Genomic DNA, 71,346 nt, shown 5'->3' on the forward strand with positions numbered 1-71,346 from the left:
TCTCTTTTTGTTCATCCTCTTTTCAGTTGGAAAACAACCAAACTGCACCACAGCCAACATCTGGTGAGGAGAGGGACCGCAGAGAGTCCTGCTGTGTGTGATCACCGATACTGTGTCAATGAAGACACTTTCACCGTATAGTTGTTTCATTTATAGATTTCTGTTTCTGTTGTCATTTACAGCTGCTGATCAAATTTTATAATAACTCCCAGCTTACTAAACACTGATCCTCGATCAGTGGCCCTCCTCTTCAGAATGTGGCTGCAGTTAAAATCGATATAAAAGTGAATTGAATAAATACTTCCACTGTTTTAAATCAGCACTGGACCTTGTGAGTCCAGTGCTGACACAGAGAGGACACTGTGGGACATTTCTATAAAACCAGAGTTAACTTCCTCTAATAAGAGGAGGGCAGCCAGCTTTATTTTCACTGTGTAACAAGACGTTGCAGAAATGTTGCGAGAGAGCGACCCACAGCTGGCTGCAGATAAATTTGATTCCTAGGAGACTCTCCATTACTTTCCCTTTCTGTCCGGCTGATTGAGTGAACCACATATTCATCCTTCCGCTTGTACCGTCTTTGAGTTTCCTCCATTGAACACACAAAGCACACTGTTGGCTTCCTTGGAAACAAAAGAGGGATTTCCTCCTCACCGACGGGCCCTCAAATCTCCACACACACACACCCATGAACTTACACAAACTCCAAATCCTCCATGCTGCGGTCGGGGGTCAGATACAGCAGGAGGCAGATTTGGAGGTTACGAGTGAACAGAGGTATGCAGTGACACCCCCTTTGCCTCTTCCCTCTTTCCCCCCCAGCTCCTGCATAGCTTTGGGGGAGAGGATCCTCACAGTCTGGCCCTGAGCCAAAGACTGAACCCTCTCCGTAATCCCCTCCTGCTGATATACACAGCTGCCGGTGTGTGTGTGTGTGTGTGTGTGTGTGTGTGTGTGTGTGTGTGTGCAGTGCCAGCTTACAATGGCTGTCTCAGTGTCTAGCCACAGTTTGTGTGTGTTTTTTTTCATTATTGCCCTCCAGCAGACCGGTCATATCTCAATCTGCCTGACAGGGTTGAAGAGGCCCGTCAGGAATGTGATGGATTTTTTAGCTCCATCACAAAGTGCTGAACATTACGGCTCTGGCTCAGCCCTCCAGTAACAGAAGTCAACTGTGAACAGGTTTCGGGTCCGTAACCCCTTTTCCTGCTCGTAATGGTGGAAATGAAACTGGAGACTTGGGCGTATTCCTGACTCCAGATGTAGTAATTCTCTCTCTCTCACTCACTTCTTCACCTTTTGCTGACTGGAGCACAAAGCATACTTTAAAGAACTACAGCTCAAACTGTCTCTGGATATAAAAGTGAAAGTTATTCCACAGATTTATTGTTGTAACACTGTCAGACTTACAATGGGCAGTTTTTAAAGTGTAACTGCATCCTTTAGTTCTGCTAGCTCCCTCACTGTCAGCAAATGTAAAAAAGTCAAACAACTTTAGGGGGCGTGGCCTCGACAGCGGCTGCAGTGATTGACAGACTAACCACAGCAGTGGAGCAGGAACAGTGAGCTGGTAGTGAGAGCTGGCTCTTGATAGGGGCGTAAACGTGGGTTTTTAAACACGTTTCGCAGCAAACCGACATCAAAGAACTAGCACAGACTGTCGCGCCGCCTCACGTCGCCTGCTTCTGGGCCGAACTGTGAGTGCAGATAACACTGGCAGGAAGTCAGAGACAGCATAGAAAATCTGGTCAATTTTCAGAATAAAATTACCGCGAACAGACTCCAACTGTCTCTGGCTCCAGAGTGTGTGACGAGTGTGTAGCGCCAACCAGGAATACAGCTGCCGATAGTCTCCCGTCTCCCCCTCTGGCCTCCTCCCTCTCCTCTGAGTCTCTCTCTCAGCTCGTCGCTCCGTGAAGTTCAGCATTATGTGTAAAGTCATGCAGTCGTGTTGATGGACGCGACACATGTTTTCCTTCCGCGGTTGTTACAGCTGGTCATGTCTTTGACCTGTGGCCGACCTGTTATTGTGCTCCGCTGAAACTCAAAACCACAGACATTAACACGCTGTGGTTCGATTCTACTGTAAGACATGTACACACATATAAGTACACACACGTATGTACATATGTGAGTAAATGTACTTTACTGTTTGTGATTAAAAGCATCTGAATGTGATTTTATTTTATTGTATTCATTAGGTCAAATATCTACATAAAACAGATAATATCTTTATCTGTTTCCTTCCTCTTCAGATAGTTTCTAATTTTCATTTCTCCTCTGGGAATCAATAAAATCTCAGGTAACCGCTGGTACGGAGACTGATTACCTCTCGCGCAGGCGCAGGACGTACGTGCTGGTTGGCTGTTCGCTGTAGTCGGTGTGTTTAAATGAATGTGTTTAAAAACCCACGTTTACCCCATGTCCCTTCTGGGCTACTGTATGGTGGTTTTCCATCGTCTGTAGCTATAAACGTCTCATTCCTGTTGTGATTAAACAATAATTAAAACCTAAAAATTGTTTAGTTATTAGTCATTCTTGCTCTTTGTAAAAGTAACATTATTACTTTACTTATTACTCTCTGCCGACAGTAATTAGTTACACCACTAAAGTTGTACATTTCTACATATAAATATACATATATTTATATTAATCTTATTGTTTGTTATTTCTGCCTAATTTCTTAATTTATTTTAAGGAGTTTTTTAATATAACGTTTAATAAATACCATCATTATACCTGTAAAATTGTATATTTATTGTTTATCATCATATTCTATCTTAAAATCAACTTATTAGTCTTACTATCATCTTTAAACTGCACTAAAGTATAAAATGTCCCGTATAAATAAAGTCTGATTGATTACTTATATTGCTTTTCAGCCATTCTCCCCAAAAAATTATGACTTACGACAAATAAAATCCAGATTTGTTTGTTGAAATCAAAGTAATGGAGTATTTCCATCGTCCAGACGAGTTTCCTCCACAATTACAAACATGAATCTGAGGATGTGATTGATTGTTTCAGATCATTCACAACCAAAGTAATGTGTGTGGTAACTTAATATTATTAGAGAAATGTATAAGTGATTAGTTAGTTACTGGGGAAAGTAACATAATTACTGTAATATAATTACTTTAATAGAGCCTCCTAAATGTGACACACACTGCTCCTTTAAGTGAGTATTCCTCCACCGCTGTGAACAACAAGTGTCCATTGTCTGAGAGATGTGGGGCAGATTTATTCCCTCCTGCGGTCAGGAGGTCAGAAAAGTGTCTAACTGCTCCTTTAAGGTCTAAAACTGTCTAACTGCTCCTTTAAGGTCTAAAAGTGTCTAACTGCTCCTTTAAGGTCTAAAAGTGTCTAACTGCTCCTTTAAGGTCTAAAACTGTCTAACTGCTCCTTTAAGGTCTAAAACTGTCTAACTGCTCCTTTAAGGTCTAAAAACTGTCTCACTGCTCCTTTAAGGTCTAAAACTGTCTAACTGCTCCTTTAAGGTCTAAAACTGTCTAACTGCTCCTTTAAGGTCAAAAACTGTCTAACTGCTCCTTTAAGGTCTAAACTGCTCCTTTAAGGTCAAAAACTGTCTAACTGCTCCTTTAAGGTCTATAAACTGTCTAACTGCTCCTTTAAGGTCTAAAACTGTCTAACTGCTCCTTTAAGGTCTAAAACTGTCTAACTGCTCCTTTAAGGTCTAAAACTGTCTAACTGCTCCTTTAATCTAAAATGTCTAACTGCTCCTTTAAGGTCTAAAACTGTCTCACTGCTCCTTTAAGGTCTAAAACTGTCTAACTGCTCCTTTAAGGTCAAAAACTGTCTAACTGCTCCTTTAAGGTCTAAAAACTGTCTCACTGCTCCTTTAAGGTCTAAAACTGTCTAACTGCTCCTTTAAGGTCTAAAACTGTCTAACTGCTCCTTTAAGGTCTAAAAACTGTCTAACTGCTCCTTTAAGGTCTAAAAGTGTCTAACTGCTCCTTTAAGGTCTAAAAACTGTCTCACTGCTCCTTTAAGGTCTAAAAGTGTCTAACTGCTCCTTTAAGGTCTAAAACTGTCTAACTGCTCCTTTAAGGTCTAAAAGTGTCTAACTGCTCCTTTAAGGTCTAAAACTGTCTAACTGCTCCTTTAAGGTCTAAAACTGTCTAACTGCTCCTTTAAGGTCTAAAACTGTGTCTAACTGCTCCTTTAAGGTCTATAAACTGTCTAACTGCTCCTTTAAGGTCTAAAACTGTCTAACTGCTCCTTTAAGGTCTAAAACTGTCTAACTGCTCCTTTAAGGTCTAAAACTGTCTAACTGCTCCTTTAAGGTCTATAAACTGTCTAACTGCTCCTTTAAGGTCTAAAAGTGTCTCACTGCTCCTTTAAGGTCTAAAAGTGTCTAACTGCTCCTTTAAGGTCTAAAAGTGTCTAACTGCTCCTTTAAGGTCTAAAAGTGTCTAACTGCTCCTTTAAGGTCTAAAAGTGTCTAACTGCTCCTTTAAGGTCTAAAAACTGTCTAACTGCTCCTTTAAGGTCTAAAAACTGTCTAACTGCTCCTTTAAGGTCTAAAACTGTCTTACTGCTCCTTTAAGGTCTAAAACTGTCTAACTGCTCCTTTAAGGTCTAAAACTGTCTAACTGCTCCTTTAAGGTCTAAAAACTGTCTAACTGCTCCTTTAAGGTCTAAAAAGTGTCTAACTGCTCCTTTAAGGTCTAAAACTGTCTAACTGCTCCTTTAAGGTCAAAAACTGTCTAACTGCTCCTTTAAGGTCTAAAAACTGTCTCACTGCTCCTTTAAGGTCTAAAAGTGTCTAACTGCTCCTTTAAGGTCTAAAACTGTCTAACTGCTCCTTTAAGGTCTAAAAGTGTCTAACTGCTCCTTTAAGGTCTAAAACTGTCTAACTGCTCCTTTAAGGTCTAAAAGTGTCTAACTGCTCCTTTAAGGTCTAAAACTGTCTAACTGCTCCTTTAAGGTCTAAAACTGTCTAACTGCTCCTTTAAGGTCTAAAACTGTCTAACTGCTCCTTTAAGGTCTAAAAGTGTCTAACTGCTCCTTTAAGGTCTAAAACTGTCTAACTGCTCCTTTAAGGTCTAAAACTGTCTAACTGCTCCTTTAAGGTCTAAAACTGTCTAACTGCTCCTTTAAGGTCAAAAACTGTCTAACTGCTCCTTTAAGGTCTAAACTGCTCCTTTAAGGTAAAAAACTGTCTAACTGCTCCTTTAAGGTCTAAAAACTGTCTCACTGCTCCTTTAAGGTCTAAAACTGTCTAACTGCTCCTTTAAGGTCTAAAAGTGTCTAACTGCTCCTTTAAGGTCTAAAACTGTCTAACTGCTCCTTTAAGGTCTAAAACTGTCTAACTGCTCCTTTAAGGTCTAAAACTGTCTAACTGCTCCTTTAAGGTCTAAAACTGTCTAACTGCTCCTTTAAGGTCTAAAATCTAACGCTCCTTTAAGGTCTAAAACTGTCTAACTGCTCCTTTAAGGTCTAAAAGTGTCTAACTGCTCCTTTAAGGTCTAAAAGTGTCTAACTGCTCCTTTAAGGTCTAAAAGTGTCTAACTGCTCCTTTAAGGTCTAAAAGTGTCTAACTGCTCCTTTAAGGTCTAAAACTGTCTAACTGCTCCTTTAAGGTCTAAAAGTGTCCCTTTTTGTCCACCCTAACTCCTCCCTCCTGCTCTTTGTGCCTCCTCTGCACACACACACACACACACACACACACACACACACACAGGGATCAACCTGTTGTGTCTGACCGGGGATCAGTTCACCGCGCTGTGCAGCCTCAGGAGCAGCCTCCTTCAACCGACCCTGGGTCAGTTCAGATCCTCCTCCCTCCCTCCCCCGCCCTCCCTCCCGGTGTACTCCGACAGCCCCGCAGTCTTTTCCCTTCACTCCACTTCAGAGACACCAACCGAGCCCCGGCCGTTTCCCACGCCTCCGCACCGCAAAGCCTCCACAAAAAAACGTCTTGAATCAGCAAAGAGTGGTAAAATGCGGAAACGAGCCGCTTTGAGGCGCAGTTAGTGGGAATGATGCAGCTTTCTGAGCGGACTCATGATGCAGGATTTAAACCAAAAAGGGCCTCGACTTTTTCCACTGGAGTAACTGCACAGGAGGGACGCAAAGTTTTCAGTTGGTGCGGACCGACTGTTTTATAATGTCCGCGGTGCTCAGCTGCTTATGACTGGTTTTTTATGATCGTTTTTTAACCCATCTGGAGCGTTTACGGTCAATGCACTGCTTTTTATGGACTGTTGTCTCGGTGGAAACAAGCTGAAGGAGGATTTCCACTCCTCAGGAGTTCGACGCCAGAAACTGACGCGTCCCTGAACGCAGCAGGTAGCTAACGGTAGCTAGCTTGTTAGCTAGTTTTTTTAAGCTTGTTTTTCTTTTCACGCACCAAACACACGAGTCGCTGAACTCGGCGTTAATGTCGGTTGTAATGAGTTTAAAACACAGCTAATGTTGGCTTAATCTTTCCTTTCAGATTTTCCCAGTGTTATAAGGTTGTTTTCAGTAACTATAAAGGTCCGGGGGTGTCCGGGGAGCTGTGCATCGAGCTACGGCCGGTGAGAGCCGCCTCTCCCCCGGCACCAGACAGGAAGCAGCGAACTGGGTAGTTACTTTTGTAACGGTCGAAAAAACTCCTAAAATTAGCGGCACACATATAATAGACAGTGAATCAACAGCGTTATGAGTCGGGGTTTAATTCGGCGTGTTTCTGATCCACCAACCAGCACTTATTTTAGAGAGAAATCCTAATTATTGAAACGGTCCGCCTTTTATTCCCACGGTCTTCTCCCACTGAAAGAGCGCAGCTACAGCGGAGACTGAGCCAGTGGAGGGTTGTGAACATGTGAAGTTTTAACAGAATACACTTTATCTTTATGGGTTATATTGACGCCGAATTAACAAGAAGACTGTCGACAAATAACACAATTTATCTCGTGTTTCTAGAGTTACGGGTTGTTAGGGACACCGTAGGGTTTGTTAAAATGTGACATTTCTGAAAGGGAGTTTGGTGCAGGGAGCTTTTAGTTTTGTAATGTTTTTATATGTTGTCTCCACTGCAGAAACACTAGGAAACTGCTAAAGTCTGATAACGTTGTCTGACTTTGACTGCTGTTAGTTATTGGTTTGATTAATGCTTTAATATAGTGTGTATTGATTACTGATGCTGCCTGATCAGGATCATTATCAGCTGTTTGTACTCTGTTTCTCTGCTGTTTGCTTTCCTAACCAAACACAAAGTCCTTGTTATTAATGGTGTTTATAGACAGACTCTGGGATTACTCCTTGTGAAAGATCTTGTAGTGTGTCCCCCCCCCCCATTGCTCATCAGCCACAGAGCAAACCACAACAAAGACTCCAGACTCTGAGACATCCTGTAGTGTGAACGGTACGGAGATCTGTGACCATCAGCTCGCTCTAACTCAGCCTTCTCCATGTTAGCCGTTGCAGCTAACGTCCAAACATGCCTCAGCTAAACGGGGGAGACGGAGACGACCTGGGAGCCAACGATGAGCTGATCGCTTTCAAAGACGAGGGGGAGCAGGAGGAGAAGAGGAACGTGTCTGCCGGACGGGACCTGGACGACGTTAAGTCCTCTCTGGTCAACGAGTCGGAGACCAACAGCAGCTCGGACTCGGAGGTGAGTTACCTGGGACCCGTCGGCCGGTGGATCCCCCTCTAGATCCGGTTTGTGTGTCACCGCGGTGCTCGGCCGGCTTTGTTTACGTGTCTGTGTGTGGTTTCTGTGCAGGCAGACAGACGATCCAAACCCGGTCCCGATCTGGAGAGCAGGGCCAGACACAGTCAGCTGTTTGAAGAAGGTAACGGACACACTTTGAATACTTTATCTTCAGTCGGGGTCTTCATCACGCTCGTGTCCCGTCTCACAGACTTTACTGTGCATGAAAACCCAACCCACTGAGAGTTAAAGAGCACTCTGCAATTCAGCATTCATCTGGATTTATACTCGACTCGAGGGTTTAATGGTCGGTCTGCAGGTTGTGATTCACCCGTTGATATCAGACCATATCGTAATTATTATTATCTATGTTTTTATCAAGGCCGATATGGATTAAATGAAGGAAAAACCGATAACTTTATGAATCAGAAATCCACTTTTAATAACATTGAGGGATTGTTACGGTACATCTGTCTCAAATTCCCATAATGCAACTCCTCTTTCAGACTCCATGTCCCCAGTTTATGATGCATGTTTTCTGTCTTACATTTTAAGTCTGAAGCCCCCCAGTAGTCCCTCCCCAGGGTGTGTGAAGTGGTCTTTGTGTTTGATGCTGAACTTGTTTCTCAGCGCTGAGGAGACGGCAGGACGGAGGACTCTTCCAGCCCTCTCCGTACGTCGGATATCCCTTCTTCATGATCCCAGACCTCGGGAACATCTGCAATCCTTACCTCGCCAACGGAGCCCTCACACAAAGTGCCAGGACGGTAAGACTACACACACACACACACACACACACACACACACACTGTTGTGCTGCATCCTTGTAAGCATTAAAGTGAAACAGAGCGATGGAGCTGAACGATTTTTCTCGATTCATCATCTGTTTTATTGTCAGCGAGAGAGAGAGGAAGTTGTAATGTCCCTGAGGGGTAATTTAACTCACACATAATACAGACAGTTACACACATTAATTCACTTTCACTTTTCACCAGAAACACAGGCTGCAAGAAAAAAGCCAGAAAGCTTAATCCTTATAACACACGTCTTCTTATTCCTTAAAGTTCTGTATTTCATGTCTCACACACATGTTGGTCCAGAGTTCAGTCTGATGAACTTCCTGCTCAGCACTGAACACATTCTGATGAGCATTATATCCAGATAATATTCCAGAAATCAGTCAAAATAAAAGAACGTCGAGGTTCATGAGACGCTGACGTCACGCAGATGAACTCGTTCACAGGCGTAACTGAAACCCTGACTTGCCCCGCGCTCGGCAACAGGTTCAAGCTGCTTCACATTGTGGGCACATTGTTTTGCAAATTGAGACCTGGATACCACTGACTCACCATTGTCCTGACAGCTTCTTTTGTGCACTTGCATTTGATTTGGTGTGTGTGTGTGTGTGTGTGTGTGTGTGTGTGTGTGTGAGAGAGAGCTGCCTGCAGCCTGTTATGATAAGGTGGTTTGTGATGGTACAGGGTTAGACAGGCCTGGACACAGTCTGCTGGGGAAGTTGCCTGCCTGCAGCAGGAATGAGCTCTCATCATGGCGGCCGCTGTGCAGCAGATTAGCTGCTCTGGCTGGCTGCTGCACGGCGGGATTGACAGCGTGTTGCCCAATTTCCCAGTCCCCTTAAAGCTTTATGGAGCTCAGCTTGGATTATAGGGATACTGGGTAATGGTTTAATACAGTAACACTCATGGCCACTAATCTAAAAATTGCCTCGTTGGCAGTGTGAGGAATTTAAAGCAAAATATTATTGCAGAGTTAAAGTTTAAGGCATGACCTCAAACACAAGGTTGTGCTGAGGTTGTGTGGAGTGCTTTGGTCTTAATGTGCAGTTGAAACAGCAGATTGTTGTACGGGTGCTGGTTGCAGGGGCTGGGGGCAGTTCACACTCTGCAGTCGGGGGCAGTTTGCAGACCGTGGGGTAGTTTAGAGGTTTCTGATTCCCGGTGACACGAGTTTGCGAACTCTCTTCCTTCTCTGGTTTGTTTTGGAAGTCTTTTCCTCCGAGGATTTGGCCCAGACGCACATGTAGGCTAAACACACAGCCTAACACACACACACACACACACACACACACACACACACACACACACACACACACACACACACCTACCTGCATTCCTCAGCTTTGTAATGCCCTCCCCCCCGTGTTAGTGGGTCATTGTTGTCATTAGCAGAGTCTGAATGGTCCTAATGCATGGCTCCACAGGGGGATCGTTACACCTCATTATACCTAACACACTGCCCGTGGCTTCTCCGGACACACACACACACACACACACACACACACTCTTTCCACTGTGGCTGACTGACTGATTGTTTGTGCTCCGGCTGCATGTTGCCTTGAGACCTCCGCACTGGTCCTCCCTCACATTTCTCCTCACACAATGGAGACTTTGTGTACTTTTCAGGCCTCTCTCGGTAAGAGCGCGAGGTGTGTTTATGAGAGACAGAGGAGGAGGAGATGCGCCTGCCAGTCTGAAGGCGAGTCAAGGTAAACAAGCTATCGTTAGCCGCACGCTACCTGAACCATAATACAGGCTGTTTACTGTACTCATGTACGCAGACAGGAAGCAGGAGCCAGCATGTAGACAACCTGTCTGCTTACTCTGCCCTCCTCCCCTAACCTCCCCCACCTGCTTCCAGTCTGCTCCTCACCTCCTCCAGCAGCGCTACAGTGAACACATTAGTCCCACAGACATTCATGGTCCTGAGTGAACCCAGTTGGTCGGATGGTGGCGCTGTAATTAAAGGCTCAGTGTGCTCTACAAAAACGTTTTTAAAATGTAAAATTTCCCTTTGAACCATAGGTCTGATGGTACCGAATGGTCTATGGGTCATCGTTGTATGAAGCTGATCTAAAGTTGCAGAAAGCGTGTTATCGTATTTAGTTTTCAAGATATTGACCAACTAGCTTCAGAGGGGGCGTGGCTCGGCACATACATAGACATTAAGTTAACAACCATTGGGCCGATTATCACAAAACTCACAGGATGTGTCCACATGAGTTCCTGAAACATACTCTGAAACTTTCATGTAAATTGACCTCTAGGGGGGCCGCCACAAATGCCGAAAGAAATGTGTGCGGCATAACACAAATCAGAAATTATTTATAAAGTCACCACAAAACAGTCTGTGGCTGCTTGAGGTTGTATTTTTTGTTGTTTCCAAATACAGTCAACACAACCAATTACAGAAACTGCTGCAAGTTGCACCTTAAAATGGAGCTTTGGAAGTTTCCAGGGACAATAAACACTGATGAACACACTGTTTGGTTTGTGGCTCGTGGAGTTACTTTCTCCTTGACCTCCATGATGCAGGCGTTACCAGTCTGTCCACAGATATCAGTTATGATATCACAATCGTTAGAACAGATTGTTCAGCTGCAGCGACTTCAAACTGAACATCAAACAACGGCTCTAATAGTAGTAACTTCTAAAAAGAGTAAGTTCAGCGTTAAAATGGGACTGAAGCCACACAGCGTCTGCCTGCCTTTACTCGACCGATTAGGTGTAACCACATCCTCTCCATGTGCGCCACAAAGTGTGAAGAGGAGAAAGACCCAGTTGGCTCAGAGGTTTGCTGACTTTTGAAATCGGTCACACACACACACACACGCACGCACGCACACACATGGCGGTGTCACACCTGAGCGGCAGTGAATGGGAGGAGGAGCACAGAGGACAGATAAGCTTCCTGGTATGTGTGAGTGTTGATCGTGCTGGAGATGGCAGGCGTCTCGCTTTATTTTCGCTCTCTGTTTAAAAAGGTTTATATTGACAAAGCTGACCATCTGTGTTAGTGTGTGTGTGTGTGGGTGTGGGTGTGTAAATGTGGCTGTGCTTGTTTAGTTTAAGTTGGTCTCTTTCAGCAGGCTGAACAATCCCAGAATTCCTCTGTTTACTCGACATTGTCTCCAGAGTCTTAAAATACCAGGAGAATGACCTGTCTGAAACAACAGCCCGTGTACATACATGCAAACATAAACACACACACATTAAAACTTTTCACCTCGTGCAACATTTTTCTGTTAGCAAGATATCTATAAAAACTGTCAGTGGTTATACATAAAGCTGTGTTGAGATGTTGGTCATAGGGCAACAGGAACTGATCTAACCTCGTCTAACCAATTCATGCATTAAGTGTTTCTTCTTCGCAGTAAATTCACATGAACGCCATCAAAGCTGCGAGACGAGGCAGACGAGGCGCTCAAGGTTATTATAGTCAACAAAAACTGAACTAAAACTAGGTGGGAAATAAGATTGTAGTTCACTGGAATAAAAGTAAAAACTAAACAACACAACAAGTATGAGGAAGCATTATTGGTTGCATTGTTGAGACTGCTGTGAGTCAATTATTGTAATAAATATTCTGAATGTTTTAAATCTTGCCCCCGACAAACAACCCCTATCTAGTTGTATTGAAAAATAAAAACTAACACAGAAACTACTTAAAACTAAACAGAAACGAGCCAACTAACTGGAAACGCAATAAAAAATAAAAAGCTATAATAACGATCAAGATATTATCTAAATTATCATAATAAATAATCTTCTATATAAATTGACATTTCGAAGTTCAGTGTTCAGAGAGTACTAAATCCAAATCAGTGCTATAGATACAGGGCAGAGGTCAATACTGTCTATTTGATTAATTTGATACAATTATGATATTATTTAAAACTAATATTCCACTGATTCAATAAGAGCCGTATTTGATGAGCAGAACTGGACTCAGAAGGGATTAAAGACAAATCGCCTTCGTAGTTTTATGAATATCAAACTTTATTTATTCTCACAGAAATGTAGAATTTGTGATCTGAAAGCTTCACTTCTTATTAATTCATTTTCTGTTCACTCTTTGTGTTCTGTGCTAACTTTATCCTCAACTCTTTGTCTTCAACATGAGTGTGTGTGTGTGTGTGTGTGTGTGTGTGTGTGTGTGTGTGTGTGTGTGTGTGTGTGTGTGTGTGTGTGTGTGTGTGTGTGTGTGTGTGTGTGTGTGTGTGTGTGTGTGTGTGTGTGTGTGTGTGTGTGTGTGTGTAGCAGAGTTTCGTAAACAGCAGTAAGCCTAATAACTTTCCCTCTAGTCACACAGTGATTTTATGCTTCCCTCAGTAATAGACTCTGATTGTGTGTGTGTGTGTGTGCATTGATTTCTTGGTATTTCCAACAGCTGGATCCAGTTAGCGCTCTCAGCCAGAGCTTCCTCGGGCCTCTGAATGGGGGACGGGATGAAGCTGCGCTGTGTGTGTGTGTGTGTGTGTGTGTGTGTGTGTGTTTCTGGAGAACAGGGTTTGTGTGTGTCCAGGCTGGGTTTATTAGAAGTCATTGTGGGTTGGCTGTCTGAAGCACAATAAGATGAGCTGGAGATAAGAGTAGTTATGAGGGTGAATGCAGTCAGTAGTAGTTTCCCATTCAACATGACGGCTGCTGGCTTCCTCGTTGTGCTCACTTCCTCGTTGAACTTAAGGGAACCGGAGCTGCAACTAATGATTATTTTATTATCGATTGGTTGTTTGTTCCATAAAATGTCAGAAAATGGTTCCCCAAAGCCCAAAGTAACATGGAACCACCCAAACATACTGACTTCACTGTCATAGAGGACTAAAGAAACCAGAAAATATTCACATATTGAGAAACTGGAATCAGAAAATTTTGACATTTCTTATTTTCTTAATCTTACATTTAATATGGCAACTAATTGATTAATGGACCAATTGCAGCTCTAACAGGTATCCTGCAGAGGTCTTTATCAGCAGGTTCTGGAGAAATGTGTTAGACTTTAAGTGAAACAGGAAGCAGAGAGCTGTTTGCTTCCATATCATTTTGTATTTCCTGTTAAAATAAATAAATAAAAAAAGCCAGGGCGAGGAACTTATTGGGGTAGTCGATGGCGTTGAAGGTGTGTTACGCCTCCAGTGAACAGCACAGCCACACGGTGCAGAGTGTATTATTAACCTGCTTCTTACACGTTACTTCAGACGGGGAAATCCTCCCGAAACACCACGTTTCTGTTACAAAGTCTCAGAGCCTAAACTGAGATAACCCCGATGACTTCACTGTGACATCATCATCTCAGGGTTTAGAAAACCCGTCCAGAGAAGACATGATGTAATCACACAGAGTCCGGGTCCACTGTCTGTTTGTAATAACGTCATATAATCGTCATATAATTATTATAAAGTCAATAATTAATGAAAATGCTCATAAACAGTCGGTCGGTAGTCGGGAGGAGAGATTAGAGCCGCTGTTCCTCCTGGCTCTACTTCAGGGTCAAAGGTCACAGTTGTGAGTCTGTTGACGTCACTCACAGTTGAATGAGCACCAAAGGCCTCTTGGTGTGTGTGTGTGTGTGTGTGTGTGTGTGTGTGTGTGTGTGTGTGTGTGTGTGTGTGTGTGTGTGTGTGTGTGTGTGTGTGTGTGTGTGTGTGTGTGTGTGGGGGGGGGGGGGGGGGGGGGGGGGGGGGGGGGGGGGGGGGGGTGGGTGGGGGGGGGGGGTCTCCCAGTTTCAGACAGCTCGGTCAACAGTGGGACCCCAGTGGGTTTGGGGGGCTGGTGGGGTGTTTATGTGTGAGGAATGGGGGGCAGGGCGAAGGCAAACTTTTTGGACTCTGTTCTTTGTCTGACTCAAGACCCAGAGTTTACACACACACACACACACACACACTCCCTCCAAACTGAACGTGTTCATTAGGATTTGACCGTCAGCTCTCGTCTATAACTTGTTTCCCGTGTCTTTGTGTCGAGTATAATATACCAAACGTACGTGAAGGTCTGTGTGACATTACATACATTTAGTCATCGGAGGGTGCACGCGTATCCTCCTGCCTCCAGTTTGTGGTGACGTCTGCGCTCACGAGGCCGATAAACAATAAATGTCCTTCACACTGACTGGCCACTGTTTTATATATGTGTATGTATATGTGTATGTTAAGGCACAATACCAGATCCTGTAATGTGCAACAGAGCATTGTTCACTGCGAGGGTAAATAGGACCAATCATAGATAGGACGGGGCAACGGGAGATATTTCTAGTTCCCTCCACTCACAGAGCGCTTTGGCTCAGCTACGAGCCAGAGAGTCAATACAGCGAGTTCTTAAATAATAACTTTAACTTTAGAAATAACTATTTTATTCAGTTTTATTCTCAGAACAAATGAAATGTTGAGCTAGAGGTTAAACAGTTTTCTTACAGCCCTTAAAATCCAGATATGTGTGTGTGTTATAACTCTCTCTCTCTCTCTCTCTCTCTCTCTCTCTCTCTCTCTCTCTCTCTCTCTCTCTCTCTCTCTCTCTCTCTCTCTCTCTCTCTCTCTCTCTCTCTCTCTCCACAGTATCTGCCGTTTCAGTGGCCTCTGCTCGACGTTCCAGGAAGAGCTGCTATCAGAGACTCAGCTACTCCGACACACCTGGTAAGACCTGGTTACACACACACACACACACACACACACACACACACACACACACACACACACAGGACAAAGTTCAGCATAATGATAGTAAACTTTACTTATACAACAGAGTTACAAAGTGCTTTACGTGGTTGAACCAGGATTAAAGTCGGACAATAAAATCCGACGATTAAAGATAATATAATAATATAATGCAGTAAAATAACAATGAGATGATGATGATGATGATGATGATGATGATGATAATAATAATAATAATAAAACAGATAAGATGTGTTGGCTCTGCAGCCTCAGAAGACTGCAGGGTTTCCGGCCGTGCGTAGCTGCTCTGTATCTGTATCTGCTCTGTATCTGTATCTGTAGCTGCTCTGTATCTGTATCTGTAGCTGCTCTGTATCTGTATCTGTAGCTGCTCTGTATCTGTATCTGTAGCTGTAGCTGCTCTGTATCTGTAGCTGCTCTGTATCTGTATCTGTAGCTGCTCTGTATCTGTATCTACGGTCAGAGAAGCTGTTCTACGCTGCCCTCTTCACGTGAAAAACTCAGTCCGGTATTTCTGTGTGTTTGAGTGTCAGCAGTTAATGGAGCACATCGCCTTCTGTTTCCTGTCAGAGTTTAAGTGGTCGTGTTCATATTCAAAATAATAGTTCCAGACTTCACGTTGCTCTGACTACTACTAAACAACTGCCTGCGATTAGCATAAAGTGTCTCCCCGATAACCACTGAACCTTTCACTTTTCTGAAATCATTTTACTGAAGTAATGATCACAGTATTTGCCAGCTGTCATTGTATCAATGGACTGATCAATGACTAGTTTTGTCTGTAGAGGAGATCTTTGGTGATCAGTGTTAGTGTGGTTCCTATCAGTGGACACGCAGTCTGTCTCCACTCTGCTATTAATAGTCAGACTGCTTATCAGCTGCTTCTGTGTGTACGACCTCGACACACAGAGAGAGCTCCGATCATATCGCCAACTCACGGGGACGTCACCGCTGACCTTAAGCAAGCGTGTCCAACCCGAGGGCAGTAACCTGGTTACTGCTGCAGGTCACTAACCAGATCTCTTCCTCTTTATCTGGAAGCATTTCCTGCTTATTCAAACCGTTTGAGAGATGCAACATACTGCTTCCCCATGTTCAAGGATCAAATTCATCATTGTTCAACACAAGGTTGTGCAACAGGATTAAAGATTGCAAGACAATTGAATTTATAACATTTAACAGAAACACATGCACCCAGCAGATATTCCCATTCCAGCTGTTGAAGCTGATGTATTCAGACTTCAGGAGCAGAAGTTCATTTTGGGATTATTTTTCTCCACTTCTGGCTTTTATTGTGAAATCCTGACTAGTTTGATCTCTTCTGAGCAAAAATAATCATTTTAAATGAAACAATCAGAGTGAGAAGAATCTGACGACGACTCACGGGTCAAAAATGTTTCTGTTCTAAATTCCACTTCCTTTGAGTCTCAGTTTCAGTTTCAGTCTAACTTTATGTCAAATCTTCTTTAAAAAGATGATGCATATCTATATGTGTGTGTGTGTGTGTGTGTGTGTGTGTATATATAGATATATATATCTATATATAGATATATATGTATGTGTGTATATATCTATATATATTTGTATATGTATATATACATAGATATATATATCTATATATAGATATGTATATGTATATATATATATAGATATATGTGTGTATGTATGTGTATATGTATTTATGTTTCCTTTCATCAGGCCACCCTGCTGTCACAGTGATACTAAAGAAGCTGTTTCACAGGACCGCCACACTACCAACATATGATGATCTTATAGAATATGACTAATTAAACTACAGTCTGTACGTAGCTTTCAGACATACATACATAGATACAAGTCACATAGGGACACCACAACATAACAACAAGAATAAACACTTAATGCAGCACGTTCACCCTGCCTGTCCTGTGTGTAGCACCCACCCACGACAGTTAGTGGGATGCCTTGTTTAGAGATGCTGTGGCAGAAGGTAGAAACTCGTGCCACAGCGAACCTATGAGTCCTGTATCTGCGTCGAGATGGTAGCAGTGTCAGTAGTTCAAATGAGCTCAACCATCAACATCTACAGCAGTACAATGCAACATACACATGAATAAATACAGTAATCAGGAGAACGTTCACAAGCTCAGTTAAACTGGCTTAGCGGACTCCATTTATAAGCTACCGTTTAAGGTAAAGGTCACAACCTTTGACCCTCATCCCTACATAGAGACACATAGAAATCAGTCCACAGGCAGCAGAGGAACAATCTGATAGTGTGGATTTAGTGTAACTTTACGTTTAAAAGTAACTCTGAACTCAGTTTGAACCCATCAGACCAGTTCCAGCTCCTTAAAGTTTACATGATTTGATTGAGATAATTATTGGGCGTTGGTGAACGTCGTCACTGTCATGGTTGAGAAAACGTCACTGCTCTGAGAGATGAAGTCCGTCCACTCCTGAAGTGAACGGCACTGAATGTTATCAGCCGATGTTTTCCTTTCCAATAAAACGGGACTTCCTGCACAGTTTTTACTTCCTTTAAGAAGAGTTCAACTGCCTGTTGCATAAGTCGTGGAAATAGAAACTCTGACTGTCCCACCCTGCTCGAAATTGCTTCCCTCACTGTTCTTTTTTTTTCAACAAGAAATGAATCATATTTAAAGACAGAAAGAAGCATGTTGTTATGCTGCTTGTTGTTTGAGATTGTGTAGGATTAGTTCATGTTTTATTTTCTGTCCCTGAGTCAGAAGGTGGGACGATGACGGGTGGAGTCTGTTTTTATTATTGGCACTTAGATCTTTCCAGTTTTATCTTTCGTTTGTTTTTCTTATCTTTTTTCTTTTTTTTTTTATTTCTTAAATTTCCCTCAGGATAAATATCTATCTATCTATCTATCTATCTATCTATCTATCTATCTATCTATCTATCTATCTATCTATCTAATCACCAGCTCCACTGGCTGCGATAGAAAGCGATTCCATTCAGTCTTATAGAGAAATGAGTCGACTTCTCAGTTGATTTATTCCCTCAGTAAACAGTTTCCTGATGAGTTTGTGGTCTCAGTCTCTAGTTTCAGTCTTCTTCCATACAGCATGATGTTCATTTAGTAACTGATGGTCCCATTTAGAGTAAAACAGACCATAAAGCAGGGTATGCTTTAGGGCGGGGCTACCTTGTGATTGACAGCTCATTCTCAGTGAGTCCGTCCAGCTCAACCAAACTCAGATCAAACTGTCAAACAGTGCTGATCAGATATGGATCCAGATTCTGTTGGTGACTGTTTCTCTCCTCAAATCTGTTCACAAACACATTTTACTGTTTATCTGGAATACCAGATCCTGTGTGAGCAGGAGAGCAGCTCAAATCGCTTTACGTGACCTCCGCTGGCTGTAAAAAACCCAACAACATGGTGGCCATAATGTCATGGTTTGAGAATGGTACTCCACTAACTGATTGGTGAGGTCAGGACAGAGTTAGTTCTCAGGAACAGGCATTACTAATGTGTGTGACTGCAAGCAGTAACTGGGACTAAGGGAGGGGACATGCTGACACCTGGTGGACAGATAAAGACACTGCATCTTAACTAATCACCCCTCTCTCTTTCTGTGTGTGTGTGTGTGTGTCTCCAGTCTAACAATGTGCCAGTGGTGCAGCACCCTCACATGACCCACCTCCACCCGCTGCTGTCCTACAGTCCAGAGGCGTTCTCCCCTCAGAGGGCCTCTCCCGGCTTCTCTCCCGACGCAGGTAAGCAGTGTGGACTCACCTGTCCTCCAATGAGAGCCCCCCCAACACAAACAACCTCATTTTTCCTGTGGTTACACAACGTACACTGATTACTCTCACCTCCACCTGGGATTCAGGTATGTCGAGGACGCCTCATGCAGCCTGCTACCCCGTCTCACCTGGAGGGATGGCTCAGCTCACACACCCCCTCGGATGGTTGTGAGTAAAACAGACACTAACACACACACTGTAAATGCTACAAACACACAACAGTGTAAACCTTTATGTGACTGCATTTAACTGTCTGTCTCTCTGTCTGTCTGTCTGTCTGCAGGCAGGGACAGCCCATGTATCCCATCGCGGGGGGGTTCTCGCCTGCTGCTCTCGCTATGAACGCCTCCATGTCGAGGTAGGTGTTGTGTTTGAATAACAAAGTGAAACATCTGCAATTAAAATCATAAATGGACAAAAGAACATTTAAAGACGTCATCAAAAAATATTACGACTGTTAATATTAATAGTGTGTGTGTGTGTGTGTGTGTGTGTGTGTGTGTGTGTGTGGCGCAGCCTGGTGTCGGGCAGCTTCTCTCCACGTTTGGTGCCGACCTCGCAGTCGTCCATCCCTCACCCCGCCATCGTCTCCACAGGGAGTGAAGCAGGAGCCCGGAGGCAGCGGCCAGCCGGGGTACCACAGCTTTACTCTCTGTGTCATTGATATCTGATCTATTGATTACTGTTAGTGTCAGAACTGTCACTTACTGGGCTCTGGCGGCGCTCCCACGATGGTAATGCTCTCTCTCTCCTTCTATTCGTCCCTGCAGGAAGTCGCTGCCTGACGGCCAGCAGGAGAGGGAGGAGGAGAAGAAGCCTCACATCAAGAAGCCTCTGAACGCGTTCATGTTGTACATGAGGGAGGAGAGACCCAAAGTGGTCGCTCAGTGCAAAGTGAAAGAGAGCGCCACCATCAACCAGATCCTGGGCCAGAGGGTACGTCTGTCTGTACGTCTGTCTGTCTGTCTGTCTGTCTGTACGTTTGTCTTATATTCTGAGAATTAAGGTGAAATTGTTTGAGGAAAAGTTTTTCAAGAATAAAATCAAACTCGTAGAATTAAGTGAAAACTTTAAGGCACAAAACGTCGTAATATTTAAAAAACAAAAAGTCTTGAGAAAAATGATATTGATATTATTTTCAGAATAAAGTTGAACCGTTACAATAAAAAAGAATAAATTCATAATATTTGAGAAGTTGTAATATTATAAATTCCATAATTCCCAGAAAAAAATAAATAAATAACAAAGTTCAAAATTTAGGAGAAAAAATAGGAACTTTATAGACTCTATAAATAATAACACATTTCTGCTGTCCTCTGTTGTTGTTTGTCTGTGCTGACTCAGTGTTTTCTGTCCACAGTGGCATTCTCTGACCAAAGAGGAACAGGCCAAATATTACGAACTGGCTCGTAAAGAGAGACTCCTCCACTCCAAACTGTACCCGGGCTGGTCGGCCAGAGACAACTACGTGAGTCCATCTGCCGCCTGTTCACCATTATTCTGTCTATTATTATTATTATTATTATTATTATTATTATTATTCATAATTATCATAAGGTTGATATCAGCTCACCTTGTTTCTGTGTTCAGGGGAAAAAGAAAAAGAGAAAGAGGACGAAGAGTGAGAATCAGCTCGAAGGTAAGACGATGCTGCTGAGAGTCAGAGGGTGGTGTTCTTGTTGAAGCTGTGTAAAGGACCTCGGTACTGTAACGCCGGTCTCAGCGTTCGATCCCGGTCCGGCTGCTGAGCCCGGTTCTGTACTGCAGCAGTGAATTATCTCTCTGTGACGATGTGTTAAAGCCTTTAACTGATCCGTCTGTCTGTCCCTCAGGTCCTGACGAGGACTTCCCTCCGCAGCTGAAGAGACCTCGCGTCCCCCCCGAGGAGACGCCTCACACACACACTCTGCTCACACAGACTGCGCACACACACCCCCGCTCCCACCTGACGCAGCCGCACACCGTCTCCCACCTGACGCACACACACCTGTCCCAGGCCAGCCCCGCCTCCTCGCTGGACTCCCCGGCGACGCCGACCACCGCGCTGGCGTCGCCCGGCGCCCCGGCCCCGACGCACACCGAGCACACGCACTCCTCCTACGGCGGGCACACGTCTCCCTACGGCGAGCAGCTGCAGCCGCTGTCCCTCACAACCAAACCCCACCGGACCGCCCACCCTCTGAGCCGCAACGCCGTCACCCCCGGACCCTCCACGCCGTCGTCCTCCTGCGACACCCCCACCTCCTCACCTCTCATGACTTCCTCCAGGTGTTCCCCTCCTCCTCCTCCTCCTCCTCTAATCTCACAGCCCTTCCTCGTCCCGCCTCCTACCTCCGCTCACCAATCAGCAGCGAGCTCTCACGGTGCCTTAACTCAGCCGTTCTCACTCAGGAGAGCCAATCAGCTGTGAGGAGCCTGTCACATGGATAAATAAAAACAATGAAATCACAAACAGTGGAACATGATTTGTACCTCTTCCTATGCTGTAAATACGCCTCCTTTTTTAAACTTTTTTATAGATGTATCACGTTTTATATTAGTATGAAAATAATTGGTCAATATTTGACTGCGTCTCTAACTTCATGAAATGTGTATTTTTTGGTCACTTTTTCTAATTACTTTTTACGGATGATCAACTTGTTGTAATTGAACGAGCTGTGGCACCTGGGTTTGTTTCATAATGCTTTTTTTTCACCTGGTAGTATCGAGTGTAAATCTATTTTCTGGTTCCTCCTCTGTTAATAAATATTCACTGAGTTCAGACACGCTGCCTGTGTGCTGTCCCATGATTGAAACCCTGCTTATACAATCAGCCTCGTTCTCAGAGACAGAGTTAAACCTGAACCCACAGACAGTTCCACACTTTCACACTCCGTATAGCTGCAGACGTCCCTGAGAATCATCCTGTGCCAGTTGTCTGCAAACAGGAGCTGCTAACCAGTAATTCAACATATATTTAATATATTTAAGGTCCCCACAGCTAATAACTGACTGCATGGCAACAGGTTACTTCTTGTTTACATCCCCAAAGATCCCAAATGAGTAGTTCCCAAACTTAAAGTGTGTGTGTGTGTGTGTCTGTCTGTCTGTCTGTCTGTCTGTCTGTCTGTGTAACCAGGTGATGAATCCTCACCCAGACTGTCTCCCTCTGCTGGAGCATCATAAACTAACATCAGCAGTACTCCAGTGTAAGTTAGAGGCTCTGCTACGTTACAGAAGTTATCCAGGTTATGTTACTTTATACTAAAGAAAGAATCGTCTGATTGAACTTACTGCACTGTTATATGTATATAGATATATCTATCTTTGATACTTTAAATACATATTGATGCAATATTTATGTACTTCCTCTCAGGGTTTTTACTTAAAGCTCCTACAAGGAACTTTCATTGTGTGTTGATTCTGACGCCCCCTGTGGGCAGAAGCGGACTCCTTGTTTCATTGATTTCAATGGGAATCAGACTGAATCCGAGCTGCTGGCAGACATTGACAATAACTATAATGTTCATACAGTGCTTTTATTCTGAAGATCCACAGGGACTCACAGTGAGAAACTGTTTCTGCATCACGTCACGTTTTGTTAAATCTCAACTGATTAACGCATTAAAGCTCAGTTACGAATTGTTTTTATTCCCTCATCAGTAAAACATTTTAAATACTTACTAAAACAAATAGTAAGAATAGTGACTGACTATAATGAGAAACTATTAAAATAATTTGTAATACAAACATACATACAAAATATGTGCTTTTACCTCGTCAGTAAAACAATGATTTGAAAGACTTTAGAAATGAATGAATGAGTGAATGATAAAGAGGCATCAGAATGAAACTGACTGTTTCAGTTCTAAAGTTATTGTTGAACTGTTGAACATGAACTCACCTTCTACCTTCCTCAGCTCGAGGAAGCTTGGAAAGGTTTAGGTTTGAGGAACAGGTTTCTCTGATCCACATTCAGTGAACTGTAATAAGTTTAACTAGAAAATTCCTAAAGCAATGTTGACTGTGCCTCGCTCTGGCCCGTATGTTAATACCATGTCCTGCTCTCTAGCACGCTAGAGCTAGCATATTAATAACCTGTCATTCTCTTTAGCTAGCTAGAGCTAGCACACATAAACACATTAACCATAGCTAGCACTTAGCTACGCGCTAATCGCTAGCTAAGTGCTAGCTTTGGTTAATGTGTTTAATTGTATTATGCTCCTGAAGGAGTGCTAATGTAAATTAAGGAACAGCTCATAGTAGGGTAAAATATTTAAGGTGTATTGAACTTATTTTGTGTTAATATTAAAATCATTCAGCTTTAAATTGTTTGTTTGTTAGCCGCCTGCTAATTATCTTTAGCTAGCCAGCTAGCGCTAGCTTATTAATGCCTTGTCATTCTCTGTAGCTAGCTGTGTGTGTGTGTGTGTGTGTGTGTGTGTGTGTGTGTGTGGGGGGGGAGCAGGCTTTGGTTGTCATGGCAATCAGGGGAGCCCACAGCAGCTGCGCCTCTCTCTCTGTCTCTAACTCCTCAGAGAGACAGAAACATTTAAAATGAATCCCCTCTAACCCATGGCCAGGAACGACCGAAATGAAAACCGAAAAGACCGTGAGCGTCGTCATCTTGTTGACTATAGCGCTGCCGAGTTTCAGTGGCTAAAGTTAAAAAATGTGACCTGGGGAGATTGAGAGAGAAGAGGTTCAACAAGCTCCTTTCAAGATTTCTTCTCTAAAATTAACATGGGAGTAGATGGGGCCGTGAGAGGGCGTTGCTGGCGCATCAGTGCGTCTCCCGCCAAGACTATTTGTCTGACAGCTTCAGCAGTAGTATCACTGCGACCCCAACGAATTTACCTACGTTTCTATCTATAAATTATTTCTGTAGAGTGACATTTGTGGTCTTGAGAGCAGTTTACAAATGTATTTTTCGACAAATTTTTCTCTCTCCCCACACTCTAGTGATGATGTCACGCACTCTGGCGGTTGAACATTCTCGCAATACACACCCATTCATTTTTTGGACCGGTTTTTGGCGATTTACCGGCAAACCGTTTGGCGAAACGCTTAGAAAAGTCATTGCACTAATGTCCTCACCGAGCCGCACGTTTTGATACCTTTTTTGTGTACGTGCGACCAAAACTGCGGGAGGAGTAGCGCGCCGAAAAACGTACGGAAGAATAATAAGCCCGAGGGAGAGTAGTATTGTGCTTGCTTATGCGAGGCACAATAATAATATCCAGTAAGGCTTTCCTTACAGAACCTGATGGTTTTATGACTTATGTTTCATTATTTTGTTATTATAAAATAAAACAGAAATGCTTCACAATCTTACACATGGAACCTTTCAGTAAAAGTTGTTGAGTATTAAAGGTGTAAAAAACATCCCCTGGGACTGTTGTGTTATTAACTGTGATTTCATTAGATTATTACTGTCCCCTCGCAGACTACAGCACAGGTACATTTATATTATTAAAGCGTTACAGGTAAACTCCCATCATCCCTCTGGTTCTGGTCATTAGTGGTTGCTTTTAATGGACTCTGGGTTCGATGGCTGTGGAGACGTATGTATTGTCTTCCTGTGCACCTTGGACCCGGAATAATGTGAGAGAGATCATTACATTACAATTCTATCCACTGATGAGTTTAATCATAAAGACTGGTTGTTTCTGCTGATCATGTGGTTTTATACGGCTGCCACCTCGAGGTCTCCTGTTAAACAGATCTTTGATCTCAATGTGACCTGAAAATAAAGATCAAATAAAATAATAAAATAAATGTAAAAGCAGGATTATTGTTGGAGCTGGTTGAGCTCATTTTCCATCAGACTGCAACTCAGTAATTATTTCCATTAATCAGATGGTGGAATAAAGGCAGGGTGCAGTCAGGGTGGAGGATAAATAAAGCAGCAACACGTCTCCTCAAGTCAGAGATCCTGTTGGTAAAGGATTTCTTTTTGTTTCACTATGTCTGGAATTTACTGTGTCTGAAGTATTTCAAGGAAACTGGTCACGAGTGTTTTTACGGTCTGTAGACGAGCATCGACTCGCCTGTAAAACAACATACACCTGAGGCCTGCTGGGATTGCACAGCGTTCTTTCCCAGCAGGAAAGTTATGTAAAACTGAGTGACTGACAGCATGTGATCGTTCCTCCTCTAACAGCCTGAGGAGGAAATACCCATATATGGTAAGACAGGTGTGACTTTAAAGGTGTGAACCGGACTGCAGGGACACACAGAGCACACACACACACCAGAGAGCTTCCACAGACACAGGTTCTTCCACAGAGCAAACCCAGCACACTGAAGCACAATGCTGCACTGGAGAGGCCAGAAGGAGCCCAGGGGGGAGTGTAACCGGGCAGTGCTGGTGTCCGTGGCGGAGTTCCACCCCGGGGTGGAGCTCAGGAACAGGCCTGGAGCCGAGAAGGACGCCAAGAAACTCCACCGCACCCTCAGCAAACTGGGCTTCAAGGTGGACATCCACAGCGACCTCAACGGGGACGAGATCGAGCAGCTGTTCCTGAAAGGTCAGAGTCTGTTTATTAATATTTATAATGCATACACTGTTTATTCATCTTTTCCAATGATACATTATATTGCATACACTGTCTATTAATCTGTACAGTGATATACTATAATCTGTACAGTGATATATTATAATCTGTACAGTGATATATTATAATCTGTACAGTGATATAATCTGTACAGTGATATATTATAATCTGTACAGTGATATATTATAATCTGTACAGTGATATAATCTGTACAGTGATATATTATAATCTGTACAGTGATATATTATAATCTGTACAGTGATATTATAATCTGTACAGTGATATATTATAATCTGTACAGTGATATATTATAATCTGTACAGTGATATTATAATCTGTACAGTGATATATTATAATCTGTACAGTGATATTATAATCTGTACAGTGATATATTATAATCTGTACAGTGATATTATAATCTGTACAGTGATATATTATAATCTGTACAGTGATATATTATAATCTGTACAGTGATATATTTTAATCTGTACAGTGATATTATAATCTGTACAGTGATATATTATAATCTGTACAGTGATATATTTTAATCTGTACAGTGATATTATAATCTGTACAGTGATATTATAATCTGTACAGTGATATATTATAATCTGTACAGTGATATATTTTAATCTGTACAGTGATATATTTTAATCTGTACAGTGATATATTATAATCTGTACAGTGATATTATAATCTGTACAGTGATATTATAATCTGTACAGTGATATATTATAATGCATACTCTGTCTGCACTACAATACATATAGAAATATAATACACAGATCTTTAACTGTGCAGAGAACACGTGCTTTTACTTTATTCATCCACTCATTGGATCCCCTCCTGACCCCCCCCCCCCCGGTTATTGTTGAAAGAGGAGAGAGGTTAGATTATAAACTCAGATCATATTTAAATGAATTTTTGACGAGCCCTGGTCTCTCTGGAGAACTCTGTTAAATCTCAAAGACCTGTTCAGGGTTTTGTTCAGTTGATCTTCCGGTTGTTCAGCTCTACTGGAGGATGAACGTTTTATCATTTGATGGCGGTGGAGAACGTAGGACACCTAGAACCCTCTGAAAGATTACAGGGACCTCTTTAAGAACCGGTAGAACCTTCTAATGGCCACTAAAACCTCAAAGAGAACCTTCTTCAGATTCTCAGAACAATGAACTCACATTCACAGTGAAACAAAAGTAAAACCAAGCTGTTGGCCTTTGATATGAACATTCACATTATTAGTCCACATTGTACCTGCCGACATTCTGTCGTTATATAACGAGACAGGACAGACGCCCAGATACCAGACAGACTGAAAGTCCATGTAGAGTTTTACAGCTGCTTATCACTAATAGATAACAGCGTGCAGCAGTTCCATATGTGATCATCGGGTAATCAATCATCTGATGGAGAAAAACAAACTAATAAAAGAGAGAGAGAGAGAGAGAGCCTGAGGGTTCATGAGTTCACACTGAAGCTTGTGTAAAGAGTACGTGCAAGTGAGAGCATGAATACCTGTTCTACCGTCCCGTCCCATACGTCTGTGTGTTTGTACTGATGCAGTGTGTCATTAACTGTGTGTGTGTGTGTGTGTGTGTGTGTGTGTGTGTGTGTGTGTGTGTGTGTGTGTGTGTGTGTGTGTGTGTGTGTGTGTGTTTGTACATTGTGAGTAATGCAGAGTCTGTCATTAACTGTGTGTGTGTGTGTGTGTGTGTGTGTGTGTGTGTGTGTGTGGTGTGTGTGTGTGTTTGTACATTGTGAGTAATGCAGAGTCTGTCATTAACTGTGTGTGTGTGTGTGTGTGTGTGTGTGTTTGTACATTGTGAGTAATGCAGAGTCTGTCATTAACTGTGTGTGTGTGTGTGTGTGTGTGTGTGTGTGTGTGTGTGTGTGTGTGTGTGCTGCAGAGAGCCGGCGGCCTGTGAAGGATTGTTTCCTCGCCGTCCTGTCGTCTCACGGCGAGGAGGGCTGCGTGTTCGGGGCCGACGGGAACGCGGTCCTACTGTCCCGTATCTTCAGATACTTTGACAACGAAGTAATGGAGAATAAGGCCAAACTGTTCCTGGTACAGGTGAGCAGCAGCAGCAGAGTCTGACTGAAGCTCTGGTGTGTGACTGTCTGAACGTCTTCCACCCATTAGTGATATTAATACAGACAAACAGCTCACGGTCTGACGGTGTGTGTGTGTGACTGAGGACTCTTGTTGTCTCTGCAGGCCTGTCGGGGGGGCAATCTGGATGAGGGTGTGGAGGTGGATTCGGTTGCCGACAGCAGAGAGTGCAGCTTTACCCAGCATCCCTTTGTTCCCATAGACACAGCTGTAATGTACGCCACAGCTCCAGGTAGACACCTTTTATAAACCAGATACTAAAATAAATAAATACTTTATTACGTATATTTAACAGTAGATTAACAGTCTGAATCCCCTCCGTCCTCTCCCCAGGATACGGAGCCTTCATGCACCCCCTCGGATCCGTCTTCCTGCAGACCTTCTGTAAGTTACTGGAGGAGGAGGGCAACAGAAACCTGGAGCTGACCCGTCTGATGACCCGGCTCTCCCACAGCGTGGCCTACACCTTCCAGGCCAAAGGTCGCGAGCTCGGCGGGATGAAGGAGATGCCGTGCCTCCTGACGAGGCTGACCAGAGAGGTGTTCCCGTTCGCTCAGCCGGGGAAGGATGGCGGGGCCGCGGCGCTCTCGGCTACGTCACTGGTCCACGCCGATAACGTGAGAAAGCGGACGCCGTCCATCAGTTAGACTGAAAGACAATAATTATCAGCAGGAATGCAGACGGATGAGAGCTGATAACAGACAGACAGACAGACAGACAGACAGATGATGACTTCCTGAAGATGACATAAAGAGAATATCTGCTGGAAGATTCTGTTTATATTATTTATACTGTACATAATAAAGCTATATTTAATGTATTGTAATGATGTTTATGTTTGTAAATCAACAATAAAGAATTAAAAACATTTTCCAGTTGTCTCCAGTTGCTCACTCACTAAAATAACCCAGCACAATAATTTAAAGTGACACACAGAGAGCAGAACCTCTTCTCAAGACTCCAAAACTCTAAACACATTTTCTGCTTTACTTTACTTTTTAAATGCTCTGATGGTTCTCTGTATAACAACAATCTGACAGAAAGTCACATGTTCACATTTCAAAACTCTGCCATTCAAAATGACACTACATGAGCTGAGTGTCCAATATATGAGTCACCTAGTCAAACACCTCTATGGTTCATTGTTACCACTTCACTCAGGAAGGAAGCACTATAAATATAAAAAGACCAATGTAAATATATCTGCTGTGCAGATGTTGCACTCACTTGTTTGGTGAAAAATAAAAAAGATGAGAGTGCTTTTCATTATGGCCAACAGTGTGTAGTTGGTTAGACAAACATCTGCTAATATAAATGAAGTGTGTGTCATTTGGTGCAAAAGTTTGATTTTGATAATGTTATATTATATATTATATATTATATATCATATAGTATATATATATATATATATATATACTATATGATATGTAGTTTTGGTTGCAGTGCTTCATGTTACAGGATATATGAGGTATTTTGTGGTTTTGTGAATTGTGTTCAGTATTTTGATAAAACCAGACAGTCTGCAAAATTACATTTTAGCAATTAGAAAAAACTGTAACAACGTTAACGTGAGTCTGCGTATATCTGATCCACCAACCAGCGAGAGATGTTCATGTTGTATTTTATTGATTATTGATCAGAATACACTGTATCTTTATGGATGATATTGATCAGTATACACTGTATCTTTATGGATGATATTGATCAGTATACACTGTATCTTTATGGATGATATTGATCCTGTATTGACAGTCAGACTGTGGACATATGACGGCCTTTAGCTCGTGTTTCTAGAGTTACGTGTTGTTATGAACACGTTAGGAATTGTTAAATGTGATATTTCTTAAAGAGAGTTTGGTGTCACTCCTTGTGTCAACTTGCTCATCAGTGAAAAATGACTTCAGGACTTTTACAATTACAACAGACTGAAAACCCTGTGACGACATCCACCTGTCACTCAAAGCAGCCCTGTCATTAGTTATCATTAATATAATCTAAAGTGGTGAGTTGTACAGTTGCTCTAGTATGACGAGTGTTAGGGACAGACTAAGAGAAAATATATATTTATTTTTTGGGGGAAAGTACGAGAATAGAGTTGTAACATTACGAGAATAAAGTCGTAATATTGCGAGAATAAAGTCGTAACATTACGAGAATAAAGTCGTAATATTGCGAGAATAAAGTCATAACATTACGAGAATAAAGTCGTAACATTACGAGAATAAAGTCGTAACATTGCGAGAATAAAGTCGTAACATTACGAGAATAAAGTCGTAACATTACGAGAATAAAGTCGTAACATTGCGAGAATAAAGTCGTAACATTACGAGAATAAAGTCGTAATATTATGAGAATAAAGTAGTAATTTTATGAGAACTGTCAGCCTGTTGGCTCAGCCAGCAAAACTGTTTAACGATGAAATGATCAATACGTTAGTTTACCTGTCGACTGTACGGTACGACTGAGACAAACAGCGGCTGCTGGGCTCAGACTGAGGGTGCTGATTGGTTGAGCTGCTCATGTCAGATCTTGATAACTATCGAAGCTTTTTTCTCATTAAAACGATTTTTTTTCTTGTATTATTACGACTTTATTCTCGTAATTTCCAAAATTCTATTTATTTATTTTTCCTCTTAGTATGGCCCTAATACTCCGTCGTACTCTAGAGACCAACAGGTTGTATGTTTATTAAGTTTTAATATGGGGCTTTATGGAGACTGACTGCCTCTAGTGGCCGTTAGAGGAACTCTCTGATTCTGGTTTTTATGAGTCTGTTTTTAATTCTGTGCTTTTATATGGTTTTATAAAAGTCAGCAGACTGGTCTTATTGAACATGTGATCACACTCATCCTGTGACTCAGCAGGTGTTACAGGTGTGTGTGTGTGTGTGTGTGTGTGTGTGTGTGTGTGTGTGTGTGTGTGTGTGTGTGTGTGTGTTCATCCTTCCTGTAATAAAGGATCCTCAGAACAGACGGACAGCTTTAGAATATTTCTCTTTGCATTGTCATACAGGTTTGAGACGATTGTGTCAGAGAGCTGCTGATTGATTGATTGATTGATCGACGGCTTTCAATTATAGGTTCCAAACACAGATCCTCCTCCAACCAGACGCAGGAAGGACAAATACTTGTTTACTGTACTTGAGTGGCGTTTATTTCTGGGACCATAAAATATCTTTATTTCTCTGAGGACCATTGTTACATTCAAGTGTGATAAGTGTGTGTGTGTGTGTGTGTGTGTGTGTGTGTGTGTGTGTGTGTGTGTGTGTGTGTGTGTGTGTGTGTGTGAGTGTGTGTGTGTGTGTGTGTGTGTGTGTGTGTGTGTGTGTGTGTGTGTGTGTGTGTGTGTGTGTGTGTGTCTGTGTGTCTGTGTGTGTGTGTGTGTGTGTGTAAGATAAATATGTAACATGTAATCTGCAGAACTCTGCAGGAAGTTTCAGCAGATTTTCTGTAATGACATCTTTGGATTTTCTCCAGGAAGTCAGATGGCGTGAGGAAACTACAAACTGTCTGTCTGCCAGCTGTCTGTCTGTCAGCAGTCTGTCTGTCAGCTGTTATCAGCTCCCATCCGTCTGCATTCATTCACACAGAGTCACGTACACGAGTGGCGTGCTGCAGTTGTTGTCTCGTTATCAGCGTGGCGTGCTGTGGCGTTGATGGCGTTGATGGCGTGCTGCGTCTCTCTGGTCCTTGAAGGAAAATGTCTCCACAATCAGATTGAAACTCTTTCATGCGTGAATTATGACGTCAGTCAGGAAGTGTTTGAGTGTTCAGCTGTATGTTAAAGACCAACTAATATAATTATATAAATGTAAATATTAAACTCACAGTTGGTGGGAATAATGATAGAATCTGTAGTTCTGTTTGTAGAACTACAGAACTTCATTACGACGCTGTTTGTCACATATTTTAATTTATCGAACTGTTGCAGCGTCTGACATTTGGATTAATACGACTGAATAATATTTTAATTAATTGTGCGGCGCTAATATATATAAATATATCTTTTATACTTTAAACTGTGTTCACATATTTTATTCTTCAGTTCAATAAAAAACTGTTGAATTTATATGATTTGTATTTGTTTATTTATTTAGCTGTTACTGGATGTTCCTACAGGTTGGTGATGGTTGGGTATCTGCTGCACACTAGCATTGGCTAACTCCAGAGGCTAACAGGCTGCCATCAGTTTTTAATATAAGTTATTTATGTTCTACATTATTATAAATTATATTTCACAATAAGATCAGATTAGATAGACTTTTATATATTTATACTATATATACTTTTTATATTATTTTTATTATATAAAGTCTACAATATAGTTATAATTGTACCGTATATAGTCTCATGTTTGATAAACTGATTGAGTTCATGTATTGAATGATGATAATAATAATAATAATAATAATAATAATAATAATAATAGGAACATTAGTCTTTTGATTTATTTATTGATTTATTTCAGTTTTATTATGTATATTATATATATTGTATATTATTATGTATATTATATATATTGTATATTATTGTGTATATTATATATATTGTATAGTATTGTATGTTATCTGCAGTACACACTCTGTATATATTTACTGATAATATGTTTATAATATGTAATATGAGAGTAAACAGCTGTTTGTTGTTGTTTGTTTTTTAAGCTTTATTGAAAAAGTACAAAAATAAACAATAAACAATTCTGGCACTTTTCATAGTACATACACTTCACTTTGTAATAATAACAATAACAACAAGCACATTAGTGCTTCAATACAATAAATTCTGAGCAATTGAAATAAAATGAAAATAAACATCTCAAAATAAATAGTCTAAAATAAAATATATATAAAATAGAATAAACATTGCTTTCATAAGGGGGATTCAAATCAATTTTAACTATCCATTTCAGTGGGAAAGTTCTTTAAGTTATCATATAATGTTTGTGCTTTAATTTCTGTTAGAGGTTTTAAAGATTTAATGTACAATTTAAATTCATTCATGAAGACAATAAATTTGGGTGATGAGTTCATAACTCTATTCTTGTGGATGAAAACTTTGGCTAGACAAAGGATTACATTGCAACAGCTGGAAATAAAACTATTTTAGTTTGATCCAATTGTGAATGTTAACCCAGAATGTTTGTATTATATCACATGAGAAGAAGATATGGTCGCGGTTTCAATGTCATTTTCACAGAATGTGCATAAACTGTCAGCGATATTAAAGCGTAGTCTAAGTAATTCTTTAGAAGGATAAATGTTGTTCATCATTTTAAAGTGTGTTTCTTTGGTTTTGGGGGCTATAGGAAATTTTAGGTACATTGTTCTTAGTTTATCAATTGATTTATTATCAGATTTATGTAGGATATTATTTTTGTTTTGTCTACCGGGGAACAATGTTTCAGTGAGGCAGTTTCTTATTAAATGATTGTTACATTTTTTTGTCCAGGATTAAAATCCCCTGTATTGACAATGGGCCCAGTTGTGGTATTATAAGTTGGTGGGCCAATATATTGTTTGTTAGAAATATAAATCCATGAGGAAGTGCTTTTTGTAATTTAATAAAGTCGGATTTGGAAGGGTTGAATTTATGTTTAGTGCAAAATTGTTGATAATCTAAGAGATTGCCATTGGCATCCATTAAGTCAACTACAGACCATATATTCCTCTCATACCAATGCTGATAATATAATGATTTATTTCAGTATAAAACATATCTATTATTCCAAAACATAGTAGTGTGAGAAGTTATATCACATATAGCATTTTCCAATATAATAGAATTTGTTTATGAAACTCAGCCTGTAGGTAATTTATCGATGTTGAAGTCTGCCATAAGAAGACATTTTAAACCTCCAATCTTATTGAATAGGGAATTTGGGACACAGTACCAAAATGAGTTGCTATGTTTGAATCAAGATTTCAGCCAATTCATTTTAAAGGTTCCATTGAGGCAATCAAAATCAATAACTTTTAAACCACCATCTTTAATTTCTTTAACCATATTGCTTTTTCATATAGTGTGGCTTGTTTCAAATAAAATTCAGATTAATTTGGTTAATAGATTTGATTAGTTTATTTGAAATGGCATTAGAGCAGGCTGGGTAAATGCACCTTGATAAACGTTCCATCTTGGTTAGGTAAATTCAGCCGAGTATTGAGAGCTCTCTTTGGAGCCATACATTTAATTTGGCTTTACTCTCTTTTATTTTTTTTTCTACATTCAAGTATTGACTTTGTTTTTGGTCTTTTGTAAAGTGTACTCCAAGGTATTTCATTTCCGACTTGATAGGGATGTTACAGATGTCTTTGAGAGTTGTATCATGAATTGTAAATAGTTCACATTTGTTTAGGTTCAGAGTTATCCCTGAAGCTTTGGAGAATTCTTTTATTGTTTCGATTGTTATTGGAATTTGGTGTCTGTCTTGTACAAAAAGTGTTGTGTCATCCAGAAGTTGGCTGATGACAATATCGGTACCTAAGACATCTAAATTGTTTATTTCATTACAATGTTTAATGTAAATTGCTAACATTTCTGTGACTAATATGAATAAATATGGTGAGATGGGACAACCTTGTGGAATTCCCACATTAACATTAAAACTGGGGGTGGTGCCACAAGGTAGCATGACACAGCTGTTATTATATATTATATATATTATATATATTCTGATATAATCCACCAACTAAATTCCTAAATTTGACTCCAAAACCTAAATGTTCAAGAACTTGGAAGATAAATGGATGCTCTACGGAATCGAAGAAAAGAAAACCATCATGTTCAATTGGATTTCTATAATCAATAATGTCCATTATATATATATAATGCCTTATATTGTTGTGGATTGATGTTCCCTTTAAGAAACCAGACTGTGACGAGTGGTGAAAATGTAGGAGAGTAATTTATAATCAGAGTTTCTAAGAGTAATACCTTCTGTTTTCTATGAATCTGGGGTCTTTGCCGGGTTTAGGAATGAGATGATGTCTCACTGTGATTGGAAGAATACAAGTTTCAAATATTTCCAGGAATACTTGATGTAGATTTTTTAATATCTTCCCAGAAATGTGGATAAAAGTGTCCTGTGAGTCGGTCCGAGCCCGGTGTTCAGAGACAGGGTCCAGTACCTCGGTCCACTTCAGTAACTGTTATTTGACTATCACACGTTTGTTTAAAGTTCTCTTCTTCTATATATATATATATATAAATAATATTTATATATATATAAATAAAAATATAAATATATATACATAAATATATATATATATATATATTTATATATATATATATATATATATATATATATATTTATATCAATATATATAAATATATATAAAAATATATATATATATATAAATATATATATATATTTATATATATATATTTATATATATATATATATATATAAAAATATATATATATAAATATATATATATATATTGTTCTGTCTCCTTTAAGAATGTTTTCAGACTTTTGTTGTTGTTATTGTCTGAGAGACAAGCTGACCTTTGAACTCTGACCCAGGACGCGGTAACGTGACGTGCGCAGCTTTAAGGCCGCGTGTCTTTACGTCATCAGCATGCGCCTGCAGTCGGCAGCAGCAGTGGAGCCGCGGTGCATCATGGGAACGGAGTCGCTCAGCTGGTCGGTTGTTTTTATCCATAGAAACAATATTTAATGTTTAATATCTAATGTTTACTCTGTTTACTCCGTTTATAAGGTCACACACACACACAGTACAGTTCTGTTATTATTGATTATTATTGATTATTAAACTCCTGTTCTCTTATTACGTCATCAATATACAACCTTATTATGTTCAGGAGCTAACGGCTAACGGCTAACGGCTAACAGAAGAAGAAGAAATGAACCGACACGGAAAGAAAAACGGGATCCCCGACAGGTATCGATCACTGATCACCTTATCGATCACCTTATCGATCACTGATCACCTTATCGATCACCTTACCGATCACTGATCACCTTATCGATCACTGATCACCTTACCGATCACTGATCACCTTATCGATCACCTTATCGATCAGTGATCTTGATTTTTATCTCCATTAAATCCTGAAAGCAAACGTTTTATTATTGTTGTTGTTGTTGTTGTTTATTTGTTGTTTATAGAGAGAGAGAGAGAGAGACAGAGAGACAGGTTATTTAATATTATTAATAAAAAGTCAAACTAATAATAATAATAATAATAATAATAATAATAATAATAATGATTAAAAGACTGTAATGTGAATGAATGCAGATCCATTATGAGAGGATGATATTAATACTGTGAATAATATATAAACTATAATATATATAATATAGTTTATATAGTTTATATAAACTATAATATATAATATAATATATATATATTATATAAAAAATAAAAAATATATAATATAATATAAACTATATTATAGTTTATAATATAAATATAATAAAAAAAATATAATATAATATAATATAAACTATAATATATAAATATAAACTATAATATAAACTATAATATGATGTGTGTTCAGCGTGGGAACCAGAGGAACCGCTCTTCGCCGCTCTGACGCTGTTGTCGGTAATCTGATGTGTCTCTTTCTGTCAGGTGGCGAGATTATAAATCTGTTGGTAAAAGACTTCACGGGACTCGATTCATCGCCTTCAAAGTGCCGCTGAATCAGGTCAGATCTCGCCGTGGTCCGTGTGTGTCTCCGTGTGGCGCCCACTGACCTCCGACCTCCGACCTCTGACCTCTGACCTCTGTCTGTGCTCTCTCCTCAGTCTCTGAACCGCCAGCTTCCCTCTCTGGAGGCGTTCGGTCCCTGGGAGCTGCTGGACGTCCTCAACAAAGACAGACAAGAACTGGGTCTGATCATCGATCTGACCTTCACCAGCCGCTACTACGGACCGCACGACGTCCCGCAGTCGCTGCTGCTGGTGAAGATCTTCACTCGAGGTCACGAGGTCCCCAGCGACGACACCATCCTCAGCTTCAAGCGCGCCGTGCGACGGTTCCTACGAGACAACGCCGACAACGGTGAGACAACAACGGTCGCTCAGGAACTGTTGTTTAAAGGCGGCGTTTCCCCTGAGGACGGGGGACGTTTGTAGAGACGCAACCATCAATAAAACATCACACTGATAATCTGCCTCACACAGAAAGAGTTACAGCTCATTGATCGGTATCGGATCCTCGTCTGCAGCCCGACGGAGGCTCGTCATTAACGTCGAAGTGTGAATTATATTTGTCTTTAAGAGACGACGACGCGCGTTCGATTCTTTGTGACGTTCTCTGCGACGTACAGCAGCTAGCAGTCGGTACAGTGAGAATAAAACGGGGCGGAGGGGCGGTGGCGTCTGGCTCCAGGGACGGCTGCTGTGATTGGTTGTGAGGTTCTGCAGAACTCGCTGTGATTGGTTGAATCCGGAGCGGTCCAGCTCTCTGTGTGACGCACATTAACCCGACTGTCCTTCACAGACAAGCTGATCGGCGTCCACTGCACCCACGGCCTGAACCGCACCGGATACCTGATCTGCAGGTGAGGACGTAGACGCACCAGAGGGCAGGGTCGGGGAGTAATGGATTAAAGCCAACTGTAATCCATTACAGTTACATTTAGGGATTATTAGCTCTCCTCTATTTTTGATGCTAAATCTTCATTTTTATTTTCTGTTGTCTCAGAAATCCTCTCAAATCCTCTTGTTGATATTTCTCCTGTCTTTGTTTGGTGTTGATGTAATCCAAAATGAGCAGAAAGTAATCGAGTTACATTACTTTAATATTGTAATTAGTAACTGTATGGGACTCCTGGTGTAATCCTGTGTTTAAGAGCTGCGTCTGACCTGCAGGTATCTGATAGACGTTGATGGGATGGATCCTAAAGAGGCTGTAGCGTGTGAGTACTCGTGTTCTCTCTCTTTGTGTTAAAGTATTTAAAGTGAATGAGAGTGAAGCATCCTGAATGTGCTTCTGTCCTCAGTGTTTAACTCGTCGCGGGGCCACGCTATCGAAAGACCCAACTACCTGGAAGATCTCCAGCGTGGACCGAAGAGGAGGTGAGACCATACGTCCACAGTTCCACGTACAGCAGAGACAGAGGCATACAGATGTTAACAGGAAGTTAGTCGCTGTAGTTGGAGCGCTCGCAGTCAGCCGTTACAGGACAGATGTTACAGTCGAACAGCGCTCAGTTACTGATGTTTGCACCGAGTGATGCTTCATCTTTATAACTCTTCATCATCATTGTTTAACATCCAACTGTCTGCTCTGGTTGGATCTCCTGTACGCAGTAACGAGGGGATGGAGGAGTCGGAGCAGGAGCCAATGAGAGGTCGAGCTGCACACCGGCCGTCAGACAGTGACCGCAGAGAGGAGCGACGACCTCACTCCGCCGACTGGTACCACAGGTAGGGAGGACAGACGTCCCTCCTCTGGTCTTCTGTGTTAGAAATGAGTCCTACAGCGTCCGACTGTCTGTCTGTCTCTGTTCCAGGTCTTACCCTCCAACAGGAAACCACCGCTCCCATCACCAGCACCCCCACGACGGCCTGCTCCCCAGTCCTCCGTTACTACCTCCGCCTCCTTTCTGTCCACCCACGGGCGCCCCGCTGCACCACCACCACCCGTACCGATGGACCCCGCCTCACCCCGACAGTCAGTGGAGGAGACCCCCCCGCCCAGTGGACAGAAGGAGAGGTCCTCCTCCTCCTCCTCTTCCTCCTCCCCTCCCCCGCTACTCCGCACGCTGGACCAACGAGTCCAACGGCCTGCGTGAGCGACCCGAGGAGGAGTGGGCCGGCCGCCAGATGAGACCTCACCACAGACACAGAGTGAACACGTACGACAACTACTGACAGACAGCTGGACTCTTCCTTTCATCTGCTGTTACACTGAATGTGATTAATGAGTCCGATGTTCACTGGAAACCTTTTTATCAGCTCAACTCTAAGTCTATTCTAATCGATCGGTATCGGCTAACATAAAGCCGATCAGAATCCACAGCGTAGAGTTTGACTGGACGGATGAGGATCCGGACTGTAGACGTGGAGCAGAGTTCAGACTGGGTTTTACTTCCAGCTGTCGGAGCCGATGAATGTTTGTCAGCTCTGAGATCTTAATGTGCCTTTTTCATACTGACCTCAAATCAGTCCAGTGTTGATCCCCGCTGCCAAGGAGAACTGTGGACATGTTTACGGTTTTATTCTCTTTTTATTGGACTCTTTTATATTTGGTCTTTATTTTATCGGCTGCTTCTCACTGAGAGGATCTGGAACGTGCACAGGTTTACTCTTTCACCTCAGATTGGATCCCTTTTTATTAAATTCAGACAATTAGAACTGCAACTAATGATTATTTCCATCATCCCTCTATGTGTTGGTTGTTTTCTTGATGGATTAATTAGTTTGTTGCTCTATAAAATGATGTAAAATATAAAAATATAACCATCACAGTTTCCAGAGCCCGGGGTGATGTGTTCAATGTGAAGCTGTTTCCATGTGGAACCAGTTACATTTTTATCTTTTTAGTTTAAAAATGGACTCTCTGTATTATCATTAAAACATTTGTGAGTTTACAATAAAGTGTCGCTGTGACGTGAATCGCTGTCATACAGGAAGTGAAATGAGACAGATAATAAAGCAGGAAGGCGGGTCGAAGGTCGATTTTAATAAAGAAACATTTTAAGATTTGAATACAACGAGAAAATGTTTTATTGCATCTTGATTATTTTAATCACAATGTTTAACAGACAGGTAAGATGGACACACACACACACAGTCAACATGCTTTTCTTTTTTCTAAAATTTTTTTTTTACAGCTGGTAAATGAGCTCATTTTTATTTATTCATGTAAATTAATTTATATATATTGGGTAATGTTAAATTCCCTCTGGGGACCAATACAGCTTTATTGATCTTATAATAATAATATTTATTCATATTTTGTGTTATTAACAGATCAATAATGTTCAGGTTTGACTGACACTGTCAGAGAGCATTAATGTAAATATATGATTATTATTAAGGTTGTAGTCTGCAGTGTTGTACTGGACGACATCATACTGAGAGCTCACAGTGACGCTGGAACTTACTTCATCAGCGCTTTACCAGCTGCTGTTAGTTTACTGAGCCTGTAACGCAGCGCTGCCAGGAGTCCTTTATCCTGCACAGTTGTTATCATCTTCTGAGGTTCAGTTTCTTTCAGGAAGTCAGTGAATTGGCAGATTTGGTTCACTGTGAAGCTCCAAACATATTTTAAAGCAAACTGAGTTTTCTTTGTTTTCTGTGTGCTCTGGCGGTTGTTGAACAGGAAATAAACCGGCTCATTGTCCTCATCTTTAGCACATTTAATGTTTGCATCTTCTAGAGCTTTCAGAGCATTTTCAGGTGTCAGACCATCTGAGTGAGTGATGAGGGGAACAATGTTCTTCTCTATGTTTTTTCCAAACAGAGACACCACTGAATCAAAGATGTACCTCACTCTGTCACTCACTCGATTCTCAGTCGCTTTCAGCACCAGACCCACTACATTGATCTCATGGACTCCGTCCTCTGAGCGGAACAAGTCTGATAATCTCTGACTGATGATTTCATCTTGTTCAATCCCTCTGGTATCTCCATATCCAGGAGTATTGATGATGGTCAGAGAGTAGGGCAGAGTTTCATCTTCAAAACCAAAGATCTCATAAACGATCACATCTGATGTCTGACTCTCTGACTGACTTCTCTTCTCCTCCTCTACGATGTGAAACCAGACATCGTCCTTCCACTTCACTCCCATGCTGTAGTTGACCAGAGTGTTGACCAGAGTAGATTTTCCTGCTCCTGTTTCACCAACAAGTAAAATGGTTCTGTTTGTCTTGTTCACATCTTTTTCACCAAGAGTCATTCTTGTTAGAGTTCCAATCTTCTCTTTCTTTGGTTTCAGCTGGTAGACAGCGGGAGATCCTGATTGGATCAGAACACTTTTAGAGATGATGTCATTATATTTCAGTGAGGTGTTATTCTTCCTGTTGAAAAAGTAGATCATTTACACATTTAATTTCATGTATATGTTTTAGCCTTTAGTTATTTTCTATTCATTGTTAAAAGCTACATCAAAATAAATATAATAAAACTAAAGGAAGTGTCTATATAGGTGCTGACGGTCAACAGTAAGTGTACAATGTCATCCTGTCACTGACAGATGCAGAAAAACTAATCCATGCATTTGTTACTTCAAGGCTGGATTACTGCAACTCTTTATTATAAGGTTGCCCCAATAAGTCCATTAAAACGCTCCAATTAATTCAGAACGCTGCAGCACGAGTACTGACAGGAACTAGAAAAAGAGATCACATCTCTCCTGTACTAGCTTCTCTGCATTGGCTCCCTGTAAAATGTAGAATAGAATTTAAAATCCTCCTCCTCACGTATAAAGCTCTTCATGGTCAGGCCCCTTCATATCTTAAAGAGCTCATAGTACCCTATTACCCCTCTAGAACACTACGTTCTCTGAATGCTGGGCTACTTGTGGTTCCTATAGTCTCTAAAAGTAGAACAGGAGCCAGAGCCTTCAGCTACTATTCATTATTCCCCATTGTTGTGACTGTTGTCTTCATCATCATCATCATCATTTGAATTGGTGTTATACAAATAAAACTGAATTTAATTTAATTTAATGTACTGATTTGAACAAAAGTACTATAGCCCAGTGTAAAAGTACAGGGGTTAAAAAAACAATATTAAATAATTCAGTAATGAAATTAAACTGAAAGTAATTTAGGTTAAAAGGTTAGGTTGAAAGATGAAATGTTAACAAAGAGATTAATATAAATTCATAATAAATAAAGTAGAGTGTAAATAGTTGTTACATTAAACTGTTCTATATAGTAGTTAAAGAAAAGTGTGTGGTAAACCAAAAAGGAATATAGAGATTTGTGTCGTTGGTTCATGCTGTTTCATTTGATTGGTTGCTGTACAATGTCACCTGTTGGTAATTGATTGATTGAATTTTACAACACACACACACACACACACACACACACACACACACACACACACACACACACACACACATATAACTTCAAAGCTACAGGTTTGTAAACTTGCTCTTATCTTGGATGTATACATAGGTATAAAAGCTCAAAACCTCTAAGGTCAGCTTTTAACGGCAGCCTCTGCCAGCTTGGTTGTGGATGTTCAGCAACATGCACCCTCTACCTTTGCAGCAACCTCCCGTCATCCAGGTGCTCCTCCTGACCCATCACCACAAAGGTGCCCATTCTGCCCTTGCATGACTGAGGCCAAATGCCACAAATGTCATGCATATATTTGCAACACACACCATAACGACAACATACTGCCACTCGTGCAAGTGAAGGCATATTCACACACACACACACACACACACACACACACACACACAGAAGGGTGAAACTTGTCGTAATGAGTTGGAATAACGTTGACTAAAAAGGGTAAACACAGAATTGGGAAATAATTTATATTTTATGCTTCATAAACAGTCAAACCAGAAGGGGTCAATTTTGACCCCGAAGGACAACAGGTGTCATTATGTGTCACCATTAACCAGTAACCTTCAGTTACCAAGCTCCTCTCCTGTGGAACCAGCTTCCAGTTGTGGTTCTGGAGGCAGACACCCTCACCACATTCAAGAGTAGGCTTAAGACATTCCTCTTTGATAAAGCTTATAGTTAGGGCTGGATCAGGTGAGTCCTGAACCATCCCTTAGTTATGCTGCTATAGGCCTAGACTATCGGGGGATTTCCCATGGTGCACTGAGCTCCTCTCTTCCTCTCTCTTTCTGCACTCATTCATGTCCCATTAATGCATGTTACTAACTCCACTTCTTCCCCGGAGTTCTTGTGCTTTCTCGTCTCGCAGGTTCTCATGGATCCTGGTGGAGCCTCCTGCCATGGTCCAGCTAGATTGCCGTTGCCAATAATGTTGTTACTGTGCACCTGTCTGTCTGTCTGTCTGACTGTCTGTCTGTCTGTCTGTCTGTCTCTCTCTCTCTCTCTCTCTCTCTCTCTCTCTCTCTCACCCCAGTTGGTCAAGACAGACGACCACCCACCTAGAGCCGGAGGATCTGTCCTAGGTTTCTGCCTTTTAACAGGCAGTTTTTCCTTGCCCTTGTCTCCAAGGTCTTGCTCATGGTGGTACTGTTGGGTCTCTGTAAATAATGTTATAAAGAGTTCGGTCTAGACCTGCTCTATTTGAAAAGTGTCCTGAGATAACTTCTGTTATGAATTGGTGCTATACAAATAAAATTGAATTGAATTAAAAAAATAAAAATGTTTTCAAACAGTGTCCTGACTAAACAGTCAGGTAACGTACCACGACAGTAACGTGCATGCTTCTGGATTTTCTGTGTGACTGTTATAGAATAAAGATTTGTCAGCCGCACTGCACCCGAGTTACACACAGGCCTACAACTTTTTTATTTTTGTGTGTATGTGAGAGTGTGTGTGTGTGTGTGTGTGTGTGTGTGTGTGTGTGTGTGTGGGTCCGCTGTTTTATTTTGTTTAGTTAAGTAGCATATCTGATCTGAGTCTGGTAAGTATAAAGAAATCGTATTAAAGGGGTAAGAACAAGGAATTTTAGCAGAGACCTGAGATAATTTAAGTTTTGAATAGTATTTTAATATTGCCAATACTATTTTATAAGTGTCTCATTTTCTACGGTGTTTTTGCCAATTTTGGTAAAGGTACATTTGTTTAAAATGTAGTATTTCAAATATAATATTGTATTTTAAACGATTTGAGTAATTGTGTTATTTCATTTGGGTTTTTTTTTAACTAACAAAGTAAATATTATTTGTGTTACACTGCTAACAACAGGTCAGTAAAATATTATTTCATTTATTTGAAAGAGTTGTCGGGGGTCAGTTATTTAAAATAGTGTAGAGTATGTGTGAATAGAGCCAGTGATAAGTCTAACAGTGTTGTTGATTATTCATCCTTCGTGGTAGCTACCTTAATAAATCGAACCCAAACACCCCATCATTCAAGTCCAAGGTGAGTTCCTTTAACTTAGTCGTTTACTGAGTGTTGGGGTGCTACAGTACTTTGGTCCAAAATGTTCCAGTTGTATGTTTAAAGTGTACATGTGGATTAAACCACTCTGAAGGCATAGACAAGCATTAAAAAGGATTTACGTAATACATTAACAATAAACAGGAAATACTGCTTCACTACAATCTAAATGAAAATATTAGAAGCATTTGAAAAGGATTTAAAATGCAACACTTTACTTTAAGCATTCACTAACAATATATAAAGATGTAATTGATGATTAATAACACACTGTGATGTAGTTATTAGCAGTTATACATTCAGTGGTTCTTTATTAGGTAAACCTGTAAAATCTATTACAGTCCAGATCAACAGCTCTATGTTATCAGAGTAGCGTAGCTCCTTTAAGCAATAGAGCAGTGTGTGATGTGTGAGCGTAACGTATGTGTGTGTGTGTGTGTGTGTGTGTGTGTGTGTGTGTGTGTGTGTGTGTGTGTGTGCGTGTGTGTGTGTGTGTGTGTGTGTGGTAGAGCGAGAGAGAGAGAGCGGGTGTGTGTGAACAAGAGTGACTGTGTGTGACGGTGAACGGCAGCAGAGAGACACAGGTTAGCCATAGGTTTTTGGGTTTAGCAGTCAGTGTACAGTGTGAGTTACAGTTGTAAAGTGAAGTTTCTGTGTATTGTTTACCAACTGCTGAAGATAAAGTGAAGACGTTAGCCCCGACAGTTAGAGTCAACTTTGGCCCTGGAGGAAACTCTCCCCCTAAATTCTACATTTACAAAGACAATGGTGTTCAGATTTGACTGACACTGTCAGAGAGGTATTAATGTAAAGATATCTTTATTGTTTAAGGTTTTAGTTTTCCGTGTTATCGTACTGGTCTACATTTTATTGAGAGGTCACAATTGTTGTGTTGTTTACTTACTGAATAACTTCTTTACCAGCTGTTAGTTTACTGAACCTGTAACGCAGCGCTGCCGGGACTCCTTTATCCTGCACAGTTGTCATCATCTTCTGAGGTTCAGTTTCTTTCAGGAAGTCAGTGAATTGGCAGATGTGGTCAGCTGTTATGCTCCATGCATTTTTTAGAGCAAACTCATTTTTCTTTGTTTTCTGTGTGCTCTGGCGGTTGTTGAACAGGAAATAAACCGGCTCATTGTCCTCATCTTTAGCATATTTAATATTTGCATCTTCTAGAGCTTGAAGAACATTTTCAGGTGGCAGACCATCTGAGTGAGTGATGAGGGCAACAATGTTCTTCTCCATATCTTTTCCAAACAGAGACATCACTGAATCAAAGATGTACCTCAGTCGGTCACTCACTCGGTTCTCAGTAGCTTTCAGCACCAGACCCACTGCATTGATCTCATGGACTCCGTCCTCTGAGCGGAACAAGTCCAATAATCTGTGTTTGACTGCTTCATCTTCTTCAATCCCTCTGGTATCTCCGTATCCAGGAGTATTGATGATGGTCAGAGAGTAGGGCAGAGTTTTACCTTCAAAACCAAAGATCTCATAAATAATCACATCTGATGTCTGACTCTCTGACTGACTTCTCTTCTCCTCCTCTACGATCTGAAACCAGACATCGTCCTCCCACTTCACTCCCATGGTGTAGTTGACCAGAGTGTCGATCAGAGTAGATTTTCCTGTTCCTGTTTCACCAACAAGTAAAATGGTTCTGTTTGTCTTGTTCAGATCTTTTTCACCAAGAGTCATTCTTGTTAGAGTTCCAATCTTCTCTTTCTTTGGTTTCAGCTGGTAGACAGTGGGAGATCCTGATTGGATCAGAGCACTTTTAGAGATGATGTCATATTTCAGTGAGGTGTTATTCTTCCTGTTGAAAAAGTAGATCATTTACACATTAAATTTCATGTATATGTTTTAGTCTTTAGTTATTTTCTATTCATTGTTAAAATCTACATCAAAATAAATATAATAAAACTAAAGGAAGTGTCTATATAGGTGCTGACGGTCAACAGTAAGTGTACAATGTCATCCTGTCACAGACAGATGCAGAAAAACTAATCCATGCATTTGTTACTTCAAGGCTGGATTACTGCAACTCTTTATTATCAGGTTGCCCCAATAAGTCCATTAAAACGCTCCAATTAATTCAGAACGCTGCAGCACGAGTACTGACAGGAACTAGAAAAAGAGATCACATCTCTCCTGTACTAGCTTCTCTGCACTGGCTCCCTGTAAAATGTAGAATAGAATTTAAAATCCTCCTCCTCACCTATAAAGCTCTTCATGGTCAGGCCCCTTCATATCTTAAAGAGCTCATAGTACCCTATTACCCCACTAGAACACTACGTTCTCTGAATGCTGGGCTACTTGTGGTTCCTATAGTCTCTAAAAGTAGAACAGGAGCCAGAGCCTTCAGTTACTATTCATTATTCCCCATTGTTGTGACTGTTGTCTTCATTATCATCATCATCATTTGAATTGGTGTTATACAAATAAAACAGAATTTAATTTAATTTAATTTAATGTACTGATTTGAACAGAAGTACTATAGCCCAGTGTAAAAGTACAGTGGTTAAAAAAAACAATATTAAATAATTCAGTAATAAAATTAAACTGCAAGTAATTTAGGTTAAAAGGTTAGGTTGAAAGATGAAATGTTAACAAAGAGATTAATATAAATTCATAATAAATAAAGTAGAGTGTAAATAGTTAATAAAGTAGTTACATTAAACTGTTCTATATAGTAGTTGAAGAAAAATGTGTGGTAAACTAAATAGGAATATAGAGATTTGTGTCGTTGGTTCATGCTGTTTCATTTGATTGGTTGCTGTAGGTATCACTCAATGTCACCTGTTGGTAATTGGCCATAGGTAAGGGAGTGAACGAAAAAGGAGCGGGAGAGAAAAAGCCACAACAAAAAAAAAGGTTAAGCACAGAATTGGGAAATAATTTATATTTTATGCTTCATAAACAGTCAAACCAGAAGGGGTCAACTTGCCCCCAGAGGACAACAGGTGTCATTATGTGTCACCATTAAAAAAATCGAAATGCTTTCAAACAGTGTCCTGACTAAACAGTCAGGTAACGTACCACGACAGTAACGCACATGCTTCTGGATTTTCTGTGTGACTGTTATAGAATAAAGATTTGTCAGCCGCACCGCACGCGAGCAACACACAGGCCTACAACTTTTTTATTTGTGTGTGTGTGTGTGTGTGTGTGTGTGTGTGTGTGTGTGTGTGTGTGTGTGGGTCCGTTGTTTTATTTTGTTTAGTTAAGTAGCCTATCTGATCTGAGTCTGGTAAGTATAAAGAAATCGTATTAAAGGGGTAAGAACAAGGAATTTTAGCAGAGACCTGAGATAATTTAAGTTTTGAATAGTATTTTAATATTGCCAATACTATTTTATAAGTGTCTAATTTTCTACGGTGTTTTTGCCCATTTTGGTAAAGGTACATTTGTTTAAAATGTAGTATTTCAAATATAATATTGTATTTTCAAGGATTTGAGTAATTGTGTTATTTTATTTTATTTTTTTAACTAACAAAGTAAATATTATTTGTGTTACACTGCTAGAAACTGGTCAGTAAAATATTATTTCATTTATTTGAAAGAGTTGTCGGGGGTCAGTTATTTAAAATAGTGTAGAGTATGTGTGAATAGAGCCAGTGATAAGTCTAACAGTGTTGTTGATTATTCATCCTTCGTGGTTGCTACCTTAATAAATCGAACCCAAACACCCCATCATTCAAGTCCAAGGTGAGTTCCTTTAACTTAGTCGTTTACTGAGTGTTGGGGTGCTACAGTACTTTGGTCCAAAAGGTTCCAGTTGTATGTTTAAAGTGTACATGTGGATTAAACCACTCTGAAGGCATAGACAAGCATTAAAAAGGATTAACGTAATACATTAACATTAAACAGGAAATACTGCTTCACTACAATCTAAATGAAAATATTAGAAGCATTTGAAAAGGATTTAAAATGCAACACTTTACTTTAAGCATTTACTAACAATATATAAAGATGTAATTAATGATTAATAACACACTGTGATGTAGTTATTAGCAGTTATACATTCAGTGGTTCTTTATTATGTAAACCTTTAAAATCTATTACAGTCCAGATCAACAGCTCTATGTTATCAGAGTAGCGTAGCTCCTTTAAGCAATAGAGCAGTGTGTGATGTGTGAGCGTAACGTATGTGTGTGTGCGTGTGTGTGTGTGTGTGTGTGTGTGTGTGTGTGTGTGTGTGTGTGTGTGTGTGTGTGTGTGGTAGAGCGAGAGAGAGAGAGCGGGAGTGTGTGAACAAGAGTGACTGTGTGTGACGGTGAACGGCAGCAGAGAGACACAGGTTAGCCATAGGTTTTCGGGTTTAGCAGTAAGTGTACAGTGTGAGTTACAGTTGTAAAGTGAAGTTTCCGTGTATTGTTTACCAACTGCTGAAGATAAAGTGAAGACGTTAGCCCTGAAAGTTAGAGTCAACTTTGGCACTGGAGGAAACTCTCCCCTTAAATTCTACATTTACAAAGACAATGGTGTTCAGATTTGACTGACACTGTCAGAGAGGTATTAATGTTAATATATCTTAATTGTTTAAGGTTTTAGTTTTCCGTGTTATCGTACTGGTCTACATTTTATTGAGAGGTCACAATTGCTGTGTTGTTCACTTACTGAATAACTTCTTTACCAGCTGCTGTTAGTTTACTGCACTCGTACCCCAGAGCTGGCAGGACTCCTTCATTCTCTTGACTTTTCATCTCTTCCAGTTTCTGGACCTTCTGGTAGGACATTTTTGTTTCTAGATTTCCCAAAAGGCTCAACCTGCTCTCACTTTCTGTCTTGTCCTTTTCATACTTCTCTTTCACTTCTTCTAGGGTCTTCTGAACTTTTCTTGTCTTGTTTTCATAGATCCACTTTTCTTTTACATGATCTGATACAGGACACTCTGCAGTACATGAAGTGCAGTGGCCACCTCTCATAACTTGACATTGTCCTGGACTCCAGGCCATTTTGCATCCAGGGTAGTGACAGTGCTCTTCACAGACTGTACAGAAGACCTTTACTTCATTAAACAATATCGACATCCCACCATCAATAGGTTCTTTATCTTTGTAGCTCTCATCAACATCTACAGTGAACTTCTCATTGTTCTTTATCTTTTGTTCATATTTCTTCATCTCTTCCAGAGTCTGTTGGATTTCTTTCTGTTTTACTTCAAGAAACTCAACTCTCTCTTCCAGGTTTTGGATGCAGGCTGTCAGTCTGATTCGTTCATTCGGATCATCCACGGTCATCTTCAGCTTTTGAGGTTCAAGTTTTTCTATAAAGTCTGTAAACTGACTGATTCCTTTTGTGGTTGTTTTATTTGCATGTTTAAGGACATGTATTTTCTCTGTCCTGTCTTCATCCTGACAGTTATCAAACAGGAAGTGAACAGGCGGATTCTTTACATCTTTGTCAAAATTAATCTTTGCAGCCTCGAGGGCTTGAAGAACATTTTCAGGTGGCAGACCATCTGAGTGAGTGATGAGGGCAACAATGTTCTTCTCCATGTCTTTTCCAAAGAGAGACACCACTGAATCAAAGATGTACCTCAGTCGGTCACTCACTTGGTCCTCAGTAGCTTTCAGCACCAGACCCACTGCATTGATCTCATGGACTCCGTCCACTGAGCGGAACAAGTCTAATAATCTGTGTTTGACTGCTTCATCATGTTCAATCCCTCTGGTATCTCCGTATCCAGGAGTATCAATGATGGTCAGAGAGTAGGGCAGAGTTTCATCTTCAAAACCAAAGATCTCATAAATGATCACATCTGATGTCTGACTCTCTAACTGACTTCTCTTCTCGTCCTTCTCGTCCTTTTCGTCCTCTACGATCTGAAACCAGACATTGTCCTCCCACTTCACTCCCATGGTGTAGTTGACCAGAGTGTTGACCAGAGTAGATTTTCCTGCTCCTGTTTCACCAACAAGTAAAATGGTTCTGTTTGTCTTGTTCAGATCTTTTTCACCAAGAGTCATTCTTCTTATAGTTCCAATCTTCTCTTTCTTTGGTTTCAGCTGGTAGACAGCGGGAGATCCTGATTGGATCAGATTACTCTTCAAGATGAAGTCCTCATATGTCAATGATGTTTTATTATTCCTGTTGATGAAGTAGATAATTTACACATTTGATTTAATTTATAGTTTTTCTATTCATTGTTAAAATCTACATCAAATGAAATATAATACAACTAAATACAATGTACTGATTACTGATTTAAACAAAAGTTATTTTGTCTAACATGTTTCAGTTGTATGTTGAAAGTATCCTAGTGTTGTAAAGGCATTCTTCTGATTTTGAGAAGGGATTACAACCACTCTGAGGGCAATTCAAAGGGAAATTTTAAAAGATATGCACTCAGAGGTACTTTATTAGAAACAGCTGTCAAACCTAATGCAGTCCAATACAACAGCTCCGACATAAATTCTACAATAACAGATCAATAATGTTCAGGTTTGACTGACACTGTCAGAGAGCATTAATGTAAATATATGATTATTATTAAGGTTGTAGTCTGCAGTGTTGTACTGGACGACATCATACTGAGAGCTCACAGTGACGCTGGAACTTACTTCATCAGACCTTTACCAGCTGTTAGTCTACTGGACCCGTAACGCAGCGCTGCCTGGACTCCTTTATCTTCGTCTACTCGTCTTTTCATCTCTTCCAGTTTCTGGACCTTCTCTGTGTCTCCTTTCTCCTTCATCTTCTCAATCAGGAAGTCCAAGTGGACAAGAGTGGACAGTGAATCAGTATTCAGGGCGATCTGCTCCAGTTTGACAACCTGCTGGAAGGACTCTTCCAACCATCGATCTTTCTCTTTCTGAAGTTCTTCCATTTGCTTTTCTAGATTTTCCAAAAGGCTTGTTGTCTCCTCACAGTCTGATTTACTCTTTTCATACTTCTTCATGTCTTGCTGGGTCTTCAGAGTCTGTTGGATTTCTTTTTGTTTTAGTTCAATCAACTCAACTCTCTCTTTCAGGTTTTGGATGCAGGCTGTCAGTCTGATTCGTGAATTTAACACTTCAATAGTTGTCTTCAGCTTCTGGGGTGAAGTTTCTTTAAGGAAGTGTGTGAATTGACTCATTCCGTCTATTGTTAAGTCCCATGCACTCTTTAAAGCACAACTGTTTCTGTCTGTTTTCTGTTTGCTCTGGCAGTTATTGAACATAAAATGAACCGGCTGATTCTCCTCATCTTTGGCACATTTAATTTTTTCGACAGCTTGAAGAAAACTTTCAGGTGGCAGACCATCTGAGTGAGTGATGAGGGCAACAATGTTCTTCTCCATATCTTTTCCAAACAGAGACATCACTGAATCAAAGATGTATGACAGTGGGTCACTCAGTCGACATTCGGTCGCTTTCAGCACCAGACCCACTGCATTGATCTCTTGGACTCCGTCCTCTAAGCGGAGCCAGTCTAATAATCTGTGACTGACAATGGCATCTTGTTCAATCCCTCTGGTATCTCCGTATCCAGGAGTATCGATGATGGTCAGAGAGTAGGGCAGAGTTTTATCTTCAAAACCAAAGATCTCATAAATAATCACATCTGATGTCTCTGACTGACTTCTCTTCTCCTCCTCTACGATCTGAAACCAGATATCTTCCTCCCACTTCACTCCCATGGTGTAGTTGACCAGAGCGTTGACCAGAGTAGATTTTCCTGTTCCTGTTTCACCAACAAGTAAAATGGTTCTGTTTGTCTTTGCAGGGTCTTTTTCTCCAACAGTTATTCCTGTCCAAGTTCCAAACTTCTTTTTGTTTGGTCTCAGCTGGAAGAGAAAAGGAGGTCCTGGACGGATCAGAACACCGTTTGAGATGATGTCTTTATAAATTGATGGGATGTTAATAATCCTGTCGAAAAAGCATAAGTTCAATCAAAACTCACTGTTCAAATCGATAAGTAATTACAAATCAGTCCAGCCCTCACTCTTAAGGTGTGTTCAGACTGTGTGTCTTCTTACGTAACTGATGAAATAACATTTTTGCTGGTAAAACAGACTGAAAACACACACCATCTGTTATTAATCACTCAATGAGAAGCTGGAAACACGTGATTCAATCCACTTACTGAGCATCTTTAGTGGCTTTGACCACTGGAGGTCGCAGCGGAGCCTCTTCTGAAACAGAAGATTTTGTCTTGTCAAACAAATCCTTTTTAAATTACATGTCAATTTATGTGCTTTATATTACAACGAGTACAGCCACAAGGAACATTTTGAATACATATGTACAGAAGAAAAACCTAACATAAACCACATGCAGTCAGACATGGTAACTAAGCTAAATAAGCTGGTTCATAAATCAAAAAATAGAAAATGTTTTAACTTGCTTCTGAATGTGGACAAAGACAGATCTCAGGTCCATATTTATCAAATTGATCAAAGAGACATTTTAGATTTAAAGGTTCAGTGTGTAGGATTCAGTAACATCTAGCATTCAACATGGTGGACTCAGAGGACCCACAGTAAAACCAAATGTTGAAATTATTTAAAATAGATACATTTTTAATTTTGAAAATGTCAGAAATGGATTCAGCAACAACCCCCAAACCCCCTATATTGTCCAAATCAGCCAAACAGTTGCTCAAATATTGTCCATATAGGTGATTATGTTTATTAATGCTAATTGTACAAATTGCTCAATTTATGTTAGCCTCTGGCAGTTTCTAAATGCTGGGGACTCATATTGAGATATTTATATGAATATATTGAATATCTCAAGGTTTTATAGTGGAAATGTACAGTATGATTGATAGATAGATAGATAGATAGATAGATAGATAGATAGATAGATAGATAGATAGATAGATAGATAGATAGATAGATAGATACTTTATTTATGCCTGAATTTCCCTCGGGATAAATAAAGGATCTATCAATCAATCATACTCCACCAGTTTTATGTTTTGGTCTTCTTGCTGCAAACCTCGTGCTGCTGTTCTAAAGCTTGATGACAATGTCTCCACCAGATCAGCTCTGTCAGTCTTCTCTAGAATCATCTTCACTACCTCTACAGACTGCTGGTTATACTTCTGGATTATTTTATCCACTGTGTCCTTCCTGTCTGCTTTCTCCAGTTCGCTCCTAGGGATGACTCCGAGGTCTCCCAGGATGTCAGAGTCCTGCAGGAACCATTTGAATGTCCTGAATTCTTCATCTCCCAGATATTTCAGTGTCTTCCACAGCACCTCTCTAACAGACAATGCCCCCCCCTTTGACATGATTCATCACTGTAAAAAAGAATAAATAAAACATGATGCTGAACAAGGAGGAAGAGTTGAGCAAAGCAAAGCAAATGTGAGCAAATCAGAAAACAGCAAAGCTTCTTATTAAAATATGATCACTTAAACTAGGAAATATTGACTCTATGTTCAGATATACAAGAATCTGTGGAAGTACGTCTCCATTACTGAGGTGCCGACTCTAATGTTAGTTGTTCTAAGAAATTTACAATTTTCTCCTCTTCTCTTAAATTTCTGTGTAACATTACTTTTTACAACAATGTCTATGAAATGGTGAAGAAGCTGTGCAGTTATCAGCTGCTCCAACAATAGTGGCAACCTCCAACTTTGTGAGAAAACTGAATGTGAAACACACAAGCTTTTACTTCATGAGGAGTGTCTGAGACTATACACTGGGCAGGATTCCCTGCAGACCAAGGGAAGGACCGATATATTCAAGCCAGACAATAAGTGAAATAATATTGAATATCTATGAAAAACATAGTGTATATATAATAAATGTATAATTACTTCACTAATATAACTAGTTGATGCAAAGAAAGCTAGCTAGTACAGTAGTATAACTCAGTTTTCTTTCTATTTCTGGATATTGTCATAGCAAATGCCTAATAGGTAGAATTTGAATGATGCAAAGATCTCCTCCATATAAGGCACCTTCATCAGTAACAGCCTAACATCATCAGTCCAACTGCACATGCTGCTGTCAGTCACTTCAACTGTCCACAGCTAGATGGCAGAACACACAAACTTAACTGAAACTTTGATTTGTGTAAAGAATGGCCCTGGGTCTATTATTAGAAAGTTAATACTGTAATAATGCTTTTTAATATTTGGGTTGCTGTGTATTTGTATATATTATGTGCTTTATGGCAGATCCTCTCTCTGTATTATCATTTAACAGTGAGCAGTTGTGAAACACTGAAGTGTCAGCTGTGTGAGATCACTGTCATACAGGGAGAGCAAGGAGATAAAAGATTTATCATCTGCAGAGTTATGACACATTTGCTCCTTTACATGATCCAACTACACATCTGATACTTCTATTGAACAAACTATAGTAACGTTATGACTCTAATCTCCATTATCACATACATAATGCTGCCTGTATTACAGTATGTTTGATTGTTTACCAGCATAATGAGGAAGTGCATCTGAAGACTGTTTACTGCCAACACAAAATGTTAATACTGAACATATCTGAGACAATACCTTCAATCAGCCTTACCTTGTTACTGACAACACAATATCCTGATGTAATAGAAATAGTTGTAAGCTTGTAAGCTGCAGGAATATTCAGTATATCCACACTGAAACTTCCTTGTGTAAGAGCTGCAAACGAAAGTAAAAAAACAAGGAAATAAAAGCAGGTAGGTGTGTCCAGTGTGAGAAGATACAGATCTAAGAACCAGTAGGCGGATCCAGGGGCCATTCCTGCAGAATAAAGTGTTTATGACTTTAAAGAGGCCATATAATGTTCACTTTCAGCTTCTACTTGTTTTTGGGGGTCTACTATAATAGGTTCACATGCTTTAATGTTAAAATACACATATACCTAACTTATACACCTTAAAGGAGTCATATTATACCCTATTTCAACAAGTTAACCTAGTTCCCTGGTGTCCTAATGTAATGTCTGTGACATGCTTTGGTCAAAATACCATAAGGATGAAGCACAATAGCAGTTCAATCACCCTGCCAAAACAGCCCTGTTCAGAGCGCCCGGTTTTGAGTGCCTGTCTCTTTAAATGCAAATGAGACACAGGTAATCCACCCACTTCTTCCAGGAGGCAATTTTACGAATCCTACTATGGCCACGCCAAGTCCCGCCCTATGCCTACCTCTGATTGGCATTCTTCCCTCCCCCTTTCCTTTTCTCCCCCTCTGCTCTGATCCTAGTGTCTGCCTTTTCCCCTGTCTTTCTTTGTTGACCTTAGCTTGTTGTTGTTTGTTGTTTGTCTTTTCAATTCTAACCTCCCCCACACCTTGTCCTAACCCTAACCTCTTCTCCCCTTGCCTAAACCTAAAAACCCTAACCCCTCAGCCAGCCCTGGACCTTTGACCCCTCACCTCGTTGAGCTCAGCCAATCAGAGGTAGGCATAGGGCGGGACTTGGCGTGGCCATAGTAGGATTCGTAAATTAGCTTCCGGGAGGTGTGCCGACGTTGGCACGCTCACGCTACCATGACAACAGTTGAACGTGAACCCTGGGAGAAAGATGGCAGCTGGAAGAAACCTTTCGGTCCAACCATATATGTTTGAACCAGAGTCAGACCCTGAACAAGAAGGAGCTAGCGAAGAAGTTGTTCAATGTAGACTGCAACAAGACGTTTCTGAATGGTGAGTTATGAGCTTTATTTTACTTTTTTTTTTAAAATGTGTATGTTTGTACGTCGGGTAAATACGGTCGCTGACTAAATACGGTCGACCGCTGTTTGTGTAACTCACTGTTTATAAACATAAGTAGCATGCTATTCCCGTTACACGAGTACATTTCACAAGTCCACAATATCAGCTACGAGTGGGAATATAGCACTAATTTTTTTTAATCTCGGCTACACCGTAATAACGTTACATCATTATTCTGTCCGACATCAAACGTTAATGTAATATCCACAGCCACACTGTAGCCACTTTTCACGCGTGTGTGCTAATTTTACAACCTAGGTGTGAAACAGGGGATGTAGTGGGGGTTACGGTGATACCCCATAGTAATGTCTATTTACCCGTATTTACTGTGTTTCAACATGATGCAATAATTCCAACGAATAACGTCACATCGTTGCATAAGCTGACCTGTCGTCATTGCTAACAACATATTCAAATAAAATATGACTATAACTGATATCTTTTCCTTTTTTTTGCCTCTGGTTTAGGTGTACTTAATAATAAAACATTTTATTTAAAGGCGCCTCTCTGAGCACTCGAGGACACCGTACAACACATAAAAATAAAATGAATAATAAAAAATACTTGTGAGAATTGCACAACAATGCCTACAGAGCCAGAGAATGTCTGCTGCAGGGAGGTGCCACAGGTAGTACGTGGATGCTTGTTGAATGAAAATGTAACTATTCAGTCATATTATCTGTCATCAAACGTCACTTACCCTTTCAAATTTAAAGGTTATAAGAAGAATAAATCAGCTTCAAAACCCACCTTCCTGCATGGTAGACCACCCTGGCCTCCAACCAGTGTGTTTAAATGCATTCTCACTGCAGGAACTAAATATCTACAGAGCAGACTATGGGCGTTTACGTCTGAGGGGAATTCATACTTTGCAGTCACGTGGTCACCATGGTTACCTGGCAGGCAAGAAACATATATATTTACATATATCCGTCACCTTACACCGCACAAAAAATGAAAGCCTACAAAAGTACGGATAGCTATCTTTTCTTCAAGAGTGGATGGGTTAACAACGCTGTCGTATGGGAGGTGAAGAACAGGAATATCTTCATAATCAAAGCAAATGGGAGTGTTACTAGTTAGCCAGCTAACGTTACCTGCTAACGTTTGCTAATGTTTGCATGTCTGTAGATATACACAAAGTGACCGTCGTGTGATGAAGTCTTCATCTGAATATGGACACCCTGCCTGCTGGCGAATGACAGCTTGATAAGTAACATTAGTTTAAAAAAAACCTTATGCCAACTAGACTGTATCATATATGACTAACAGGATGTCAAACATTGTAGCCTACCTGCTCATCCACTCCACATAGCATCAGACAACAGACAGACAAAACAACAGACAAAGAGCAGCTGGAGCAGCGAAATGCCTTTAATCCTGTTAGCAGTCTGTTAGGTTGTAACGTTAATGTAGTAGTAATAACTGTACAATAGTATGTATGCAAAGTAACATAAGTAAGTAAGTACAACAGTAACAGAAAGTCTGTGAACTGTCTCAGTCCTTCTGTTGATATTGTATCTGCATTTTCAAGGTATTCTGTGTCCTCTGTCCTGTCTTCATCCTGACAGTTATTGAACAGGAAGTGAACAGGCTGATTCTTTTCATCTTTACCTAACTTAATGTTTGTATCCTGGAGGGCTTTCAGAACATTTTTAGGAGTTCTTCCATTTGAGTGAGTAATGAGGGCAACAATGTTCTTCTTCACATCTTTTCCAAACAGAGACTGAATCAAAGATGTACCTCAGTCAGTCACTCACTCGATTCTCAGTTGCTTTCAGCACCAGACCCACTACATTGATCTCATGGACTTTGTCCTCTGAGCGGAACAAGTAGAATAATCTCTGACTGGCGATGACATCATGTGTAATCCCTCTTGTATCTCTGTATCCAGGAGAATCGATGATGGTCAGAGAGTAGGGCAGAGTTTCATCTTCAAAACCAAAGATCTCATAAAGGCTCACATCTGATGTCTGACTCTCTGACTGACTTCTCTTCTCGTCCTCTACGATCTGAAAACAGACATCGTCCTCCCACTTACCAACAAGTAAAATGGTTCTGTTTGTCTTGTTCAGATCTTTTTCACCAAGAGTCGTTCTTGTTAGAGGTCCAATGTCCCTGTTTGGTCTCAGCTGGACGAGAAAAGGAGGTCCTGGTTGAATTATGAATTGATGAAATGTTAATAATCCTGTGGAAAAAGCATAAGTCCAATCAAAACTCACTGTTCAAATCGATTGGCAATTACAAATCAGTCCAGCCCTCACTCTTAACCCTTTAAGCCTGATTCTGAAGGGGAAAATCTACGTTTGGGAGATGACGGACGGTCGATTAGTGAGTGTGATAGTCACCGTGCGTCTTTGCATTGCAATGGCGCTGCCGGGCAAAGCGAGGAAACACACAAGCACAAACACACGACCCTTTGCCCAACATAGGTGGGAGTGCAAATGATACACAAACTCGTAGTATCGGTAGGGGAGCTAATGGATGTGGTAGAAGTAGCGGGAGTGGTGAGAATAGCGTTAGTGTTCACTCTTTCTACCGCACCGGTCACAGTGCGTCCATTCGCGGCAGTGGTTTGCCGGCCCATTTGTTAGGCTGTGTGTGAAAACGCCTACTGTTTACATGAGTTTTATGGTGTAGTAATAGTTCTAGTTTACGACTGTTGGCTTACAATTTGTGGACGACATAACAAATGGACGAGGTGAATCTAGTGAAATAAGTTAACTCTCTTTCAAAATATTCATGGAAATAACATAATCCAATATGGCCGCCGCCATATGACGTCATAATATGCACATTAGATGGGAACATTTACTCCCTCGATAAACTTTAGGTCATTCTCAATATTTGTCTCATTTACACTATGTACTTTTGAAGTCTTAAAGTGGACATGAAACGTGCATGTTTTGGCACAGTGAAAAACATGTTAGAAAAAACACATTGCCAAAAGTATTATTTAAAAAAGTTGTTAAAACCACAGATATTACACATTTATCTTTGCGATTTCTAGCTAGCTAGAAGTCGCCATTTTGGAGTGACGTCATTGCCTACGTAGCGAGGTGGGTTGGTTCGCCGTGCGGTTGATTATACGCTGGTTTGAAAATGGACGAAGACGAGGTGGAGAGAGTTGCTGATGTTGTGAGTCAGCTGGCGTATGCTTTCGAGCCTATCCGACGTGGGGCAAGAGCAGTGGTACGGGTTGCAGATGAAGAGGAGTTGGTGCAGTGGTACGGGTTGCAGGCGAAGAGGAGCCGGTGCAGTGGTACGGGTTGCGGACGAAGAGGAGCCGGTGCAGTGGTACGGGTTGCAGACGTAGTGGAGCCGGTGCAGTGGTACGGGTTGCAGACGTAGTGGAGCCGTTGCAGTGGTACGGGTTGCAGACGTAGTGGAGCCCAGGTTGCGAGTGGTGGAGCGGGGTGGTGCGGACGTAGTGGAGCCGTTGCAGTGGTACGGGTTGCAGACGTAGAGGAGCCGGTGCAGTGGTACGGGTTGCGGACGTAGTGGAGCCGTTGCAGTGGTACGGGTTGCGGACGTAGTGGAGCCGGTGCAGTGGTACGGGTTGCAGACGTAGTGGAGCCGTTGCAGTGGGCTGAGGAGACGATCAGCAACCCTACCTGGTGTCGGTGCGACGCTGCAGGGCAATGCCGACCGTATCCGAGTCAACATGCTGTCAGGAGGCTGCGCTGGACCATGTGTTGCAGGGTCACTTCTGCATCACCATGGTGCAAAGTTTCAGCATGTTATGCCAGGAAGTGGATGTTTGGAGGTGGCGATGCTGTCACTGAGAGATGTCCGAGCAGAAACCCTGGAGCATCCTATCAATAGCTGGTAAGTCAAACTAGCTTAGTGCCACAATGTTAACCTTATTCAGTGATCTAAATAAAATACACCACCTGGTGTTGTCCATAGACAGGAATATGACAGCGTACAGTGCGAACAACATTTCAGAGTGCATTTTGTTTACATACAGTTGTTGTCTGCCCGACACGGTATTGTTTTATGTCGCTCCCCGAACTTGACTGACTACGTTGCATGTTTCTGGTGAAACCAACATTTGACTAAACACTGGTGTAGACAGTTTGGTGTTGGATATAGACATTTATCCAGGTTCGTTCTCAATAACTCGAGTGAGATCATCCATACACAGTCGGCATATTCAGGAATCTGACAGAAATGATTCAGTTAATAATACATCATATATTCAACTTGTAATATACAAAGGTTGAAAGTAAACGTGCTAAAGTACTGTTGAGGGCAGTTTGGATGTAATTGTAATCTACTTTAGTATTTCCATTTCATGCTACTTTATATTTCTTCTCATCTACATTTCAGACACAGATATGATGTTCTTTTTACTCCACTACGTTTATCTTAGAGCTTTAGTTACTAGTTACTTTACAGATTCAGATTAATAATACAAAATATAATTATGATGTATTATTATTATTATTAGCAATTCATTTCTGGGGTGGAATTTACAAGCCACCCAGTAGTAGCATATATAAAGTAGTTCAAATTAGCTGCACCTTCACCACCAACATTAAAGTGATGTACATATTAATTAATTAATAATTGTAATACAATAATATAATTCAATAATTTGAAATGGGTCACTCGGCATTATGAGTACAACCAGATGTAAACAAAGAAGTAGTTTATGAACTTAACTTTGAATAATTTGAGACTGCATGAATAGCAAACAGTTTTGGAGAGGAAATGTATGAGTACATGTGATTATACGTAATGTAACTAATACATTTCTTTTTCACCAGTCTCTTCAGATTGACTGCGTACCGCCAGTTTACCCTGTGGGCCAGGGGGCATTTGGGGAGGAAGAACCGGGTTCCCATTCCAGCCTGTGCTGTCAGCGCCATCAGGGCTGTTTTTCCCTCCTCTGAATACTTGTTGTAATGTTGTTATTGTTACAATAACCAAGCATAGAAAAGTATTGAGTGTTTCCTCTATGTTTTTGCAGTTGTGGTTTGAGATAATTTATTTTGGTTCCATGCCCGTACCAGTTCTGGTTGCAGTGCTGGTTGAATCCCAGTTTTATTTTGTGTTTTAATTATAACATTAATATATGTAAACACTAGGGATGTTTATTGTGCTTCTGAGTGACACTGAACATTATTCTTATTTGTTAGTTAATTTATCTTCCTGAAGCCTTGGGACAGAATGTAGCTGCCAGAATAATTCAATTCAATTCAATTCAATTTTATTTGTATAGCGCCAATTCATAACAGAAGTTATCTCAGGACACTTTTCAAATAGGGCAGGTCTAGACCGAACTCTTTAACATTAATTACAGAGACCCAACAGTACCACCATGAGCAAGCACTTGGCGACAAGGGCAAGGAAAAACTGCCTGTTAAAAGGCAGAAACCTAGGACAGATCCTCCGGCTCTAGGTGGGTGGTCGTCTGTCTCGACTAGTTGGGGTGAGAGAGAGAGAGGCAGAGAGAGAGAGAGAGGCAGAGAGAGGCAGAGAGAGAGAGAGAGGCAGAGAGAGCGAGAGACAGACAGACAGACAGACAGACAGACAGACAGGTGCATAGCAACAACAGTATTGGCAACGGCAATCTAGCAGGACCATGGCAGGAGGCTCCACCAGGATCGACAAGAACCTGCGAGACAAGAAAGCACAAGAACTCCGGGGAAGAAGTGAAGTTAGTAACATGCATTAATGGAACATGAATGAGTGCAGAAAGAGAGAGGAAGAGAGGAGCTCAGTGCACCATGGGAAATCCCCCGATAGTCTAGGCCTATAGGAGCATAACTAAGGGATGGTTCAGGACTCACCTGATCCAGCCCTAACTATAAGCTTTATCAAAGAGGAATGTCTTAAGCCTACTCTTGAATGTGGTGAGGGTGTCTGCCTCCCGAACCACAACTGGAAGCTGGTTCCACAGGAGAGGAGCTTGGTAGCTGAAGGCTCTGGCTCCTGTTCTACTTTTAGAGACTATAGGAACCACAAGTAGTCCAGCATTCAGAGAACGTAGTGTTCTAGTGGGGTAATAGGGTACTATGAGCTCTTTAAGATATGAAGGGGCCTGACCATGAAGAGCTTTATAGGTGAGGAGGAGGATTTTAAATTCAATTCTACATTTTACAGGGAACCAATGCAGAGAAGCTAGTACAGGAGAGATGTGATCTCTTTTTCTAGTTCCTGTCAGTACTCGTGCTGCAGCGTTCTGAATTAATTGGAGCGTTTTAATGGACTTATTGGGGCAACCTGATAATAAAGAGTTGCAGTAATCCAGCCTTGAAGTAACAAATGCATGGATTAGTTTTTGTGCATCTGTCTGTGATAGGATGTGTCTAATTTTTCTAATATTACGTAAATGAAAGAAGGCGGTCCTAGAGGTCTGCTTTATGTTGGAGTTAAATGACAAATCCTGATCAAAGATAACTCCAAGATTCCTGACAGTGGTGCTAGAGGCCAAGTTAATGCCATCTAGAGTAACTATATCTTTAGACAGTGAGTCTCTGAGGTTTTTGGGGCCAAGAACAAGAATTTCGGTTTCAGTTTAACATCAGAAAATTGCAGGTCATCCAGGATTTTATGTCCGTAAGACATGTTTGTAATTTAGATAATTGATTAATTTCATTGGGTTTGATTGACAGATATAACTGCGTATCATCTGCATAACAGTGAAAGTTAATGGAGTGATTCCTAATAATGTTGCCTAAAGGGAGCATATATAAAGTAAATAGTATTGGTCCAAGTACAGAACCTTGTGGAACTCCATGACTAACTGTAGTATTTATTGAAGATTCATCGTTAACATGTACAAACTGCGAGTGATCTGATAAATATGACTTAAACCAGCTTAGTGCGGTTCCTTTAATGCCAATTTGATGTCAAGTCTCTGTAAAAGAATATCATGGTCAATGGTGTCAAATGCAGCACTAAGATCTAATAATACAAGTACAGAGACAAGTCCATTGTCAGAGGCAGTCAGAAGGTCATTATTAACTATAACCATAGCTGTCTCTGTGCTATGATGAACTCTAAATCCTGACTGAAAATCGTCAAATAAACTATTGTTATGTAGAAATTCACACAACTCTTTGGCGACTACTTTCTCCAGAATCTTAGAGAGGAAGGGGAGGTTAGAAATCGGTCTACAGTTGGCTAAAACCCCTGGGTCAAGAGTGGGCTTTTTAAGAAGGGGTTTAATTAATATCATCTGTACATGTCACTAGTTTTTTCCTTATTGACCTGACATCTTTTCTCACTGCTGCGTATTTATTCTGCTGGTTTATCCACATGACTTGCACTAATGTACAGTGTATTATCACAGTATTTCTCAAATGGGGGTACGTGTACCCCTAGGGGTATTTTTAATTACTACAGGGACTATGTAAGATTAAAAAAAAATTTATTTTAAAATTATGTCGTACATAATTCCTAAAATTATGAAACTATATATTAAAAATGTAAAAGGTCACTTTAATAAACACGTTTTATATTTTTAATGCAGTCATTAACTTCTGTACATTTTGTACTGTATTATACTTTATATTTTGGCAAAAAGTATATTATAGTGCTTCTATTTTTATTATGATATATATATGTATATATATATATATATAAAATGTATAATATATTTAGTCTATTTAGCTATTTTGTATAATTTACCTGTTAATTGTATTTTTCTTGTAACAACCTCATTGTTTTTGCATTTCATTCTTGTCATGTGGCTGCTGTAACACTGATATCCATTTAGGATCAATTTAGTACTCTATTTAATATCCTTTTTATTAATGTCTAGTCTCTGGTCTGTACTTTGATTTTTCTGTTTTCACTAGGTGCTGTAATAGTTTCTAATACTAGTAAAGGCTGATTATCAACTGATAATATCTGAAATATGTTCAGTAAAAGCTTCCCATTTAAATGAGTGATATTAGGAAAGTATAAAATAATAAACACATCTACAAACTAACAGGAAATAAAAACGGACTTAAAACAAACATGACTAATAAAATAACGTTGTGAACTATGAACCTAACTAGTTCCCGCCTCCTCAGCACGAGGTGATCGATAAATCAAATGGTGCAATCCATTTGTCTCGTAAACCCCCAGCCTGAGTTGGAAAGTGTAAATCTCGCAGCTATCTTGCGATATTTCACCAAGACACACCCCCTTTTGGTCGTAATATCAGTCGTCCCACTCGGGGCTCCTCAGAGTTCACCGAGCTGAACGAGGACGAACGTACGACCCGCAAAACAAAGATGGTTGCGCCCATATTGAGATGTATGCTCTTTGTATTTGTACTACGTTGGTCGTTTTAATGTCGATTTTAAATGCTCTTACACACTGTTTACATTGCTGCTTTAGTCCGGTCACCAGTTTATGCATTGCACGGTGTTGCTGTGCTGTAATACAATGTAAAGTTTTGTTTTCGAGCTGGTTTGCTAAATAGGCTAATGTAGCTAACAATAACACTAGCCTGCCACTGGAGGCCCCTGGTAGCCCATGGAGGCCCCTGGTGGCTCCTGGTGGCCCCTGGTGGCTCCTGGAGGCCCCTGGTGGCCCCTGGAGGCTCCTGGTGGCTCGAGACAAACGCTACAGCACTTGTTGAAATTGAAATAGGCGAAAATGGCAAAATATTATTGAAATGTAAGACTTGCAATAACAGAATTACTTGAAATGTTTGTATTTCTGTAGAAAAACATTATTATTATTTCCCATTGAGCTTGTTTAGATGAGCCACAAACAATAACAACACAGCTGCTGCACTTCTTTCTGACTCGTAATGCCCAAAGACAACTGGAACGCTATAAGTGGTACAACCCAGGCAATGACGTCACGTTCTCGGGCTCCGAGTTCACGAGACAAATGGAAAGCACCATAACACACCAAGAGAGACGGGACTTAAGGCAGAACAGCCAATCATCAGCCGGTCATACTCAAAGCATGTGTCATGTTTGAGGCAACAACAGGAGAGGGAGAGGAGGGGGAGACAGAAAGGGCAGAATAAGAGATAACAAGAGCAAAGAGTAGCTTATAAAAGATAAATAATGAAATAAAGTAGCATTGCACAGACTGGTGTCAAACTGGTGTTTTGAAGTTTTTACACCTTGTGGTGTAATGTATGTACTATTGCACATATTAAGAGTGTTCGTTGTGGAGTCTAACAGCAGCAGGAAGGAAAGACCTTCTATATCTATATCACATCGAGGGTGAAGTAGTCTGAGTCTGAGTCCAGAGGGCAGCCCAGGACAGAGCTGGACTTCCTGATGGTCTTCTTCCTCTCCCTCCCTCCTCTCTGTGATGCCACTGTTCCAGCAGACCACTCTGTACAGGATGGCTGATGCCACTACAGAGTCATAGAAGGTCTTCAGGAGTGCCCCTTTCACTCCAAAAGACCTCAGTCACCTCAGAAGGTAGAGCCTGCTCTGTCCTTTCCTATAGAGTGCATCAGTGTGGTGAGTCCAGTCCAGTTTGATGTTGAGGTGAACACCCAGGTACTTATAAGAGTCCACTTGCTCAATGTCCATTCCCTGGATGTTCACTGGTGAGGGGAGGGCAGAACGGCGTCTGCGAAAATCCACCACCATCTCCTTGGTTTTCCCTGCGTTGATCAGGAGGTGGTTTCGCTGACACCAGTCCACAAAGTTCTCCGTCAGTCCTCTGTACTCTGTGTCGTCATCGTCTCTGATGAGGCCAACAATCGCAGAGTCGTCGGAGAACTTCTGCAGTACACAGCTGTCGGTGTTGTGTCTGAAGTCTGCTATGTAGAGGGTGAAAAGAAAGGGGGCCAGGACAGTCCCCTGGGGAGCACCTGTGCTGCTGGTGAGCAGGTCAGACACACAGTTCCTGTTTCTCACAAACTGTGGACGGTCTGTGAGGTAGTCCAGGATCCATGTAGACAGCTGGTGGTCCACACCCATCCTCTCCAGTTTGTCCCTCAGAAATACCGGCTGGATGGTGTTAAACGCACTGGAGAAGTCAAAAAAGGTGATTCTCACTGTGCTGCCGGGCTTTTCCAGGTGAGAGAGAGCTTGATGTTGCAGGAAGATAACAGCGTCCTCCACTCCAACATTAGGACAGTAGGCAAACTGTAGTGGGTCCATGGAGGGGCCCACCTCGGAGCGGAGATGTCCCAGGATCAGTCTCTCCAGTGTCTTCATCAGGTGGGATGTTAAAGCCACCGGTCTGTAGCTGCTGAGGTCTTTAGGGTGCGATGTTTTAGGCACCGGAACCATGCATGAGGTCTTCCAAATCTGTGGTACCACTCTCAGCTCAAGGCTCAGGTTGAAGACATGCTTCATAACTCCAGACAGTTTGTTTGCACAGGACTTAAGGAGCCTGGAGCTGATACCATCCAGTCCAGCTGCTTTCCTCGCTTTCATCCTCCCAAGCTCTTTTCTCACCTGGTCTGCTGTGAAGGACAGGGGTGGGGGATGAGTGGCTCCATCTTGGTGTGAAGTGGTTGTATCGTCTGATGAGCCAGAGGTGTGAGGGGCTGAGTGAGGAGGGCATAAGCCAGGTGTCAGCAAGTGAGGGACCGGCTGCAATCAAACCTATTGAAATGTAGATTTAGATCGTTGACCCACTGTCGATCCTCCTCAACTTGTACATGGGGTGTTTTGTAGCCCGAAATGGTTTCCGGGCTTGTCCACACCCGTCTAATGTTCTGCCGCTGCAGCTGCTCCTCCATCTACCTCCTGTAGCTGGCCTTTCCCTCCCTGATCTTCCTTCTCAGCTCCTTCTGTTCGGTCCTCAGCTCATCCTTATTCCCTGATCTGAAGGCTCTCTTCTTCTTCTCCTTCAGCAGAGCTTTAATATCAGGGTGTGAGCCAGGTCTCCGTGAAAAGAAGGATGCTGCTCTCTCTGTATCTGGTATCGTGTTAGCGCGGCCAGCTCGTCCGTCTTGTTGGGTAGAGATCTCACGTTTCCCATGGTGACGGAGGGAAGAACAGGTCTGAAGCGTCTCTTCTTTTCTCAACGTTGTTTTCCTGTGCAGCATCCACGGCGGTTGTTACGAAGTATCTCCGGGGGGATCTCGTGTCTGTCCCGAGGGAACACTACAGCGCTACGCAGTGCGATCAGCTGGTCCCTCCTGTAAACAAAGTACACGCGGGCCGCTTCATGCATTGATACACCGGACGGTCTGGATATTGTTAAAAATAAGGACCCCCAAAAACAACAAAAGTGCGGTGCTGTCTTAAAAAGTATATACAAAGTAATTTCCACAAAAAGGGAAGCAAAAAGTGAAATAAATTAGAAAAAAAGAAAGATCGAGTAAGAGCTGTTGCAAGTAGCTGCCGGCTCCGACCGGCGCCGGAAGCTACGTAGCACCTAGCTAAGCCCTGTTGCAGACCATGTGCACTCTCTTTGGAAACGGTGTTCCCTGATGGCAGTGGCCTCGTTCAGCAGCCTAACCCTTTGAGATATATTTATTAAAAATGAATGAAATCACTTGATAGCTGAAGAGTTAACATCCAGTTGTGTGACTTTCTGAATGAGAAAGAACTGACTGCAGAGTGTTAAAAGCAGAGCTAGAATGTATTTAAATTCTAGTATTCATATTATTATTACATTGTTCATAGCTGTCATGAACCTGCTATAGGATTATGACAAAGAAGGGAGACCACACAGGGAGTTAAATGTTTTAAGCAAAAATAAGTTTTAATTAAACAATATTCACAGTCACAAACCAAAATATGTACATGTGCGTCAGTGAGGTCAGTAGTGTAGTGAGTGAGTGTGTGGATATGGGTGAAGTGTGTGTGGCAAAAGGTAACGCATGTCTCCAAATACCAAAGACTATCCAAAAAACCAAAGACAGCAACCAACCAGGAACCTGCTGAGTGGAAGGAGAGAGAGAGAATGATCACCAATCAGCCATTTTTAAAGAGCAGCACTCAGGACACACCAGGTGAAGCCCATCTGATGGCCACACCCTCTGTCTCCTGGAGAGAAGGGAAAAAGACCCAGACCAACCAGAGGGGGTGGGGTCATCACAGCCAGGTAGCATCAGTTCTTGTTCTGTAGTGATTAAAATCTCCACATATGAAACCGGGCTCCTGGTGTGTGTTATAATTAATCGTTTATACAGTCAGTTCTGTAGCCGGCAGCTCTTGTTGCATTCATGCTGGAAGGCACATAGACTGCACACAGGATTATGTTCCCGAACTCTCTGGGCAGGTAACAGGGTCTTAAAGATCAGCAGGGACGTTCAGTATCAGACCGTCGGACAAAACAAGACTGACAGGTCTCCGTACTGTTACAGTCAGAGGAACATCTGCAGCCTTCTGTTGCCTTTAAAGGTGGAAACGTCCAACATAAATAATAAATAATAGATAATAAATCTGTATCAAACACTGTATGTGTTCATATTGACCTTTAGTAAAGGTCAGAGGTCAGCAGCTGCAGGTCACTGATGGAAAACCTGATCCAGCAGCAGAGCTCGAGTGGATCCACATCAGTTTCTGACTGAAGAGGGTCACTGGTCTATCTTCAGATCTATGATCCTGATCTGGGATGTAGGTGTGTGTGTGTGTGTGTGTGTGTGTGGAGGGGGAGGAGCTACAGTGTGCGCTGCCTGACGTAATGCCTATTTGCATAAAGTTCCCATCAGCCCCCTGTGCTCCTCGAATGGAAGAACAGAGAGCAGAAATTGAAGAGTTGAAAGACAAACAGAGAAGAGAGAAACTCATAAATCCAAAGAACCCCATGCAGGAGGAATATGACAGATTACTGGATCTCTCAACCTCCAAAGACAATACTCTGAAACTGAACAAACAGAAGGAAGAAACGGCCGACTTGATTCTCCTACTTGTGACTCAAAACAGAAAGCATGACAAAAGAATGAATGATTTAGAGGAAACACACAAAGAGGAGCTGGATAAACTTAAAAAAGATCTTTCAGCCCAAAATAAAAGAAAAGAGAAGGAACAAATGGATAAATTAAAGAAAGAACAGGACCAAGAAATTAAAGGTGCACTATGCGACCATGCATGACGTCACTTCTGTTGTCGTTCAAAGTAAAAACCAAACAAAACTGAGCAAGCTCCCCCCCCCCCCGTTGTTTCTGTAACAGTCATGAACGAGCATACTAACACCCCCCAACCATCTTGTCGGTGATTGGCTGCAGAGGTCAGTCGGTCTTTGTCTTCATATTGTTCAGTTTCATGAGATATTGTTGATCTCAGTGTCCCAACAGCAGCCCGGTTTCCTCTACCAGCAGCTGCTGTCAATAACAGATGCTAAAGACATTTCTGTTGACAATCCAATGGACGATAGCCTCATAGCAAGAAGGTTGTGGGTTCAAATCCCAGCTTGGGCAGGATCTTTCTGAGTTTGAATGTTCGACCAATGTCTGTGTGGGTTTCCCCATAATCAAAGCATGTATGTTAGGTGAAGTCTGCAGTTAATATCACTACAGAGGCCTGAACATTGCCACAGCAGTGCTGACTCTGTTCGATATGTGTATAAACTGTAAACACTGACAACAAGATGGTTCAATGACGGTTGTGAGCTGTGTGATGAACATTTGTAATCATATCGTTTTAATGTATTTAATATGTTGTTTTAATATATCTAATAGACTCAAAGAATCAATAATAACATATCTGCTGTCCACTAAAGAGTCTCAGGAAGAAAACCCTCGATACTGAAGGTTTAATACAGAAAGACAAACAGGATGTCAAGATAAACAGATACGTTAGAGCTCAGAGGTGTTTCAGTCGTTGCCCAATTTATGTTCCCGTCTCTAAACCCCCGATTTAAAAGAAAAACTCTTTGTTTTTGTATATACAGCAGACTGTCAACGTTCAGACTACCACAGCACCCTCCTGCATACACTGCTCATAGGCTGACACCTGCTGGGGACTTTATGGAACTGCAGCTGACAGTTGGAGGGAAAATAAAGAGTGTGTGTGTGTGTGTGTGTGTGTGTGTGTGTGTGTGTGTGTGAGGAGGGGGGGGGGAGGAGGAGCTCCAGTGCATGCTGCCTGACGTAACGCCTGTTTGCATAAAGTTCCCATCAGCCCCCTGTGCTCCTCAGCAGAGCGTCCGGGACCCAGACGGGTTGATGTGGGCTCGGTTCAGGTGTTGGTGGATCAGTGTAGGTTCATGTGGGCTCAGTTCGGGTGTTGGTGGGTCAGTGTAGGTTCAGGACTCACTGGTTCCTGTTGTTCTCAGACTCTGAGAGATGTTTCTATAAGGGGGTCTGAGTGGCACCATGAACCCGGACTCTCTCCGGACAGACGCCCTATATCTACCCCGCAGAGACAGGGTTCTGTTGTGTTACTCCGGTAGCACATATACTAAAATTGGAACGATACAGAGAAGATTAGCATGGCCCCTGCGCAAGGATGACACGCAAATTCGTGAAGCGTTCCTCATTTTTGATCTCCAGGAGATAATTCTGGCCCTAAACCCTTTCCCCATTCATTCTCTATGCTGTAATGCGCACTCCGGCCGCTGCCGCCCATTGGCGCTGTAACCACCTCAAACTCCGCCTCGCCTCCTAGACTGTGTTACCAACTCGCTAAATATGGCGACTTTCCAAATCCTCCCGGAGACTGTTTCAGCCGTTAACGGAGTCTTTTACTGCCGTTAACGGAGATTGTTTCAGCCGTTAACGGAGACAGTTTCAGCCGTTAACGGAGACTGTTTCAGCCGTTAACGGAGACAGTTTCAGCCGTTAACGGAGACAGTTTCAGCCGTTAATGGAGACAGTCGCAGCAGAGAGGAGACACACACCACTCCGCGGTCAGGCTGAAAATGAACCGCGCATGCGCATGGCCGCCGCTGTTCCCGCCCAGCGGGGTGTAATGTCTCGTCACTCCCTCGCGCACCAACAGTGACTTCCAGCGACTTTTAAAACAGCCAATAGCAACACGCAGAGCAGAGCAGAGAAGAAGAAGATAGAGCGGAGAAGAAGCAGAGAAGAAGTGAACTCCTCCTGACATTTGGATTTATTGTCTTCAAACTTCAGAAGGTCAGTAACGTTTGTGATAAACACGAGATTAAACATTACTTATATGTTCACGATGTTTGTAGTTTGTCTCTGATTCATTTAAACTACAACACTTGGTTATGTGTTGTAAAATATTTCGTTTAATTTCAAGTCGCGTTTGTGTTTTCTGGCTTCAAAGACAGTTTTAGTCAGTTTAGATAAGTTAGTTATATATATATATAAGTTATATTGTCATTAAAACATTGAGCAGGTAGTTAATATGTAATCGATAATGTTCAGTTTAACTGTTTCAGGGTTTTAATAACTAATAATTCAGAGTAATTTACGTTATTCAACCTGTCTGAACTGGTTTCACTTGAATTGTTTTATATCTTGTTCAAACTGCTTTTATAGTCGCCTTTCTTTACATGGTTTCTTTTCTCTTATATATTGTATTAATGTTTAATTAAATAATATCTTATATATATCTTATATTGTTAGTCATTTTAAAATGTTACTCGATATCATTGTAAATGGGGACCAGCCGAGATATGTTTTAGTTTAAATACCTAAAGCTATATATTAAAGTTATATATTAAAGGTTTATATTAAAGTTATATATTTAAGGTTTATATATTAAAGTTATATATAAAAGCTATATATTTAAGGTTTATATTTCAGCCCATCTGGGGCAGAAATTCAGAATAAAAGTAATAATTTTGTACATTTTGGATCACTTCAGGAAAGCTCAAACACTTATAGGCTAAAATAATTAAATTTATCCTGTTTTATTGTTCTCCAAGGTCAAAAACTTCCCCTTTAGTATGTAATGTTTAATATATACCGTAATTTTCAGACTATAAGCCGCACCTGAATATAAGCCGCAGGTGTTTTAATGTTTAATTATAAATTTGTAAGGGTTCGTGCACAGAGGGGATTGTCGGGAAAGAGATGGCTGCTTGAGGAAGCTCCCATTTATTAACATTTCAACAAACAAGTTGCATATTTGCATAACGTATTCAAGTGTTACCATTTAGTGCAATAGTAGCTACAGAACATATACTGTGCTGTGTAAACTGTACTGTATCACACAGCGTTTCAGACACACAAACTTTTCAACTTTCAAACTCAGTGCACATACTGGCAGTGGTTTTCAACCAGTGGTCCTTGAGGGAGTGCTAGAGGTTCCCCAGCAAAATAGGGGCTACGTGCAGCAGCTCTATTTCCTT

At 41.2% G+C, this 71,346-nt stretch overlaps 3 protein-coding genes, 2 long non-coding RNA genes, 1 other non-coding gene and 1 pseudogene across 7 annotated transcripts in view; 5 read left to right on the forward strand and 2 right to left on the reverse strand.

The window, feature by feature from the left end:
* The first annotated feature begins 5,838 nt into the window (after positions 1 to 5,838).
* Positions 5,839 to 21,658, forward strand: LOC127351210 (transcription factor 7-like 1-B; annotated as a pseudogene).
* A 3,419-nt stretch (positions 21,659 to 25,077) lies between these two features.
* Positions 25,078 to 28,404, forward strand: LOC127351219 (caspase-7). The gene is made up of 4 exons (XM_051378539.1): positions 25,078 to 25,399; positions 27,334 to 27,497; positions 27,642 to 27,768; positions 27,870 to 28,404. Exons 1-4 carry the CDS (start codon positions 25,183 to 25,185, stop codon positions 28,181 to 28,183), a joined length of 822 nt encoding a protein of 273 aa, XP_051234499.1. The 5' UTR covers positions 25,078 to 25,182; the 3' UTR covers positions 28,184 to 28,404.
* A 6,693-nt stretch (positions 28,405 to 35,097) lies between these two features.
* Positions 35,098 to 39,121, forward strand: LOC127351216 (RNA/RNP complex-1-interacting phosphatase). Of its 2 annotated transcripts, XM_051378533.1 has the most exons (9): positions 35,098 to 35,176; positions 35,356 to 35,435; positions 36,129 to 36,204; positions 36,305 to 36,560; positions 37,002 to 37,056; positions 37,367 to 37,419; positions 37,504 to 37,579; positions 37,814 to 37,930; positions 38,017 to 39,121. In XM_051378533.1, exons 2-9 carry the CDS (start codon positions 35,398 to 35,400, stop codon positions 38,375 to 38,377), a joined length of 1,032 nt encoding a protein of 343 aa, XP_051234493.1. In that variant the 5' UTR covers positions 35,098 to 35,176; positions 35,356 to 35,397; the 3' UTR covers positions 38,378 to 39,121. The 2 variants fall into 2 exon arrangements, with proteins under 2 accessions (XP_051234493.1, XP_051234492.1); XM_051378532.1 differs by lacking the exon at positions 35,098 to 35,176 and having other exon boundaries at positions 35,226 to 35,435.
* A 46-nt stretch (positions 39,122 to 39,167) lies between these two features.
* On the reverse strand, positions 39,168 to 54,148 carry LOC127351221 (uncharacterized). The gene is made up of 7 exons (XM_051378541.1): positions 54,023 to 54,148; positions 52,482 to 52,785; positions 51,625 to 51,673; positions 50,121 to 51,407; positions 49,007 to 49,647; positions 44,459 to 44,750; positions 39,168 to 40,530 (listed from the first exon to the last, which is right to left on the reverse strand). The coding sequence occupies exons 2-7, from the start codon at positions 52,774 to 52,776 to the stop codon at positions 39,609 to 39,611; spliced, it is 3,486 nt and encodes a 1,161-aa protein (XP_051234501.1). The 5' UTR covers positions 52,777 to 52,785; positions 54,023 to 54,148; the 3' UTR covers positions 39,168 to 39,608.
* On the reverse strand, positions 40,701 to 44,450 carry LOC127351227 (uncharacterized). Its single transcript, XR_007880819.1, has 2 exons — positions 42,097 to 44,450; positions 40,701 to 41,073 (listed from the first exon to the last, which is right to left on the reverse strand). It is a non-coding gene; the product is annotated as an uncharacterized LOC127351227 (long non-coding RNA).
* A 15,311-nt stretch (positions 54,149 to 69,459) lies between the features above and the next one.
* LOC127352339 (U6 spliceosomal RNA) lies at positions 69,460 to 69,565 on the forward strand. The gene has a single exon (XR_007881081.1). It is a non-coding gene; the product is annotated as a U6 spliceosomal RNA (small nuclear RNA).
* A 150-nt stretch (positions 69,566 to 69,715) lies between these two features.
* The window catches only part of LOC127351225 (uncharacterized), a 3,244-nt gene continuing 1,613 nt past the window's right edge, over positions 69,716 to 71,346 (forward strand). Inside the window, exon 1 of the long non-coding RNA XR_007880814.1 lies at positions 69,716 to 70,159. This is a non-coding gene — a long non-coding RNA (uncharacterized LOC127351225). The remainder of the gene's footprint in view (positions 70,160 to 71,346) is intronic.

The sequence above is a fragment of the Dicentrarchus labrax genome, unplaced genomic scaffold (genome assembly GCF_905237075.1).
Source record: "Dicentrarchus labrax unplaced genomic scaffold, dlabrax2021, whole genome shotgun sequence".
NCBI classification, from domain to species: domain Eukaryota; kingdom Metazoa; phylum Chordata; class Actinopteri; family Moronidae; genus Dicentrarchus; species Dicentrarchus labrax.

Excerpts from the sequence above, each read along its gene's own strand:
- LOC127351219 (XM_051378539.1), top strand. The coding sequence starts at position 25,183 with ATGCTGCACTGGAGAGGCCAGAAGGAGCCCAGGGGGGAGTGTAACCGG. Across the intron at positions 27,498-27,641 it reads CCAAACTGTTCCTGGTACAG|GCCTGTCGGGGGGGCAATCT; the intron begins GTGAGCAGCAGC and ends TTGTCTCTGCAG. Across the intron at positions 27,769-27,869 it reads AATGTACGCCACAGCTCCAG|GATACGGAGCCTTCATGCAC; the intron begins GTAGACACCTTT and ends TCCTCTCCCCAG.
- LOC127351216 (XM_051378533.1), top strand. The coding sequence starts at position 35,398 with ATGAACCGACACGGAAAGAAAAACGGGATCCCCGACAG. Across the intron at positions 36,205-36,304 it reads TCAAAGTGCCGCTGAATCAG|TCTCTGAACCGCCAGCTTCC; the intron begins GTCAGATCTCGC and ends CTCTCTCCTCAG. Across the intron at positions 37,580-37,813 it reads CAGCGTGGACCGAAGAGGAG|TAACGAGGGGATGGAGGAGT; the intron begins GTGAGACCATAC and ends TCCTGTACGCAG.
- LOC127351221 (XM_051378541.1), bottom strand. The coding sequence starts at position 52,776 with ATGTCAAAGGGGGGGGCATTGTCTGTTAGAGAGGTGCTGTGGAAGACA. Across the intron at positions 51,408-51,624 it reads AAAGCCACTAAAGATGCTCA|GATTATTAACATCCCATCAA; the intron begins GTAAGTGGATTG and ends CTTTTTCGACAG. Across the intron at positions 40,531-44,458 it reads GCTGGTAAAGAAGTTATTCA|GAAGAATAACACCTCACTGA; the intron begins GTAAGTAAACAA and ends CTTTTTCAACAG.